Raw genomic sequence first — 72,089 nt, forward strand, 5'->3', positions numbered from 1 at the left:
GTTGCGAGGGATGCTATTGTAGCCACGGTAAGTAAGATGCATTCATTCATTCATTCATTCATCCGATTAAAACGGTCTAACTCCAACTGCAACTCCAGGGAGGCCCCTCATGGAAAGTCCCTACTGGAAGAAGAGATGGAACTGTTTCCATAGCCCAAGAGGCTTTGAACAACATCCCTCCTCCAACAAGCAATTTCACCAATCTTCAAACACTTTTTGCTAATGTCGGACTCAATCTTAAAGACCTCGTCTTGCTCTCTGGTAAATTTAAATTCATTTTTCAATTCCAAAGATATACTACATCAAAATCAAATTGCTTTGCTTTCTGATTTTCAGGTGCACATACTATTGGGATAGCACATTGTCCATCATTTTCAAACCGGCTATACAATTTCACTGGACTAGGAGACCAAGATCCTGCACTAGACACTGAATACGCTGCCAATCTCAAGTCAAGGAAATGCACAACTCCTAATGATAATACCACAATTGTTGAGATGGATCCTGGCAGCAGGAAGACTTTTGATCTTACCTACTATTCTAATTTACTCAAAAGAAGAGGCCTTTTCCAATCAGATTCTGCCTTGACCACTAATTCTGCTACATTATCCACAATTAACCACTTGCTCACTTCTTCACTTGACAACTTCTATGCTCAATTTGCCATTTCCATGGAGAAATTAGGCCAAATCAATGTTATAACTGGCTCTGCTGGTCAAATTAGGAACCATTGTGGACTAGTCAACACTTGATTCTTTTCTCTTCTTCCATTTACTTTTACTACTGTTTTCTCTGTTTTCTCTATTTTCTCATCTTCATCTTCATCTTCATTTAATGTCTCTACTTTTAAGCAATGAAGTTAATAAGTTTTGCTAATTCAGACTTTCTTTCCTACAAGCTCATGTGTATACAATATACAATTCAGGACTGCTCGTTTTCTCTATATACTCAATTCATATATATAAATCAAGGAAAAAATTGTTAATAAATGACATCCATCCATCCATCGTACAAAACGAATCAGACACGTGTCCTCTCATGAACCTTCCGATCAACCACCATGTGTCTCAATTTGGTTCTTCGGATCAGTCAAGAAGCTTCCATGCAACGTTTCCCCTCTAAGAGAAACCCCCGTGCGGCTAGGTTGAAGACTCCACATCACATCGACCTCTAAAACATAACCAAGGACAAAGAGGGGCCGGAGTCCGGTGAACCCGCTCTGATGGCTAATTCAGTCAAGTGATTAGGATGGGTTGAAGAGTATAGACTAGTTGTGAGATAATAATTAACGTATCATAGGATGTGTTTATACATGTCTATATATAAGGTTCAAACTGAATCCTTCACTTGCTAGAAGTTCTTTTGGACTTAGGATTTCCTTCTCCTTTTAGGAGTCTTATTCTAGAGAAGTCCTTTTGTCATGTTGAACCCCTAGTTGTTCTGAACAGTCCCTTATGGGGGAATAGAAGCTTTTAAAGGTCTTGAGGGTTTGTTTTATCACACGTGGTGTGATAATGTTGAGGGATGTGATGGTGCCATGTAAATGATGTCATTTTGTACGATATCATATGTCTCCCCCTTTGATTTCTGAACTCTTGCAGGATTTAATAAGATACGTGAGGGATGAAAAATGATCTTTTTGGTTTTCAATTTGCTTTGTCTTGGATCGTTTTTTCCATTTGCATATGTGTCATTTTATACATTCTTTGGGATTGGCTTCTCTTTTCAACACGCCTTGTCAACGTGTCTTTCTTTTAACTGGCCTAGTGATCTATGTAGGCCGTATTTTCTCAAGAATGACGGTTGCCTTTAATGATTAGCAACATTAATTTTTCTACCGTTCTATCTTCCGACTCTTCCACTTCTTCTGTTTCATCGATTACTCTCCCATTGTCTCTTCCACTTCTTCTACTCTTATGAAGGTGTCATTTTCTCTCTTATTTGCATCTTCGCCATTTCCAATTTTTGAGACCAATTGGCTTCTTTGATTCCTAGATCCCCTTACTTCTATCTTTTCCGCTATTTTTTATTTTTTAGAACAATGAGCTTCTTTGATTCCTAGATCCCCTTATTTTTATCTTTTTTTCCATTTCGATTTTTGAGAGCAATAGGCTTTTTTATTCCAAGATTTTTTTTTCTCCCACAGTAAGTATTTCTTTGCTTTTTGCTTGTTTTGTTTTGTATTATTTTTTCCTTTTCTTTGTTTTATCTCTTATGATGGGTCGTAAAAAGATACAAGGTAAAGAGGGTGCTATCTCTAGGGAATCGCAGTAGCCTATTGTCCCCAACCTTTGAAATTTTGAGCAACCCTCAATCATTGGTGTCCTTGCTGTGATGAAGTTGGCATCTCTTTATCCCGAGTTTGTGCACCTAGGGTTCTCGGCTCCTATCCTTGGACAACTGATAACTCGTGCCTTTATAGGTTTTTTGGGTTTTTATGAAATCTTTTTGGAAGACAGGGTTTGTCTCCCCTTCCATTCTGGCATTGTAAACGTCCTGAATGAGTTGGATATATGCCCTACCCAGTTGTTTCCTAACGGCTGGCTAGATTTACTTGGATTAGTCAAAATGTGCGAGGATATGAATTTTGATCTGACTGGGCCATTGTTCTGTCATATCTGGACTACTTCCTGGAAAATAATGATGATTCATTGTGGATATCGAAACTCCAACCAACCCTCTTTTTTTTGTTTCCGATAGGCCTTCTAACAATAAGAATTTCAAGCCTTTTTTGTTCTAGATTTTCCTGCCAAAGGACGAAGGAGGAAAACCTTTTGAAGGGGCTCTGTATCCAGACAGATTCCCTTTCTACACCTCTTGGAACCCTGCTTTTATGAAGAAGGATAACTTTCATGAGTTGGCTCTGTTTCTCGTGATGGGAAACACATGTATAATTACCTAACCAAGCTGCCTATTACCTTCACTCAAGAAAAGCTGATGACTTATATGGTCGGGGATAGGTCATTTGTGCTCAAAGATTCCTGAGGCATAGTTTATAAGGAGGGGATTACTCGATATGATAAGTTACTTGTATATTTATGATTCCTTCTTCCTAATTTAATTCGTTGATTCAAATGTTTGCAGGCTCTAACATGGTAATCTCTAGAAAACATTGTTAGCTCACCAACTAGCCAAACACAAGGCAACTGAATGGGAAGCCAAGGTTTCTCACGATTCATCTACTTCACTACCTACAAGATTAACTTATTCTCCTATTGCCTCAGGCTCATCTAGTTCTGTTGGAGTTTCTTTGGGTGGAATTGGGATTCCGATAGGCCTTCTAACAATAAGAATTTCAAGCCTGTTTTGTTCTAGATTTTCCTGCCAAAGGACGAAGGAGGAAAACCTTTTGAAGGGGCTCTGTATCCAGACAGATTCCCTTTCTACACCTCTTGGAACCCTGCTTTTATGAAGAAGGATAACTTTCATGAGTTGGCTCTGTTTCTCGTGATGAGAAACACATGTATAATTACCTAACCAAGCTGCCTATTACCTTCACTCAAGAAAAGCTGATGACTTATATGGTCGGGGATAGGTCATTTGTGCTCAAAGATTCCTGAGGCATAGTTTATAAGGAGGGGATTACTCGATATGATAAGTTACTTGTATATTTATGATTCCTTCTTCCTAATTTAATTCGTTGATTCAAATGTTTGCAGGCTCTAACATGGGTAATCTCTAGAAAACATTGTTAGCTCACCAACTAGCCAAACACAAGGCAACTGAATGGGAAGCCAAGGTTTCTCACGATTCATCTACTTCACTACCTACAAGATTAACTTATTCTCCTATTGCCTCAGGCTCATCTAGTTCTGTTGGAGTTTCTTTGGGTGGAATTGGGATTCCTACTTCTGGCGAGTTTTCTGAATGATTTTTAGGTGTATTTCCTTTCTCAAACTATGGTCTTTAATTCTTCGTTTATTTAGGAGTGCCTGCCTCAGTTTCTGCTTATTTTTTCGAGCTTGTCGTGCATAATACTGAGTCTATAGATGTCATTCTGGTGTCTTTTTTTGCACCGCTTAGCTCTTATAGAGCTCAATTTTCATCTGAGCATGTTGCCTTTTTAGTAGAACCTTCTGTGCCCGCTGAAGAAGTAGCTGTCAAAGTGGAAGTTGCTTCTAAAGGTCAAGAGTTGATAACTAACAAAGCTTTGGGAAAGGTCGTTGAGAAGGTTGTGAAGCCGAAGGAAAAAGACCGTTCTAAGGCCGGGGTCCAATCTATGAAGACACATGGGATAAGTATTGGCCTTAAGCATCTTGAAGAGGATCTACTACTAGGGGGATCTAATGCATGCCCCAAAGTTTCCCTTGATCCTTTGTTTGTAGCTTCCCTTCCTCAAAGTGGAGGGAGTGTGTCTGGCCCTATACCTGATTGGACGAAGTAGATTCCTGAAGAGGTAGTTATTCCTCCTGAAGGACTGGCCAAGTATACCAGGCTCAGCACCTATAACATGAGTAGGGGTGAGTATGGTCCGATTAGGTCCAAAAACTGAAGTGAACTGAACAACATAATTTTTTTATAAACTGAACCGAACCAAATTTCACTTCAGTTTGGTCCAAACCGAACCGAACCAATTCGATTTGGTTCGGTTCATATCAAAACCGAACATGAATATTGTAATCTGTTTCTTCCGTTTCACTTTGTTTCTTGTAATTTCTCAACTATAGAATACACTAGAAAATACTAAATGTTTTATTTGAAGGTAATTATAGTTATAATATGAGATTTTTAACTGGATCATACAAGATAAAAAGAAATAACAAATACTAAATTAGTCCAACAAAAAAATATAGGGAAAAGTACAAAAATAAACCTTGTAGTTACACATGTTTTTAATCGCAATCCATGTGGTTTAAAATTTGTCAAAATAGTACCATGTACTTCAATCCATTAGCAAACATAGACATTTCTATCTAAAGGTGTTAAAAATGCTGAGGTGGTAGTCAAAGTCAAAAGGTTTGAGGGGTAATTTTACCCTTTCATATATATTATTATTATATTTTTAAAATTTTAAATTTTATCCAATAGACAACTGACACCTCATCTTTCCCTTTTCTCTCACATCTCTCCCAAATTAGTCTTCATCTTCGACCTTGTTAATGGCAGAGGCAAATTTGAGAAAAAATAAAACAAGCTCACAACTTCACAAAGAATGTTAAGAAGGATGATGACGATGATGAGAACTACCATAGTGAAAATGAAATAGTATGGAAAAATGATAATTACATTATTCCGATCAAAGACGTAACTTCTGTAGAATAGGAGGAAACTGTGTTCAAAGACATCAGTCCTTTGATCATCCTAATACATAATCGCTATAAAAAGGTTGATTCTATTTCAATTTATGATGCATCTGTAGTACAATTCCTTAAATCTTCCACCTAAACATTGTATTCTAAACAGACCACCGGAAAACCAAAGAATTCGAGACGGATTGGAGAAGGATGTGCACATCATATATGGAACTGCGAGCTACATTCACCGAGAGTAAGTAGAGCCATTATATTCTTATTTGTACTCCATTCCGTTCCTTTTTATGGAGTTCTTGTCTCTTACATTCTTTTGTTGTGTCACAGTGTGTGGCAATTGATGTTGTGGTTGAAACTGATTTGGTATCTACAGGGCCGGCTGAGACTACATAAGCGGCCGCCTAGGGCTTCCGATTTACTGGGACCTCCGATCGGAATTTGTTTCAAATTTGATAATTATTAAGATTTCTGTGGTTAAAAGGTAGGTAGACTTAGATTTATAACAAAAAATGGTGCCAGGCTGAATGGTAAAGGTATATTGGAGGTGTTTGTAAGTTTGTAATTTGGTGTAAAATATTATTTAGACTCTGATTTATTTAAAATTTTAATATTTAGCCACTAATTTATTATTTGGTCACATTTAGACCATAAACTATTTAAATTGATGAAATTTCATTCAATTTTGAGGATTCCTTTTATCAGTATTTTTCGTTCACATTTTCTCTTATTTTTTCTTTCTTTCTTTTGACAACATCTGTACATACAGTTAAACCTCGATAAATGAATGTTCGATAAAGTAATAACCTCGTTTATATAATAAATTCTTTCGGTCCCGACTTTGGCCAATGGACTAAAGTAATAACATCGCTAAATGCATTAAGTAATAAAAATATTTAAATCCTGAAGGGTCCACCTTAACTTTTTCTAGTGTAAACACAACTTCTGATATATTTTGCTCATGTTGTAGCAAGTAGTTGTTTAAAGTGATCATTGCTTGAAAGACCTCTTTTGACGATACATTTGCGACAACGCAACTATCATCATTGTTCATTATTGACTGGATAAATTATCTATAAAATAATAAATATTGATTTATCGATAAATGAATAATTTATTCATTTATCGATAAACAAATATTCTGGCTTAATGAATATTTTTTCCGGTCCCTAGGATATGTATTTATCGAGGTTTTACTGTATTTTTCCTAAATTTTTTTCATATTTGGAAATAATGTATAAACTATTATTTTGTTATTGTTGTGATTTTTAAATTTTTTTTATTTTTTATAAATTACAAGACGAAATGCACTTATGAATTACAATTTGTCATTTGATGTAAAATGTTATTTATACTCTGATTTATTTAAAATTTTAATATTTGACCATTAATTTATTATTTGGTCACATTTGGACCATAAACTATTCAAATTGATGAAATTCCACTTAATTTTGATGAAGTCTTGATAAAATCGTTTCCTTATGATATGTGATGATATTTTGATATATGGACTTGACATGTTATGCGTTGTAAAGTTCATTTACCCAAATAATTAATGAGATTAAAACAAGAAAACAAATTACTATAAAAAAACAAGAAAACAAATCTCTAAACTAAAATTTATCAAGTCTAGTTGTCAAAATATCATTATATGTCAATAATTCTATTAAGTTTCCATGCAAATTGGATGAAATTTCAACAGTTGGGATAGTTCAGTGGCCAAATAATAAAATTTTGGATAGATCAAGCGCCAAATGTAAGATTCCTTGGATCAATTGATGTCCAAATAGTGATTTAAGCCTGTAATTCATAATAAAGACGCGACTCAACCAATATTTAATCACCAAGATAAATTATTCTCTTTCTTTCCATAGAATCTTGTGATTAAGTTCGAGTCCAGTCGTCCAAAATTAATTTTCAGGAATTAATACTTTATCGTTTACTTGCTTCTCTCATTACTGGTGAGAAGAAAATTGATTTTACATATATAAAACAAAACTCGATTTTACATTTACAAAAGCAAGAAAAATAATAATTTCTTAACTTTGTAGTTAATAATATATTTGTTTTATTATTTTTAAAATAGTATTAAATTTACGTATGAAAAAAAAGTACACAATGTGCCTCTAGAGCCTCCAAAATACTGGAAACGACCCTGGGTATTTGCTCAAAAAGTCTCAAACTTCCCAGAAATTATATTTACTAAAGCTGGAAAGATCTTGTACCGTGAGAAAGGTGATTCTGTGATTTGGTGATTTTATTTACATTGCTTTATCTTTTGACTTCAGCAATCAAATCTCTGTCTCTTTTGATGGTACAGTAATTCGAAGTCTAGACGAGTTCTCAAAAATTATGGCTTACTTATGGAGTGGGTATGCCTCCTTGTTTAAGTGACATTGGAGATAGCCAGGAATTGATCTCATCTATTCCAGTCAACAATTGAAAATGATCAAATTATCCTAGTTCTCATCATCGTCATCATCCTTCTTAACATTCCTTGGGAAGTTGTGAGCTTGTTCATTTTTTTCTCAAATTGGCTTCTGCCATTAGAGTAACAAAGTAGAAGGTGAAAACCAGTTTGGAGAGATGTGGGAGAAAGAGGAAAGATAAGGTGTCAATTATCTACTGGTAAGGTTTAAAATTTTAAGAATATAATAAATTAGAAAAAGACAAAATTATCCCTCAACCCTTTTCATTTTGACTGCCACCAAATCATTTTTAACACCGTTAGATAGAAATGCCTATGTTTGTTAACGGATTGAAGTACTTGTACCATTTTGAAAAAATTTTAAACCACATAAATTACGATTGAAAACATATGTAACCACAATGTTTATTTTTGTACTTTTTGCAAAAATATATGGGATCAGAAAACAAATAATACTGGAATTTTAAGAAATTTAATCGCCTAAGAAAACCATTCCATACCAGAATCCATTTAAATAAAAATGAAACATTTAATAAGCACCATTTGCTAATTTCCAAAGACTAATAACATAATGATTTAGGCAGCATATCATTCTATGAACTCCAAATCATCTCACAGTAAGCTAGTGAAAGCTATAATTCACACAAATACAAGCAACCCCATTTTATTAAAAAAGAAGTACACTAATAATCACCAAAATGAGAGAAATATTTTCTAAATTACATCCTACAAATCTATAAAAGGGATAAGAGTAAAATCATAATCAGAGAAGTATAAGAGAATAAAAAAATCATAAGCAATAGAAATAATTACACATCTTAGATGATCAGGGACATAAAGGATTAAAACCCTAAAATTAAAAAGTTACATTGGTTCGGTTTTTTCAGTTTTAGATCGAACCAAACAGAACCGAATCGAAAATTGAAATAGCTAAAAAATAACCGAACCAAATTGAATTACGTTTTTGTTTGATTTTTGTAGTTCGGTTTTCAGTTTTTGGTTCGGTTTTGCTCACCCCTAAACGTGAGTAGTTTTTTCTTGTTTTAAGTGATGTTTTTATAGTTTTATATATATCCTAACCTAGTTCTTTTTTTGCAGCTCTAGATGGCTCGTTATCCTTTCGGGCCTCATCTCGAGTACCCCAGGATAGCTAAGTCAATGGCTGCTTGTTAAGGTGCTTCAGAAGCAGCCTTTTTTGTCAAGGCAAGTGATCGGGAGATTATGGAGCCGAATAGTATTGTGAGCGCTCACGGAACTCGATTATCCTTTTGGTTTCAGCAAAAGGGGTTCTGTGTTCGACATTACACCGTCACTTAGTATTTTTAAGGACGACACATGGTGTGTCCCTTCCGGTGTATGTCTTATTATTTATTAATCTGTTTTTTATCATGTGTTTGAACTAATTTATTATATTAAGAGTCGTCACCTGGTATTAATGTCCAGGAACATATATTAGATGACATACGGGCTCACACTATGTCATCTCTTCAAAGTTGGGTTCGTGAATTAAAACTAGACCTGGGCATGGGCCGGCGAGCCCGCCCGCCCGGCCCAGGCCCATTTAGCCGGACTTGGACACATAGAAATACTGTTAGGCCCGGCCCGATATACTATATATATATATATATATATATATATATATAATATATATTTATATAAATTATAATATATTTTTATAAACATAAATATAAATAATTTTTTCAAGAAAAACTTTGCTGCAGAAAAAAAAAATTGCTGTTTAACTTATAATATATATATATATTTATATGAATTATAATATATACATTTTTATATAAATTATAATATATAAATATAAGTTATAATATATTTTTTAATATATAGATGGGCTTGGACGGACGAGCTTGGGATTCATATCTTCGGCCCGAACCCAGCCCGAGTCCGAGCCCGATTAAATTTCTTGCGGGCTGGGCTGGGCTTGGGCTCGCCAGACTTTATCAAAAGCCCGACAGGCCCGGCCCGAGCCCGGCCCATGCCCAGGTCTAATTAAAACGGTCCAAGGGTTTGATTAATAAATTTGTAGAATTGTCTTTTGTTAGAATACATTTATAATCTAAATCAATTTCCGTTTACATCATTTTTACCGCAGGAAATAAATAAATAAATACGGAAATATAAAATAAATTAAATTTCAATCAAATGGCAGAGATAGCCATATACATCAAATCTAATCCTAATGAAACTATTAAACCTGTAAAACAAATAAACGTTAACCGCGGGACATTGCATCCCATCTTTCTGATTATACTACGATGTCTGACTCGATCATATAGGACTTAGATAAATCCTATTAATCTAACACAACAATATAGTCATTATATCTACAACCTAGTTTATAAGTTCTAATCAATTTAATATTTTTTTAAAAATGACCAAAATGCCCTTTAACCCGAAACTGATTTTATTCCATGTTTGAATTGAGGATGATAATGAACCAGAGGCACCTAAAGCTCCTTGAAGCAGCATGAGAATTGAGGATTGCATTTTTAGTCTATCTTTTATCTTTGTTTTTGTCCAATAACATCATGAATTACTCTTTTAATTTCAATAAAACTCTGTTTTTGTGCGATATTGATAATTTTGTACATTCTCATCCGCACCATATATCAACATTTGACATTCACTCATTTGAACACACTTCCATTGTTATCATGGAATGGACGAAAGTCCAAAAAAAATATACTTATTACTCTGAACTTAACCATTGAAGAGAGAAAATTAATGGAGTGAATAAACAAAATAAATCATGAGAAGTGTTTCCTTAGCCCTACAATGATAATTCAGACATGGATTCATCAAGCAAATAGTTCTAACCTACTTGCACACAAGGAAGGTCGAGCAACAATTGACAGAGTTCAATAAAGAAGAAGAAAAGAAGCGGATAACAAGCCCATAATTATGCTAGTGTCAAGCACCAAAATTTTAGTGAGAAGGTCACCTCCAATTCCAAAAGGGACACAGTTATATGGGTACACCATTTAGATTGAAGCATGAAAGGTCAACCGACCCATAAATGACAATTGACCCTATTCCATGAGCAACAACAGGGTCCAAATCCGTGATGTGATAATGCAAGACTACAAAGAAGTATTTAAACACAATTTCCACATTAATTTTTATTATAACAAAAATATTAAATGAAATTTATATCTCCATAATTAATAACACATTAAATCTAAATATTGATTTATTCATACTAATGTGTTTGTTGAAGTGTGTTGATGAATTATAAGTAAGTTCAACGAAATAAGAAAAAAGCCTTAAGCCTTTAAATCAAAGCCTATAAGCCAAATGGTGTTGGATCAAGCTTCCAGCCTAACAGGCAGAAGGATCTAGAAGCATGTTTATATGTCTCAAAGATAAGAATGAATTTGGAAGATAAAGATCAAGCCCCGCTAGACAATATCAAGGGTTGACTCTGCGCAACTGACAAAGCCTCATTATAAAAAGGAAAGTTTCAGAAGCAACAAACAGCTTGTCTCTTGGTCAACCTGAGAACTTTACCTGATTTGGTTAGACAATTAGTCTGCTTCCGACCAAGCTTGAAGCACAGCGCAACAGACAAATCAACGATAAAAGATAGAATACCATTGGCTGTTGACACTAAATTCTGAGGAGTGAAAGTGACAAAAGAGCATTTCCCTCCCAACGGTTATTTCAAAATTTGAAATGACCCCAGCCTTCAAGTGTCAACTATAAAAGGCCCCTCATTTGCAACTTTGGAACTTGATCTTCAACGCACAAATTCTGAGTGAATCATTTCTTGAAGTTCCAAGCAAAGCAAAGCAAGAACATTTACACAAACGTCTTTATTCTTCTATGTAATCAATTCTCTAGATCTTTCATTGTGTTTTTAGATTAGAACAAAATTATCTATTATTTAAGTATAGTTCGGAAGCTCTGTTTGTTCGGTATTTAGCAAACAGAGTTAGATAGTTTTGAGTGTAGGATTATAGACGAAGGTACTCTGTAATAACTCAATAGCTATTGTAAGGGTTTATGCTTTACCATAAAGAGCTTAGTAGTGGATTAAAGCTTGGAAGAGGAATTCCGGGGACTGGATGTAGGCAGGAGGCTGAACCAGGATAAAACTACTAAGTATCACTTTCTCTAACTCTTACTCCTTATTGCTTGATTTTATTTCAGAAACATAAATTAGTCAGAGTTGTATTTAAACTGTGATAAGTTCTGAAGCCTTTTTGAGGCATTATCTTTCGAACTAAGGACAGAATCAATCTTAGTTGTTCATCAAGAAAAGTTGTCTCTGAACCTTTAACATTTATCCTCTGAACCGTGCTATTGAACCGTGAGAAGTATTTTAACTTGGCTAATTTTTTTTAACACTAAATAGTTCTATTAAACCCCCCTGGAACTAATTCTCACATAACAAGGGACCAACAAGAAGATGCTAGAAAAGTTCAGGGGCAAAGTCTAGCATTAAGGAATGAAGATGGAGCCATCCAAAGCCATCTTAGAAGAAGATCCTTCAAAATTCGAATGAGACTAAAGTCCAACACAATCAAGTAATGACTTCAAAGTGAAAAAAGCGACCAATAGTGCTTCACAAGTGGCTAATCAAGCCTTCAAGAAAAGCTCACTTTAGTTAAAGAGGAAAATCTAGAGTCTATCAATCATGCTCAAATAAGTGCATATCCAACATGGAAATCTGATAGGGGTAAAAAAACCCTATCTTTAGGTACAGTTTTTAGGATGGTTTAGTTGAGTTTTCCTTCAATAAGCGAGCAATTCCTGCATTTTTATGCATGTGTGCTTATTAATTAGATTTTGCATATGTTTTATTTACTTTTGTAGTTTGAGGTCGTTTTCTGATTGTTTTTGGGCAAATACTGCCAAATTAGCATGTATCTTAACTTTCAATTATTTATTATGTCTAAATGATCCACCAAAAGTCACACCAAACGAAGTTTTTACTCAAATCAAGCGATTTGTGGGTCAATTTAGCCTCTGAACTAATGTCATTTGGAGTTTACGTGCGTGTGCAGGTCAAAACAGGAACAAGTTCGGGCAAAAATCACGTATCGGGGACCTCCGTCAGTCACTCGGAGCGTTTGGGCATTTATCGCTTGCTAAAACTGGCCATTTTAGGCCAACTTGGCGAACTAGTACCAAGCTCGCACTGAGCTGGCCCTTAGAGGCCAGCTTGGTGAGCTGGCTCGCCCAGCTCGGTGAGCTAGACCTCGGGAATCAGTCTTTTGACTGATTCTCGGCCCCACGATGCCACAACTCGACCCTAACTCCTCCATCTGCAACATGAAACAAATTCGATTAGATTTGGGACTTAAACCGCAACTATAAATAGAACTTTGTTAATGTAAATTAGATATCTTTCAATTGTGTAAAAACCCTAGCCTTCCCCCTTGAAGAATCCACTCCATCTCCTTCATCCTCCATTGAACAACACTCAAGCTCCACTCCCCGAGGATTATTCAAGGTTCCATCCTTAAGTCCTAGGAAGACGCTTACAGTGGTAGACAAGTTCCCTGAAAGGGATTTTCTTACTGTTTTACATCTTGTTTACCTCTTGATCCAATCTATGAATCCTAGGCTCATTGTAACTTCATGACAATTTCTCCATCTTTAATATTAAATTTTCTTGTTTGTTCAATTGTTTGTATGATTTAATCTTTGTCTCGTGCTTTGCTTAATTGGTTTAACTCATTAATATGTCCAAATATATAGTTGGCACATATTGCGGCTAAATTTGACCTAGTCAGAGCCTGTAGGATTGACGACCCTGCGGAAGATTAAGCTCAAATTACTGAGCCTTATAGCTAGTTTCGGCCTTACAAGGGAATCACGCACTAGGAACCATAGAATGATAAGTAGGGTTAATCATCTTAGGCAAAAGCGACTTAGATTAGGTTATCAATTGATTAGCAAATTAGGCTGAATTCAATATTATCGTATCATTCCACATCCCTTCGGGTAATTTTTGTTTTATACCCTTTTATACTTGTTCATATGTTAAATAAGTTAGGTTATACCTTTTCTATTTGATATTCCGTAGATTTATCAACACCGTATAGCGTCCCTGTGAGGCACCGTTGTGTTCGACCGGGGGCACTCCGATGCTAAAATCAGTAATGTTCTTGAAAGAATAAACTATAATCACAAGAAGTGTTTTTGGAAAGTGTGTAAGTGTACCTTTTAACATCGTACCGCTGGGATATTTATATAGGTTTAAGTGATAATCGTAATAACTTGCCTTTGACGTCTTTTAATGCAGAGTAATACCTTTTTAATGTATTTTAACTCTGATTATAACCTCTGAGCTTTTACAGTCTTTAAGGTATCATTAATGCTAGTTTAATGATAGTGAGCTTCGTCGTATACCTGCTCAGTTTTCTATAAGGGCGGATCGCCATGTGGGGCGGATCCCATATTCTTCTCCTAGGCGGATCTCGGAATGGACCCATGGTATGACACCGTATTTCCAGTTATACGCCATATATGCGAAGGAGGCGGATCTTATCTTGTCTTTTCTCCTTTCAGGTCCTTCCCTTGAGGGAGTATTCTCAGCCCGATCCTTCATGTTTTATGGCGGATTGATGGGTGTCGAATCCACCAAAGATAATTATACTTCACAACTCTTAATAATAGGATTGCACAAGAGTAAGTAAAGGTCGAACCCAAAGGAATATTACTGACTCAAAACAATTATGACTTGATAAATAAACAAAGTAAATAAACAGGGGGTTTTGATTTGTAAGATTTAACCAATTGCAAAGAGAACTACGAATTAAATAAAATAGAGTAAATATGATTTTGTAAACAATGTTTGGAGAAATCCGATCAAGGGGGGTTCGTAGGTACGTAATTCACTTAGTATCGATCATAGGCAAATAAATCTTATACACATACCGGATCGGTTTGGAGTATTCTTCCTTAATATTAAACTAGTCAAGCACGACAAATAACCAGTTCCTAATCATTAAATAATCCTGCCTTAGTGGTCAAGATTTAATCTATTGACAGCCTGATGAATTAGAAGAACCCGACCTTAGCCAACCGACACTCAGCGTCGACGATTTAGAAACAAAATTACTTGTTCATTCGACTCAAATAAACCTAATTACTTTGTATTAATATCACATGAAAGACAATCTCAGGTTGTCAAATGTGAATCTATTCTTTCAAATACAAAACTAACTTAATTTATATTATCGATTGCTACTATGATTGGTTCATTTAGGTAAAACTCTAACTTTACCAATTCAGCCGTATGAAAATCCAATTCAAAGAACGACCTGCAGTTATCATTCGAAGATTGAATAATCAATTGAGAATAAATCCCTAAATACAATGAACAAATAAACGGTAGATTAATAAGAATAATTAAAGCACAACAGTCTCACGATAATGAAGAAAAACCTCCTTTGAATTAACTCTTAACCGAATATAGAAGTTTAGCTACGAATAACCATGGAAGAACAATTTGTATCTCCTTTCAAGAAAAGAACCAAATGATTGCTGAAAAATAAAACCTAAAAATAACTTATTTCCCCCCCAAAGCGTAAGTTCTGATATTTTTATAGAGAAAACCCTCTCCTAAAAGTTAGGTAACCAACTGATATTTATCTAAATCAATAATCTTTTCTATAATCTGAGATCCCTGATTTTCTGCCTTCTTTTTCGAGTTGGAAAAGGTCATGGTCAATTTGAACATCAGCAGATTCAGAGGTCCTTAGTCTTGGGCAAGACTAACTCCATTTTCGTTTCAGCTCCTTTAATTCAGCTCAAAATTCCTTTCTAGTCCATTGTTTCTTCAAGTTAAGTCCAATTCCGCTCATTTTAATCATTTGAGTCCTGTGGAGGGAAATCATACCAAAACAAGCAATGACATCCAAAATAACACCAAATTAATTAAATAACCTAGCACCAAAGTGGACATTTGAACGTTGAATTGGACCCTTATCAAATACCCCACACTTACCCAATGCTTGTCCCTAAGCATATCAGATCATGTCAACAACTCTTTACTCTTATGATTTCCTGTTAACCAACCTTTCCCAATCCCCACTCATAATGTGAAGATTATCAGCCATCAACTCTTAAAGCCAAGACATTATTCATGTTTGAACATACAACGTAACCACTTAAAAAAATCTCAGCAAACAAGCTTTCGACCATGTACATAAGGTGTGAATTAAAATCAACAGCACCCTCACGGAAATCACTCATTACACTCAAGTGTTTAGGCTATGATTAATTCTTTCAAGAAATCGCTCAATTCACAACCTAGAATGAAATTACCATAAGCTTGCCAATATATCAAACCTCCACCATTAGTATGAACTCAAGTCAATAAATCAAAGGGGCTTAAAACAGGGTGTAACATTGGTTAGGGGTAAGGTTTGGAAAGGAAAGGAGAGAGAAGGATGATTGATGAAAGTGGAAATGGCCAAAATGAAAATCAAACTGACTTATTTACAAAGCTCATGTAACATTGAGCAGAAAAACTTCTTTTCTTTTCTACTTCTTTTTCCTTTTTTTGTTTTTTGTTTTTTGTTTTTTTTCATTATTTTTTCTTTACACTAAAATTGCTACTAACAAAGAAGAGTTACTGTTTTGTAATCTAATATCCATTGAGACACCTTTGGAAGCACAACAATATATAACTAAAGGACTTATGCTAAATCCTCATACTTTGATGAACTTGTGGTCAATTTGAAGAGATTGCTCAAAGCAGCAACTAAACACTAGGATAAATGAAAGAATGTACAGACTCTGATGGCTACCATGTCCCTGGCCAAGGGACTTGAACAGGGGTAGGTCAAGAACGTGGAAAAGGCTCAAAAGTGGCTAACTAAGGGCTGGTACTGTTATTTTCTTGTTAGTCTTGGGCAAGACTAAGGGTTCAAAGTTTATTTGAAATGGATGACAGAAAAGAAAACCTATTGCCCTTATTATTTTTAATGCTCGAATACATCAATGTGGTCTCGAAATGTATAACATGGCAAGTTCTAGAATTTCAAACTAGAATTGGACAACACTCAGAAAAGATATAGAACAAAGTGTAATGTTTTGTTCTTGTATGAGGCTCAAAATCTTTCCAAAAATTTGGGTGAAATTGGTGTTGTTTCATTCAAAACGTCTATCATGTAATGGGAAATTAGTCAAGTGGTTCATATGCATGCTCAAGACAATTGTGCAACCCTGACCTTTTAAAATCGACAGCTTTACTCAAAACAAGACTTAGGGATTTCAATACTAAGTTGGCAACCTAGTTTCAACCGAGTGCAAAACTGAGAGCTAGCATTGTTATTTCTAGGGACAAAACAAAGGGTGGACACCCCACACTAGACTCGAGCATATTTTCTGGGTTTTTTCACTTGAGGTGGACACCTCACACTAATTTAGCACATATTTCATAAAATTAAAACCAGAAAATTGTAGCAGTAAAATAAGGAAATTTCAGCAGTAGTAAATTTTCAAAACAGTCAGAAGCCTTTCAACAAATTAACCATCACAATCAGCCAATTAACCATGAAATCAAACACTTCTATAGCAAATATCCCTCCCCACTTTTCTCCTTGCATTGTCCTCAATGTGTAATTCAAACAATCAGGGGAGAAGGGCAGCAGATAAGAGAAAAATGAATTAAAAAGAAAAGTGTGCTTACTGCCCTGTTTTGAGGAGGATTTCAGAGGAGAAGGAGGTTGTCGATGTCGAAGTTGACGGTGGCGCTACCTTGGTGAGATGGGTCTGAAACGGTTGAGAACTCGCCTATAGCAGGTCTGGCCGTCGATTCCTAGGAATTTCAGCATCAAACAGGTTCCATCCCTCTGTTTGTGGTGGTTTTGACGGCAATGTAGTGAAGGTGGGAGTCGAAGTGTGGAAGAGATGGAGTCAGGGCTTCAATTTTTTTTCTTTGAGTAAATGAGGTGAAAGAGTGAGAATAGTAAAAATAAAAAATAAAGGGATAAATATCATGGTTAAATTGTGATTCACCCCCTCTTTTTATTTCTCAGCACATCAGGCTTCCCTTAGGGTCTATTTGACCCCCTTATCTCACCATTTAAGCCTAGTTCTCCATTCTTTCCTTTCTTCAACACCTGAGAATTAGATTCATGACTCCATTGTAGAAGATGATGGCAGTTAAGTTAGTTATTGGAAAAAAAACAAAACAAAAAATAAAGGATAACTTGGGTCTTGAGCAAGACCAACTTGGGCTGCCTCCCAATAGCGCCGCTAGTTAACGTCTTTGGCTGGACACTCTTGAACTCTAAGCCTAGTCTCCTGGGTCAAGATATTGAACTTCTCTAGAGACTCCAATTGGGATATTCTTGTAAAACGACTCGAGTCTATGGCCATTTACTTTTTGCACTTTCCCATTCTCCAAGCTCTTAATTTCCACAGCACATTGAGGGTAAATCTTCATGACCATGAAAGGTCCTATCCATTTGGACTTTAATTTTCTAGAAAACAATCTCAATCGATAATGGTGTAAGAATACCTTATGTCATATTCGAAATTGTTTATGGATAATCATATCATCATGAAATTTCTTGGTCTTCAACTTATTGATTCTCGGGTTTTTGTAAGCTTCATTCTTCAACTCTTCAAGCTCCTGTACTTACAGCTTCCTGACACTTTCGATTTCAATTCCTTTTTCAACAACCATATGTAATTCATCTTCCCTATAGAACTCAAAATCATGTTGTGTTATTGGTTCGACAACATCTATACCACAAATGGAATGCACTTCGTTAGGAAATTTCATGGCATCATAAACATTAAATTGAACTATTTTACCATCGAATTCCATAGTCAGTGTCCCTTTGTGAACATCTATCTTCGTCTGAGCAGTTGTTAGGAATGGTCTCCCTAACAAGATTTCCGATGCCTCTGAGGAATGATCATCATCTTCCATGTCGATAACAAAGAAGTCAGCTGGAAAAATTAATCCATCAACCTGCACCAAAACATCTTCCAACAACCCTTCAGGGTAAATAATAGATCGATTAGCAAGTTGAAGCACTACTCCCGTTTCCTCAAGAGGTCCAATATTTAAAGACGAATAAATAGACATAGGCATGATATTTATGGATACTCCTAAATCACACATTGCCCTCTTAATGCTAGTATTTCCAATTTGACAAGAAATGGCAAACATACCTTTATCCTTACATTTTTGGGGCCTTTTTCCTTGGAGGACAACAGACACATTCTCACCCATGGTAATCTTTTCATACCCTATTTTTTTATCTTGTTAGCACACAATTCTTTGAGGAATTTAGCATATCGAGGGATTTGTCTAATAACATCAAGCAGCGGAATATTTACCTCAACCTTGCGGAACGTCTCAAATATGTCTTTTTCCTCATTTTCTTTCTTTGATTTGGCTAAACGACTAGGGAAAGGTGGTCTAATTACCAAAGGTATGTGTTGATTTATGGTTTTTTCTCCAGATGACTTACCAGATGAACCTTCTATCTCATTTTCATATACCTGATCTTTACTTGCAGACTTCTCTGGCATATGCTGTTCCGATTTGGAAGCATACTTAGTCTTGGGCAAGACTAAATCTTTTCCACTGTGAAATGAGATTGCACTTATATTCTGCCTCAGTGTTAAGCCCAAAATATACCTAATATATCATCAATAATTACATCAATATTGATACGAATTTGTGCTATTTATACCTATTTAGAATGCTTTTACTCTCGAATATGTTTCTTTCTTGCAAGGTACGTAAATATTTGGTAAAATCCAAATAGGAACGAAAAGAGCTTAAAAACAGAATAAAAACCCTACAAAAAGAGTCAGAAACAACGAAGATCAATTACACCTAAACGAGGACAAAGACGAAGTCAGAAACAGAAGAAAATGTCACATTCTCGGTTGAGGAAACAAGATTCTCGGTAGAGAATTTACAAAAGCCGCGATCGAGAATCTCAAATTCTCGATCGCAACACGCGTTTTTCAGCAACTCCTTCCCTTCGTTCGAAGACCAAATAAATGCTCCCCCATTCTCGGCCGAGAATTAAATATTCTCGGTAAGTGCAGAAATTCGTCCAAGTACAATGAACACATGTTTAATCCAAAGAAACGCGTTCGTTCGGGTGGATAAAGATGTCCCTTCACAACGGATACGATCCTTCACAACAGACACGACACTTCAACCACAACTCTTCAACATCTATAAATAAAGAGTTGATGAAGAGTTGGAAAATATAGAAGAAAGAGATTAGTATAGAATTTATGCAGAAATTCCGAGTCAAGTGATTCAGAATTTAAATTTCATTTCTGTAAAAAGAAATATGATGTACACACATTGTTTATTCAATAATAACAAACACAGTAGCGTTTAGATTTGTTCATATTAGTTTACATTTTGGTAGTAGATAGACCAGTCTCTATTCTGAAGATTCAGCGAGAAGATTAAGTAGAGAATCCGCCCCTGAGTCTAACAAACTCTAACGAAACCCAAGGAAAGGATTGACAACCCGTTTACTTGCACGCCGTCGAATGTTTTCATGCTCCTTGTTCTCTGTAAACTTGTATCAATTTATATTTCATATAATAAATTCCGTTCTATTCGATAGATTTTCATGCAGCACTTTGGTAAAGGATCCGAAGTGGATTGCCGGTGTTTTCATTAAAACGTAGTTAATTAAAAATCTTTACAAGAAAACTTTGTTGAACACTTAGACAAATTATTATCTCGGAAGAGTTTTAATTTGGTTAAGGTAGCGATCTAACCCGACCGTAGGAGAATTGACTACAGTTCAAGGCCTAAAAATTAGAGGTTCCGTCATTTATTTCATCGTTATAATTTATACAAAGTTTAAAGTTGTTTTCTTTGCTTAATGCAAACGAATACACTTGTTTACTTTTCTAAAGAACTAAACAATCATGTTTTGTAAATTCATTCCTAAATCAGAAGTATTTTCTAACATTTGTTATTTTCTCTATTCTAATTCTCATTCGAGCAATTTCAAAACCAAATCCGATTTAACGATTTTCCATATTATAAATTTTAAAAGTATATTTAACCAATTCAAAATAAGTTTTTGTTAAAAAACATTCCTTGTGGGATCGATATCTTTTATTACTACAAGCGTATACCGTGCACTTGCGGAAATCGCTCAACAAGTTTTTGGCGCCGTTGCCGGGGAACGCCAAAATTTTTGACAAAAATTTAGATTTTTCGTATTTTATTTCGAATCTAGGTTTATTTATACTTATTCAAACTTTTATATTTTATTTATTTCAAATTACTAACATATTTATTTTTCAAATTCTATTTTGAAGGTAGTTTCGGTTCGTGCGAAATTTCAAGTTCATGCACAGTTCTCGAAGTTCAGGCATTCCACCAAAACCGCTAGACCCAGAAATTGAAAAGACTCTTAAAAAGAACAAGAAAGACAAGAAAAACAAAAACAAAACTCCAATAAAAACTAGAATTACTGAGCCAGAAGTTATGGCCACACGCATGGATTACGCTAGGTCAGGAGTGATCGGTGTAACAAACAGCATAGTTAGACCCCAAATAAATGCAAATCAATTTGAGATTAAGCCAGCGTTGCTTAATATGTTACAAAATAACGTAACATTTTACGGGTTACCTAACGAAAACCCTAACACTCATTTGACAAATTTCTTAGCAATTTGTGACACTTTTAAAATACCGAATGTGACTGCGGAAGCAATCAATCTTTGCCTTTTTCCTTTTACTTTGAAGGATCGAGTCAAAGAGTGGTTGACTTCTATGCCAGCCGCAACATTTGAAACTTGGGAACAATTAGCCCAAGCATTTTTATCAAAATTTTTTCCTTTAGCAAAAACCGTAAGAGTCATAAAAGAGTTAACATCTTTCTCTCAAAATGATAATGAAACTCTTTATGAGGCTTGGGAACGTTTTAAAGAACTCCAACGTTTATGCCCACACCACCAATTGCCCGCTGAACTTTTAATGCAAACATTTTATAATGGATTAAATCCTACAACTAGAGGTTCATTGGATGCTATGTCTGGAGGGTTATTCATGAAGAAAACATCGGCCCAAGCAAGAGAACTTTTGGAGGAAATGGCAATCAACAGCAGTATGTGGCCCGCGGAGCGTGGACACGTACCAATGGCGAAACCATCATCCTCAACTACGTCATCAGTTAAAGGTATAGTGAATCTTGATCCAGTTGCGATGTTGCAAGCCCAATTTTCTGCCTTATCGCACAAAATTGATAGGTTTATGGCACCGTGTGATCCTAATGGTAAGCCAATCTAAACGGATGTGGATTATGAAGGTATGAGCGAAATTGAACAGGTAAATTTTGTCCAAGGGAAAAATCAAACTAATAACCCTTACTCCAATACATATAATCCTGGATGGAGAAATCATCCTAACTTTAACTGGAGAGATAACAATAATAATGCTAATGCTAATCAAAATCGTACCACTAATTATCAAAATCAATCAAGAGATACGATTAACACTTTATCTTCTAAAATCGACAAATTTATTGATGCTATGAGCGGAAAAATAAGTAATCACGATGATGGTTTTAAACGGATCGAGAATAAATTCGATCAGCTTATTAAAAACCAATCATCTAGCATCCATAATTTGGAGGTTCAAATTGGACAACTCGCTAAATCAATTCCATCCCGCAAAGAGGGAAGTCTTCCCAGCCATATAGAAGAAAATCCGAAAGAGCATGTAAAGGCTATCACTCTTCGTTCAGGGAAAAATTACTTAGGTCTGGAAATGCCCGGAAATTCAACTTTACCAGGAACTGATTTACCAAAATCCAAAGAAGATACATTAAACCAAAAAGATGCACCAATTGATTCGAGTACAAAAACTTTTGTACCCAAACCACCTTTTCCACACAAAGTTCGCAATAAGGACTATGACAAACAACTTTTAACATTTTTAGACAAACTTAAAAATTTGCATATTAATTTGACGTTTATGGATGCAATTACGCAAATTCCCAATTATGGTAAATTCCTAAAAGATTTAATTTCAAAGAAAATCAGTTGGGAAGGAATTTCATCCATTTCACTAACTGAAGATTGCAGTTCAATTGTGTCGAGTAATTTGCCTACTAAACTCAAAGATCCCGGATGTTTTACCATTCCGTGTAAATTGGGAGATATTGAATTCCCAAGTTGTCTTTGTGATTTAGGAGCAAGTATAAACTTGATGCCATTATCTATTTTTAATAAGTTAGGCTTAGAAGAAGATATCAAACGTACCAATATGGTTTTGCAATTAGCAGATCAAACCACTAAAAGACCATATGGTATAATTGAGGATGTTTTAGTTAAAGTTGACAAATTTATTTTTCCTACCGATTTCGTGATATTAGATTTTGCATATGACGTTAATTGTCCGCTAATTTTTGGTAGACCATTCATGAACACGGGACGTGCTCTAGTTGATGTGTCGGAAGGGAAAGTAGTTTTAAGAATAGGAGACGATAAGATCGAGTTTGATATGAACCAAGCGATGAAATATCCTATGGAGGATTTCGCTTGTATGAAACTTGATTTAGTTGAAGAATGTGTAAATGACATTGTTCAAAAAGAAGAAATAATAGAACCTATAATGAGTGAGGAATTAGAAGATAAGGACCCAGAGCCTTTGATTCGAGAAGATGGACCAGTTCCGCCTTCAATTATAGTTCCACCTAAATTAGAACTTAAAGAATTACCAAACCATTTGAGGTACGCTTTCTTAGGCGAAGGCGATTCTCTACCTATAATTATCTCTAACAAATTAACATAGGTTCAAGAAGAGAAATTGAAAGAAGTTGTTAGAAATAGGATATGAAGTATGGGTTGGCAAATTTCAGACTTAAAAGGTATTAATCTGAGCATTGTAATGCACAGAATTCACTTAGAAGAAGATAAGCTGCCTAAAGCGGATAGACAAAGACGCCTCAATCCGAATATGAAAGAAGTAGTAAAAAATGAGATTACTAAACTTCTAGACAATGGAATCATTTATCCTATTTCGGATAGTGAATGGGTTAGTCTGATCCATTGTGTACCCAAAAAGGGAGGCATAACTGTTGTAAGGAATGACGAAGGTGAATTAATACCTACACGAACCACCACCGGTTGGAGGGTTTGTATAGATTATAGGAATCTTAATAAAGCAACTCGAAAAGACCATTTTCCTCTACCTTTCATTGATCAAATGATCGAAAGGATAGCTGGTCATGCTTTCTATTGTTTTCTAGACGGTTACTCCGGATTCTTTCAAATATATATTTACCCGGATGACCAAGACAAAACAACCTTCACATGTCCTTACGGAACATTTGCATATAGGAGGATGCCCTTTGGTCTATGTAACGCACCTGCAACATTTCAACGTTGTATGAGTGCAATTTTTAATGATTTCATTGAAGATATCATGGAAGTTTTTATGGATGATTTTTCCGTTTATGGAGATTCTTTCGATTCATGCCTACAAAACTTGGATAAAGTTTTGTCTAGGTGTGAAGAAACAAATTTAGTATTAAACTGAGAAAAATGTCATTTCATGGTTGACGAGGGAATTGTTTTAGGTCACAAAATATCTGAAAAAGGATTAGAAGTGGATAGAGCAAAAACTTCAGTAATAGAAAATTTACCCCCTCCAACTACTGTTAAGGGAGTAAGGTCGTTTTTAGGACATGCCGGTTTTTACAGAAGATTTATTAAGAATTTCTCTATAATTTCCAAACCACTTACTAATTTACTCATGAAAGATTCAACCTTTGATTTTAATGAAGATTGCGTTAAAGCTTTCGAAACATTGAAACATCTTTAGCCAGTGCACCTATTATTGCTAAACCTGATTGGGATTTACCCTTTGAAATTATGTGTGATGCAAGTGACTTAGCTGTTGGATGTGTTTTAGGTCAAAGGAAGGATAAGAAACTTCATGTCATTTATTATGCAAGTCACACACTGTCTGGTGCACAATTAAACTACACCACAACTGAGAAGGAAATGTTAGCTGTTGTCTTTGCATGCGATAAGTTTAGGTCATACTTGTTAGGTTCGAAAGTTATTATTTATACTGATCATGCAGCTTTAAGGTATTTATTTGCTAAAAAAGATGCAAAACCACGTCTAATTAGATGGGTTTTATTGTTACAAGAATTTGAGATAGAAATTAAAGACAAAAAGGGAGTCGAAAAACTTGTCGCCGATCATCTATCAAGGCTCGAAGATGAAAACGGTCCTATAGGTGAAACTGACGGTATACGAGATGATTTCCCCGATGAATATCTCTATCAAATAAAAAGTGTCATGTCACCATGGTACGCGGATTTTGCAAACTATCTTGCAGCCAATATTGTTCCGGAAGGATTAACTTTCCAACAAAAGAAGAAATTCTTCTTTGACATTAAACAGTATTTTTGGGAAGATCCTTTTTTGTTCAGAACTTGTGGTGACGGGATAATTAGGAGATGCGTTAGTGAAAATGAATATGAATCCATAATGCCAGAATGCCATTCTAGCTCTTATGGAGGACATAATGGAGTTAGTAAGACGGTAGCTAGAATATTTGAATGTGGTTTCTTTTGGCCTACGATGTTTAAAGACGTTCGTTCATTTATTACTCGTTGTGATAAGTGCCAAAGAACTGGAAATTTAGGAAGGAAAGATGAGATGCCCCTCACAACCATGTTAGAAGTTGAAGTCTTCGACATGTGGGGAATAGATTTCATGGGACCTTTTCCTCATTCTAATGGTAAAACTTACATATTAGTCGCCGTAGATTATGTTTCAAAGTGGGTTGAAGCAATTGCAACCCCGACAAACGATTCTAAAGTTGTTGTTGGTTTTCTTGAAGATATATTTTGTAGATCTGGTTGTCCTAGAGTCATCGTTAGTGATGGCGGTACCCATTTTATAAACCGAAGTTTTGATATACTTATGAAAAAATATGGAGTACGCCACCGCGTGTCAACGCCATACCATCCTCAGTCAAATGGTCAGGCAGAGATATCAAATAGAGAACTCAAATGGATTCTAGAGAAAACAGTTTCATCTTCAAGAAAAGACTGGTCTTGTAAATTCAATAATGCGTTATGGGCATACCGTACTGCGTTTAAAACACCAATAGGAATGACTCCATACCGATTAGTGTATGGGAAAGCATGTCATTTACCAGTCGAATTAGAGCATAAAGCCTATTGGGCTATTAGGGAACTTAACTTTGATTTGCACCAAGCAGGTAAAAAACGTTTGCTCAATTTAAATGAGTTAGATGAGTTACGTCATCTATCTTACGAAAATGCGAAGATATATAAAGAAAAAGTGAAAAAAAGGCACGATGCCAAGATTAAAGTCAAAAACTTTAATATTGGGGATAAGGTGCTGTTATTTAATTCATGACTTCGTTTATTTCCAGGAAAACTTAAGTCCAGATGGATAGGACTATATTTAGTCGTCAAAACATTCGATTATGGTTCTTTAGAACTTGAAGGACCTAACGGAGTTCGTTTCAAAGTTAATGGTAATCGATGCAAAATTTATTACGAAAATGTTTCGAATATAGGAATTAAGTTCGTAACAAGATTATCTGAAGTATAATTCGTTTAGCTTTTCTAACACAGCTTATTTTGTTTTATTTTCTTTTAAATTTTTGTTAATTTCCATTTTTCATTCTTAATTAATTATTAATTTTTTTTTTTTGTTTTACACATGCCATTTTTATGATTAGATGACTTTATATTATGATTTAGATGCATAAAATATGTTTATTTCATGATTTTACATTTGATTTTAGGTAATTAGTTCGAATTTGAAGATTTAGGCGATTCTCTGTCGAGAATTTGGAATTCTCGGTCGAGAATTCTTCTTTTCAAAATTGTCCTAATAGGTAAAGTTTTTTCTGAACTTACCGAGAATATTTAATTCTTGGTCGAGAATCGGAAAATAGGTTTCGACGCCTGATTTCCGCAAGAAAATCAGCGTGTCGCGACCGAGAATTTAGAATTATCGGTCGCGACACGCGCTATTTTTGCACCATCAGACCTGAATCATCTTCAACCTGTAGACAAACCCTTTCATAAACGAAAAATTAAGTTTCTTCAATTCAGAAAGGTATAATTTTATGCCTTTTCGCATCAAAACAACACCACATTTCATCCTAAAATCTTATAAATAAGTCCTAGAGGATCATGGTACTGTTACATTCTTTTCATCTTTGTCAGATCAATTTTCTGATTTTCTTCAAAAACCATTTTTCCCTAAGTTACAGACACCTTGTTTCTTTAGTTCTTTACCATGCCTACTAAACACAAAACCTCAAAGAAAAATGCTGTTTCAAGCAACAAACGTCCAGACTTATCCAAACGATACAGGGCGCCATTTCCCATCTTCAATCATGATGAAGGAAGGCGCTACTGGAGGCTTCGTTATACATTCTTCGTCGGAATGTTATATATGGATGACTTCTTGAATGATCAACTTGGTATAAGCGATGACATGAGTCGCTATTTGGAACGCTTAGGGTGGACAAAATTCGCCAACATGCGATTTCCAATCATTGGCGATTGGATTCTGGAATTTTTCTGTACCGTTCGTTTTGTTAACAAACGACGGGTCCGTCTTAGTTTTCGTCGAGATGGCGAAATCTGTACTTTTGGCTATCCAGAGTTGCAGGCCTGGTTTGGTTTTCCCCCGAGGGATACAATCAAACGTCATCCTGGCAAAGACATGACATCCACAGATATATGGAGAATGCTTACTGGTTTTTGGCGTTTTAATCCTAGACTCGCCTATAATCATTCCTTTCACTCCAACTCCATGCTGTATTTACACAAATTTTTGTGTCACAGTTTGTTTGGTCACACATTTAGTAGTGTGGTTCGTGACACCGATTTATATGTTCTTGGAGATATATTCCAAGGAAATACAGTTGATTCTTCAAAAATTCTGATGGAAGGTCTTGTCGCCGCTTCTCGATCCAAGGATAAAAAGATTGGGTTCGGAAATATAATCTGTGGAATAATTCTCGGTACCAAGGGTACCATTGATGTTCTTTGGAGTGATGATGAATTCTTCCCGACGATAGACTATGAGTTTTTAGAGTTTGAAGGACTCGTGAAACGTGTCTTTCGTGCAGGCCCGCATTTTCTTTCTGCACCGGAACGTCAAGCTTTCGTGCAGTTGAAAATTGACCACTATAGGGCCACAGAAATCCCGCTTGATAGGGATGAATATATAGAATAGTTTAGGTTTTTCAATTTTATTTTGTACATATTTTCTTATTTTGTTGTAATTCAATTGTTTATTTTTATGTTTTGTACATATGTGTTAAATTAATAAATCAAATTTTCTATTCATCTTAGTTCATTTATTGCTTTTCTAATAGTTAAATATATTTGTTCCATTTTCTCATGGATAAATCTATACTAAGTCCATTCAATGTTGACGAATTCTAATTATTCTTGATTAAATGAAGATGAAAGAAAAAAAATGCTTAGAATAATCTAATATGGTTTCTTAATCAACACATAATCCCACTTCATAAACTTAATTCATTGGGTTCAATACATTAAGTTTTCATTCAATTAATTCAATTGATTAAATACATGCACTTAATATGTATTAATATGCACTTACTATGATTCATTTAACTTGTATCCATAAATGGGCATTAATGTTTCATTAACACTTAATGTGTCATTTATTTTCTCTTTACTATTTCCAATTAATAAGAATAAACCCTTGGGTTTCCTTGCAATTAATGCTATTTATTTTAGTTTTTAAGTGCAGGTACAGTTTATATTAAGTTTAGGACACAATTAATCAACAAAATTACACAAACCAAGTCAAAAGGCACCTAAATATCCACTTTTGACCAATTCTCTACCGAGAATTTAAAATTCTCGGTAAGTCCAGCAAAAACAGGCCGAATTCAGAGCGATTTGTTCTCTGAAATTCACGTGGCGCGACCGCGGATCCGCATTCTCGGTCGCGACACGTGACCTGTAGGCAGCAATATTCCGGATTTTTGACCTATTTCAAGCCTATTCCTATTCCTATTCTACCTCTACATCTCCCTATTTCACCCTATATAAACCTACTCCTTACACAAACCTCACATCACCTCAAAATTCACCCAATCACCTACTCTAACCTCTTCCCCATACATTACTTTTACTCATCCCCAATTATTCTTTACCCTCTCTTCTCTCTTCTCAATTCATTACCTCATTTTACATCTCTCACTTCATCTTCATCCTTTGCTTTTCTCTCTTTTCTTCACTTCTTCTTCTTCTTCTTTACACAACCCTAGCCATCACCATTACCATGCCTAGACGAAAGACTGTTGGTCAAAAGCCTCCGGTTATAGAAGCTAATCGCCTTCGTATTCGTTGCGGAGCCTATTTCGATATCGAAACGGAGGAGGAAGCCGCTCGATTTCTTCACTTTTCCAATTCCAAGCGAGAGTTTGTGGATATGCACTTCCTTGACTTCGATTCGGGTTTGAGGGTTGATAGCATCGGAATTCTATTTGACAATTTATTTCGTGCTTCGAGGGCTTCCACAATTCAAGTCCCTCTTGGTAATTTTATCACGGCTATTGTCTTAGGAGCACGGGGTGAATTGGCCGATTATGACATGTCTAACTACCATGGGTATGTTCCGATTTTGGACATTTCGGCGCTTGAGCAGGCTCACTTATTGCTTACTTCGGTTCCTCCTGTTTTTATATCCTATGCTTCCCGTATTGCCCATCTTCGTGGCACTATGGGTGGAGGAGCTTCAAGTTCTCAATTTGTAGGTACCGAAGGAGGAGGCGAGGAAGATGCACCACCGGCTCAACCACAACCCCAAACACCTCAAGAAGATGATCCGGTGGATTTAAGGCGGATTTTGAACCAAATCAATTCCAATAATCGTCAAATGAATTTACGAATTGATGATTTAGTGGAGAACAATATGGTGATGAATGACAACCTCAATACTTTGAGGCGCGAGCATCGGTCTACTCGGCATCGGATGCTTTCATTTTTCCGTCGCCGCAATGTGGAAACTTCACCAACACCTCCGGATTCCCCGCCTAATGCCTAGGTTGTCTCTTTTATTTTTCTTGTTATCTTGTTAAGTTTGGTACAATATTTCTTTTTATTATGTTTCGTACAATTTTTAATTTTATGTTGAATGATTTTTATTTGCTAAAATTCTATCTTTATTTCGTATGCTTTATTTCGTGCTTCTTTTTCATGTTATCTCACTATTTGCACCAATGAGGACATGGTCCAATTTAAGTGTGGGAGGAGATATACATATATCATATATGAATAAATGCAACGAATAGTATTTTTAAATGCAACACTTGTTTTATGCAAATGCAACATATATTGCAACACAATATATTTAACACTATTTTTATTAACTTAACATTTTCATATGTTTATAAATTAATCATAAGTTAATATAATTATTTTTAGGTTATCATTATCGTTAGAAATAATATATTTCTATACGGGCAATATTTTTGAAATTTTTCACAACTTTTTCACAACTCTTCGACACGATTTTAAGTAAAAATTGTCTCGAGTAAATGTATTTAAGTAAAAGATTCTTTATTTCAATCTCTATTTTATGTCATGAAATTCATGATACAATAAATCTTATTTTAAATTTTCAATTAGGTTTATAGGCATTAAATTGAACTAACAATTTTAGCTCGGTTTGATTTCGTCTTACATTAACACCAATTGAAGTTTTTAAGGAAACTTTAGCCATAATACATGTTGAATTTCAATATAGGATGAATGTGCTATCTTTCTTTTTCCCAAGTTACAATTTACAATTTTACAATTCATATTAATTAATCAATTAGTTGAATTCTTAACTTTTGGCCACGATTAAGACCAACCTTATCACAATCGAGGTATGAAAGGGAAGAAAATTAAGTACCGTTTACTTTTGGCCACGATTGCGACCACCCTTATCACAATCGAGGTATGGAAGGAACGTTTAAACAAAATAAAGCGTGTTTAAGTTTAAAGTAACGATTGTGTCCACCCATGGAATGGTCGGTACCTCTTAAGCGAACACAAAGCAATAAAATACGTATAAGGTTACGATCAAGACCACCCTTATCTCGGGCGTAACCAAGTAAATAAATCAATCCTAAGTACTTATTTAAATTTAATATATCTCATATATTAGTTTAGGTTTGGGAAAGGAAATTTTGTGCTTTGAAATGCCTTGAGACAAAAGACTCAATAACATGCGTGCTTATATCGTCCCGAATACTTCAATTCAAAATTGAAAATACAAGACGAATGATATATCGTATTTATACTAAGTTAGTTTGATATTTTGCGTATAAATTTGCCATGCGAAGTTAGTCTTTTTTCGGCTTAACTAATTTAAAAGGTAATACAAAGATATATGTTTTATTTTCATAACGAGATTAGTTAAAGAATAAATTCAGTAAAATTTTGCTCGGGACTAGCAAAAGATTAAGTGTGGAGATTTGTTAAGCCCAAAATATACCTAATATATCATCAATAATTACATCAATATTGCTACGAATTTGTGCTATTTATACCTATTTACAATGCTTTTACTCTCGAATATGTTTCTTTCTTGCAAGGTACGTAAATATTTGGTAAAATCCAAATAGAAACGAAAAGAGCTTAAAAACAGAATAAAAACCCTACAAAAAGAGTCAGAAACAACGAAGATCAATTACACCTAAACGAGGACAAAGACGAAGTCAGAAACAGAAGAAAATGTCACATTCTCGGTTGAGGAAACAAGATTCTCGGTAGAGAATTTACAAAAGCCGCGACCGAGAATCTCAAATTCTCGGTCGCGACACGCGTTTTTCAGCAGCTCCTTCCCTTCGTTCGAAGACCAAATAAATGCTCCCCCATTCTCGGCCGAGAATTAAATATTCCCGGTAAGTGCAGAAATTCGTCCAAGTACAATGAACACATGTTTAATCCAAAGAAACGCGTTCGTTTGGGTGGATAAAGACGTCCCTTCATGATAGGGGTATTTCACCCCTATCTTTTAGCGTGATTTATGGGTTAATTTTAGAAGAAATAAATAAGTTTCATTACAAAAATAGAGTGTTTTAATAAAAGAACAGAATAAAAATAAATTCCATGCTTTCAGTCAATTTCCCTTATTGTTGAGTAATTTAGGAAATAAAAACGTCAAGCTAACTCGGCCCCGAGATTTGTATTTCAGGTACGAGCAAGGAGTGAAAATCCACTCAAATACGCGAGGCGCATCATCCCATACGCGGAGCGTGAAACATAAAGTCAGAAGTGATTGCCCTATCCACAGACACCACGCGGAATCTAGTCAGCATACGCGAGGCGTATGCCAACTTACGCGAGGCGTATGACACATGTCAGAAATGATTGGCCTAATCCTGAAAGTCAGACTGCATGGTCTCCCTGAGTCAACTATCTCTACGTCGGGCGTACTACCTTACACGCGGGGCGTGTAAGGAAATTCTTCAACACAAGTTCAGAGACTCATTTACGCAGGGCGTGCCTCAAGCCACGCACGGCGTAAAAAGACAAAATCAAGCAATAAAAAGTCAGAGTCTCAAACACGCAAGGCGCAGTCCATTCTACGCGGGGCGTGTTTGAGACAACAGGATCCGGAAGTGGTCCACATGTAGGAGATTTCTGACGGAATGGGCATACACCACCATACGCGGGGCGTATTATTGGATTTCTGCACAAAATTATGTTCCTCCATGCTTGCACCTTGTGGAATTACAATCTTGCCCCTAGCTTGATCTATAAATAAGAGTGACTAGCACTCATTTGAAAAAACTAGACACTTAGACCTTAGACCATACACCTTACATCTTGTAATTCTTGTTATTTGTAGTTTAGATTTTGTTTTTAGGCTTTGTATAGCCAAACTCTTCCATCTTGAGAGCTTGTTCGTCGATTCCGGCGTTCCATCAAAGTCCCGCTCCACTTCCGTGCACCAAGCTCGAAAGCTCCACCATCCAAGTCCTAAGAGACGGCTTTTGAGTCCGGTTAGCTAGTTCCGAGGGTGGATTCTTCCCTTTTTACATGCTAATTAGCTTGAACTCATCCTATGTACTAGGCTTGGTTGTAATTCATATTTACATTCTCCATATTTATAATTTATGATTCATAATCTTCTTTTCTATATATGTGTTGATGTTTGTTACTTGTTTTGATATTCATAATTGATTGTTGTGTAGGAGAACGCGACTTTCGACGCCATTCGGGCTATTTTTAGGGATTCATATAGGTGTTGCCTTACCGGAAGTGACAAACCGGAAACCGTAGGAATTGATAAGCCACGGAACTTACGGGCCCTAATTTCTGGTCCCAAGCATTAGACACGCCTTGACAAGGAACCACGTAGTCTAAGTACTTCACGGGTCGGTTACTCTACACGTAGTCGTCTTTGCAAGAGCAAACCATCAACCGTATAAACATTAGAAGTCATTATTTGTCATAATTATAACTTATCGCATTCATATCACTTCATAGAGTTTCGTTATATAAATTCGCCTCACACGTAGTTAGGAGTAGTTTGTAGCTGGCCCCCATATCAACCTCAAAGTATTCACCGTTTAAATAACGTATAAAACCGAGTCGTTTAATACTTGCAGTTATAAATCCCGTGGATTCGATACCCGGTCTTAACCGGATTATTACTTGATACGACGGGGTACACTTGCCCCTAAGTAGTGACGTCTAGTAGATACAAAGCACTTAGAAAGACCACATCCATAGTCATAGCGCAATCATCGTAATATACATTTCGTCGTTAAAAAGAACACTACTAGAAGGCACGCATCAAGTTTTTGGCGCCGTTGCCGGGGATTTATAACATCTTGCGATATTAGACAAAAACGTTTTATTGTTAGTTTAAGCATTCTTTTTGTATAAATTGTTTATATATACTTTTACTAACATCATTCTTTCTTGTTGATATTATATTTTATTTCATTTATTTTATGCATACCCGATCTCGGAGTGATTCTCTTATTCCTATTGATCTCGAAATTGAACGTACTCTTTGTAGGATTCGAAAAGAGAAGATGGCAAACCCCAACGCTGAGGTCAACCAACCCGAAGGAAACCAAAAGCCACACGTGAACAACATTCACTGGGGCAACGACACACGTTCGATGATGGAGATCCTTGCTCCGCACCGTCCCCAAAACCGTAATGGAATTGTCGCCCCCACGATACCGGCCAACACGTACGAGATAAAGACCGGTATGATCCAGCTGATACAACAATGCGGTCAATTCGAAGGGGAACTCCACGAGAACCCTAACGAACATCTCGATAAATTCCTTATGTGTGCCGACACCTCTCGGCAAAATGGTGTTCCCGTTGAGGCTGTTAGACTAAAGCTGTTTCCTTTTTCTTTGACAGGGCAAGCGTTGGAGTGGCTACACTCTTTGGAGGCGGGATCCATCACGTCATGGGAGGAGCTCGAGAAGGAGTTCCTTTCCTACTATTTTCTGCCGTCCAAAACAGTCAAGTTACGGACCGATATCACGTCCTTTAGGTAGTTGGAATGCGAGGCCCTTCATGCAACTTGGGCTAGGTTCCGGAAGTTGCTCCGAAACTGCCCCCACCATGACATCCCGAAGCACGACTTGGTAAGCACTTTTTACCACGGGTTAACCCCCACTAACCGTGCGACTGTTGATTCTGCTGAAGGTGGGGATCTATTTCGAAAGTCAGCTAGTGAGGCCTACGAGCTCATTCATGAGCTCGCGGTCGCGACACCAAATGTTCGCTGTGGAGAAAGAGGCTTCGAAAAGCTCCATAGCAGAGATGCATAAGAAACTTGACTCGTTAATTGCCCAGCTAAGCCTCAACAAAAGTGCACAGGTCCTGATGTGCAATCATTGTGGTGGAGACCACGACGGACTCAATTGCCAAGCCGGTAGCCCTTTCGCCGGCGACATCGAGAGTGTAAGTTACGTAGGAGGAAATCCAAGGTATAATCCTAATCCGAACTCCTATCACCACGATAATAATAATAACAGCGGTTGGCGGTCTCGTTACCAACACCCGAACTTGTCATATGGCAATAATAACAACGTGTTGAGGCCCCCATCAGGCTTTGAGCAAGAATATCGGGAAAATGGGCTCGGGCAATCACAAGCCATGCCCGGTAATCGGAACGCTCCATCTCCCGACAATGTACATGGCCAATGGTCACGTCTTTATTGAAGGATATATTAACCTGTATTTCCGATAGTGAGGAGTTTTGCAGGGATCTTAGCCGCCAAGTAGCCCATCTGAACCGTCAGCAACAAGAAAGGCCACTAGGAACCCTACCGGCGAACACCGAACAAAATCTGCAGGGCAAAAATCGGGAATCCGGACAGGCGATAACGCTCATGAATAATGGAGGTTCGGACCCGTCAAGTTCCAACTCGGGCAACTTACATTGAGCCGCCGCGCGAGAAAGTCGAGCTACTTCGACTCTAAATGTAGCATCGGTTTGAATTTCTCAAACCCTTTGTTTATATGTATTATAAACTTATTTTTATTCCTTTTCTCTTTTATTTATTTTCTCCCCTTTTTGGATTGTTGTTATTTTAAATTTATTTTCATTTCTATTTTTGCTTTATTTCTCATCTTTCTGCTCTTCATTTTTATTTTATTTTATTTTCATCTTACTTTCTATTATTTTTATAAAATCAACGAAAAACAAATCCCGAGCAAATCCAAATACCTCACGCGGGGCGTGCCCGCTATCACGCCCCGCGCCTCCGAACCTCTGGCCAAAATCGGCCTAAATTGCACCTTTTACGTAGGGCGTACCTCCTTGTACGCCCCGCGTAATTCCCCTTTTCATGTATAAAATGCTCAGAAACTCAAACACGCGGGGCGTCCCCCTACTGCGCCCCGCGTATTTGAGTCTCTGCCAAAAAACAACATAAAACGCACTGTCTGCGCGAGGCGCCCCCTGGGCACGCCTCGCGTAGCATCTGACCCCCCCAAGGGTCTCACTTTTAATTCACCATTTGTTTTTGTTTTTGTTTTTCTTTTGCGACGTCCTTGGAATAGACGTCATTTTAATAATGCGGAGGGCCGTGCAACCCCGCACTTTCAGTTTGTTTTGCACTAACAAAAACAAAAATAAAAATAGAAAAAGACACAAAAATAATTAAACTAATTTGTTGATTCTTAAGATTTTTCCCGACACACTAACCTCCCTCGGAATTAATTAAATGTTCCGTTGTTTGTCCTTAAATGTAAATACTATCGGACCACAAAGGATCGGTTCTATTAAGACATTTTAGTCTTAATTTTGAAGTTATAGAATTTATGTAAAGACTAGGTGATACTAAATAAAAGCATTGAGTCCTAACCCATAAGTCATCTCCATAACGAAACTTAAAAAGGCAATAAAAATGGGATGTTTGAAAATTTAGCGAAGACTCGATAATACACAATTTAAACCCGAAATTTTGTGAGGTAATTTTGAGCCTAAAGGAGTTCGTACGAGAACTCTATTTCTTTCACAATTCTTCGAGAGCTTTGACTTCACTCGACTCATAGAGTTTGCACCTAATACCGGGTTAAGTACACCTATTTTGGTTAAAATGGCAATAAATGATAAAACAAATCCACTTAGTCTAATTCTTTTCTTAATTTATTTTTCTCGTTTTTATCAACCTCTAGGAAACCCCCTTGAGCCTACTAACCGACTTTTCTTGTCAACACCCTTTTAACAATTAACCCTCTTTTTTCCCCTTGTTTAAATACCAACGAAATCAATTTGCACCCGAAATAAATCAAGGCCTTAATAAGTGAGCACCATAAGTTCTCGAGATCGTTTTTGTGCCGCTCCCAAAACAAAAAGAAAAGAAGAACGTAAGAAAGAGGAAAAAGGCATTCTCAAGCTCCACCCGAGCAATTTCGAGGATTATTTTACAAACTTACCAAGGCCAAAAATAAAATATGGTGCAGTCATCAAAATGGTATTTGAACTCGAGTTTTCAAAAATTAACCACTAAAAAGCCACCCACATTACAACCCCCCTCCGGGTTCATTTTTAATATTGTCTAAACCATGACATAGGAGGAAAAACCCGGATGAAAATGCAAACTCAAAAGTGATCTCGGGTAAGTGCAAAGAAGAGTGCTAAAACACCGACCCACCAAAGTTTTAGCGTAAGAGTGAAATCCCTTGGTGAGGTATTATCGGGTTCTCAAAAGATAGTCAGCCCCCGTTATTATTGCCTATTAATTTTAATTATGGAGGTTTCAAACAAGTTTTGGTCGCTCGATTGTTTGCGTAGGTACTCACCGAAAACTTTGCATAAAACTTTAACTTTGAAATCACGCACTTGGCAAAACCAACCGTCGGTTTGTTTCTTAATAATCTCAATCCCTTGTCTTTCGATTTCTTTTACTTGAGGACAAGTAAAACTTTAAAGTCCGAGGAGGTTTGATAGGGGTATTTTACCCCTATCTTTTAGCGTGATTTACGGGTTAATTTTAGAAGAAATAAATAAGTTTAATTACAAAAATAGAGTGTTTTAATAAAATAACGGAATAAAAATAAATTCCATGCTTTCAGTCAATTTCCCTTATTTTTGAGTAATTTAGGAAATAAAAACGTCAAGCTAACTCGGCCCCGAGATTTGTATTTCAGGTACGAGCAAGGAGTGAAAATCCACTCAAATACGCGAGGCGCATCATCCCATACGCGGGGCGTGAAACATAAAGTCAGAAATGATTGCCCTATCCACAGACACCACGCGGAATCTAGTCAGCATACGCGAGTCGTATGCCAACTTATGCGAGGCGTATGACACATGTCAGAAATGATTGGCCTAATCCTGAAAGTCAGACTGCATGGTCTCCCTGAGTCAACAATCTCTACGCAGGGCGTACTACCTTACACGCGGGGCGTGTAAGGAAATTCTTCAACACAAAAGTTCAGAGACTCATTTACGCAGGGCGTGCCTCAAGCCACGCATGGCGTAAAAAGACCAAATCAAGCAATAAAAAGTCAGAGTCTCAAACACGCAAGGCGCAGTCCATTCTACACGGGGCGTGTTTGAGACAACAGGATCCGGAAGTGGTCCACATGCAGGAGATTTCTGATGGAATGGGCATACATGCAGGGCGTACACCACCATACGCGGGGCGTATTATGGGATTTCTGCACAAAATTATGTTCCTCCATGCTTGCACCTTGTGGAATTACAATCTTGCCCCTAGCTTGATCTATAAATAAGAGTGACTAGCACTCATTTGAAAAAACTAGACACTTAGACCTTAGACCATACACCTTACATCTTGTAATTCTTGTTATTTGTAGTTTAGATTTTGTTTTTAGGCTTTGTATAGCCAAACTCTTCCATCTTGAGAGCTTGTTCGTCGATTCCGACATTCCATCAAAGTCCCGCTCCACTTCCGTGCACCAAGCTCGAAAGCTCCACCATCCAAGTCCTAAGAGACAGCTTTTGAGTCCGGTTAGCTAGTTCCGAGGGTGGATTCTTCCCTTTTTACTTGCTAATTAGCTTGAACTCATCCTATGTACTAGGCTTGGTTGTAATTCATATTTACATTCTCCATATTTATAATTTATGATTCATAATCTTCTTTTCTATATATGTGTTGATGTTTGTTACTTGTTTTGATATTCATAATTGATTGTTGTGTAGGAGAACGCGACTTCCGACGCCATTCGGGCTATTTTTAGGGATTCATATAGGTGTTGCCTTACCGGAAGTGACAAACCGGAAACCGTAGGAATTGATAAGCCACGGAACTTACGGGCCCTAATTTCTGGTCCCAAGCATTAGACACGCCTTGACTAGGAACCACGTAGTCTAAGTACTTCATGGGTCGGTTACTCTACACGTAGTCGTCTTTGCAAGAGCAAACCATCAATCGTATAAACATTAGAAGTCATTATTTGTCATAATTATAACTTATCTCATTCATATCACTTCATAGAGTTTCGTTATATAAATTCGCCTCACACGTAGTTAGGAGTAGTTTGTAGTTGGCCCCCATATCAACCTCAAAGTATTCACCACTTAAATAACGTATAAAACCGAATCGTTTAATACTTGCAGTTATAAATCCCGTGGATTCGATACCCGGTCTTAACCGGATTATTACTTGATACGATGAGGTACACTTGCCCCTAAGTAGTGACGTCTAGTAGATACAAAGCACTTAGAAAGACCACATCCATAGTCATAGCGCAATCATCGTAATATACATTTCGTCGTTAAAAAGAACACTACTAGAAGGCACGCATCACTTCACAATGGATACGATCCTTCACAACGGATACGACACTTCAACCACGACTCTTCAACATCTATAAATAAAGAGTCGATGAAGAGTTGGAAAATATAGAAGAAAGAGATTAGTATAGAATTTATGCAGAAATTCCGAGTCAAGTGATTCAGAATTTAGATTTGATTTCTGTAAAAAGCAATATGATGTACACACATTGTTTATTCAATAATAACAAACACAGTAGCGTTTAGATTTGTTCATATTAGTTTACATTTTGGTAGTAGATAGACCAGTCTCTATTCTGAAGATTCAGCGAGAAGATTGAGTAGAGAATCCGCCCCTGAGTCTGACAAACTCTAACGAAACCCAAAGAAAGGATTGACAACCCGTTCACTTGCACGCCGTCGAATGTTTTCATGCTCCTTGTTCTCTGTAAACTTGTATCAATTTATATTTCATCTAATAAAGTCTGTTCTATTCGATAGATTTTCATGCAGTACTTTAGTAAAGGATCCGAAGTGGATTGCCGGTGTTTTCATTAAAACGTAGTTTAATTCAAAATCTTTACAAGGAAACTTTGTTGAACACTTAGACAAATTATTATCTCGGAAGAGTTTTAATTTGGTTAAAGTAGCGATCTAACCCGACCGTAGGAGGATTGACTACAGTTCAAGGCCTAAAAATTAGAGGTTCCGTCATTTATTTCATCGTTATAATTTATACAAAGTTTAAAGTTATTTTCTTTGCTTAATGCAAACGAATACACTTGTTTACTTTTCTAAAGAACTAAACAATCCTGTTTTGTAAATTCATTCCTAAATCAGAAGTATTTTCTAACATTTGTTATTCTCTATTCTAATTCTCATTCGAGCAATTTCAAAACCAAATCCGATTTAACGATTTTCCATATTATAAATTTTAAAAGTATATTTAACCAATTCAAAATAAGTTTTTGTTAAAAAACGTTCCCTGTGGGATCGATATCTTTTATTACTACAAGCGTATACCGTGCACTTGCGGAAATCGCTCAACACTCGGATTCGCCTCAGTTTGCGAAGGTAACTTCCCCTGGGACTGTATTGCACTCAGAGTGGTCGTTATCTGACTCATTTGCTTCTCCAAATTTGAAAGTTTGCTTGAAGATTGACATTCACCTTGCCTTGTTCTTCCTAGAATTTTAGCAAGTTAGACATAACAGACTGATCATTGGAATTTGACATCATACTTGAATTTGGATCCGTTTGAACGGGTCTATATTGTTGAGGTCTTTGTTGATACTGTTGGGGAATATTCGGTTGAAGCACGTTATTTTGCTCCTTGTAGCTGAGGTATGGATCATACTTTCGTGGGGGATGCCCCTGATATCCAAGGACGGCGTTGATCTGTTCCGGTGTGCCTTTGTGCAATGTGGGACATTCGTTAGTGGCATGTCCAGTAATTGTACAGATCTCGCATGTCTTAACTTGAGCTATCTTCCCTACAACCAAATTTTGCACAAGAGATGTCAAAGCATTTATTTTTTCTTCGATGGAAGAAGTATGTTAAGCCCAAAATATACCTAATATATCATCAATAATTACATCAATATTGCTACGAATTTGTCCTAATTATACCTGTTTAGAATACTTTTACGTTCGAATATGTTTCTTTCTTGCAAGGTACCTAAATATTTGGTAAAATCCAAATAGGAACGAAAAGAGCTTAAAAACAGAATAAAAACCTTACAAAAAGAGTCAAAAACAACGAAGATCAATTACACCTAAACGAGGACAAAGACGAAGTCAGAAACAGAAGAAGATGTCACATTCTCGGTTGAGGAAACAAGATTCTCGGTGGAGAATTTACAAAATCCGCAACCGAGAATCTCAAATTCTCGGTCGCGACACGCGTTTTTCAGCAGCTCCTTCCCTTCGTTTGAAGACCAAATAAATGCTCCCCCATTCTCGGCCGAGAATTAAATATTCTCGGTAAGTGCAGAAATTCCTCCAAGTACAATGAACACATGTTTAATTCAAAGAAACGCGTTCGTTTGGGTGGATAAAGACGTCTCTTCGCAGAGGATACGATCCTTCACAACGGACACGACACTTCAACCACGACTCTTCAACGTCTATAAATAAAGAGTTGATGGAGAGTTGGAAAGATATAGAAGAAAGAGATTAGTATAGAATTTATGCAGAAATTCCAAGTCAAGTGATTCAGAATTTAGATTTCATTTCTGTAAAAAGCAATATGATGTACACACATTGTTTATTCAATAATAACAAACATAGTAGCGTTTAGATTTGTTCATATTAGTTTACATTTTGGTAGAGGCCGACCGCATCCCTATTACGAAGTTACAGCGAGAAGATTGAGTAGAGAATCCGCCCCTGAGTCTGACAAACTCTAACGAAACCCAAGGAAAGGATTGACAACCTGTTCACTTGCACGCCGTCGAATGTTTTCATGCTTCTTGTTCTCTGTAAACTTGTATCAAATTTATATTTCATCTAATAAAGTCTGTTCTATTCGATAGATTTTTATACAGCACTTTGGTAAAGGATCCGAAGTGGATTGCCGGTGTTTTCATTAAAACGTAGTTTAATTCAAAATCTTTACAAGGAAACTTTGTTGAACACTTAGAGAAATTGATATCTCGGTAGAGTTTTAATTTGGTTAAGGTAGCGATCTAACCCAACCGTAGGAGGATTGACTATAGTTCAAAGCCTAAAAATTAGAGGTTCCGTCATTTATTTCATCGTTATAATTTATACAAAGTTTAAAGTTGTTTTCTTTGCTTAATGTAAACGAATACACTTGTTTACTTTTCTAAAGAACTAAACAATCCTGTTTTGTAAATTCATTCCTAAGTCAGAAGTATTTTCTAACATTTTTATACTCTATTCTAATTCTCATTCTAGCAATTTCAAAACCAAATCCGATTTAACGATTTTCTTTTATTACTACAAGCGTATACCGTGCACTTGCGGAAATCGCTCAACAAAGGACTTACCTCATAAGCTTTCCTTGGACCATCTTGCTGCTTCCCAAATTGTTGGGAAGTTTCTGCCATGCTTTTGATCAAATCTTTAGCCACATTTGGTGTTTTATCAATAAGGCTTCCCCCACTAGCAACATCTATCATCTTTCTTTCCATGCCTAACATTCCCTCATAAAAATATTGAATAAGAGAATGTTCAGTTATCCCATGTTGGGGACAGCTTGCACATAGACTTTTGAACCTCTCCCAATAGTCATGGAGTGTCTCAATATCCTTTTTCCTTATTCCACTAATTTCCCTTCGAATCATTGCTGCTCGAGAAGCTGGAAAATACTTTTCTAGGAATGCTTGTGCCATACCCATCCATGTTGTGATGGATCCAGAGGACGGGTTGAGAAACCAGTCTTTAGCCGCATCCTGCAAAGAAAAAGGAAAAGCTCTTAATTTCACTTGTTCCTCAGTTATTCCTTAAGGACTCATACCTAAGCAGACCGCATGAAATTCTTTGAGATGATTATGTGGATTTTCACTTTCTATTCCATGAAACTTAGGCAAATAATGAATCAACCCCGATTTAAGTTCAAAAGTTGCATCCAAGATTGGGTATGTGACGCATAAGGGCTGCTGATCAGCTTGTTGCGCATGAAGTTGTCTTAAAGTTCTGTCTGCCATTGTCTCCTCTTCAGATTGTTCACTTTCTTCACTGGAAATTTCTTCTTCTTCACTAGAACTCGAAGTTTCAGCACCTTGCAATTTTTGCAACCTTACTTCCTTGCGAAGTCTTCGAGCCAGTAATTCTATTTCTGATTCAAAGAAAAGTTGTTCCGAATTATCAGACATGGTCATAAATTGCTTTAAATCAAGTTAGAATATTTCCCGGCAACGGCGCCAAAATTTGATGGTGTCGAATCCACCAAAGATAATTATACTTCATAACTCTTAATAATAGGCTTGCACAAGAGTAAGTAAAGGTCGAACCCAAAGGAATATTACTGACTCAAAATAATTATGACTTGATAAATAAACAAAGTAAATAAACAGGGGGTTTTGATTTGTAAGATTTAATCAATTGCAAAGAGAACTGCGAATTAAATAAAATGAGCAAGAGTAAATATGATTTTGCAAACAATGTTTGGAGAAATCCGATCAAGGGGGGTTCGCAGGTAGGTAATTCACTTAGTATCGATCATAGGCAGATAAAATACAATCTTATACACATACCGGATCAGTTTGGAGTATTCTTCCTTAATATTAAACTAGTCAAGCACGGTAAATAACCAGTTCCTAATCATTAAATTGTATTAATGTCATATGAAAGACAATCTCAGGTTGTCAAATCTGAATCTATTCTTTCAAATACAAAACTAACTTAATTTATATTATCGATTGCTACTATGATTGGTTCATTTAGGTAAAACTCTAACTTTACCAATTCAGCCGTATGACAATCCAATTCAAAGAACGACCTGCAGTTATAATTCGAAGATTGAATAATCAATTTAGGATAAATCCCTAAATACAATGAACAAATAAACGGTAGATTAATAAGAATAATTACAGCACAACAGTCTCACGATAATGAAGAAAAACCTCCTTTGAATTAACCCTTAACCGAGTATAGAAGTTTAGCTACGAATAGCCATGGAAGAACAATATGTATCTCCTTTCAAGAAAAGAACCAAATGATTGCTGAAAAATAAAACCTAAAAAGAACTTATTCCCCCCCCAAAGCGTAAGTTCTGATATTTTTATAGAGAAACGCCCCTCCTAAAAGTTAGGTAACCAAATAATATTTATCTAAATCAACAATCTTTTCTATAATCTCAAATCCCTGATTTTCTGCCTTCTTTTTCGAGTTGGAAAAGGTCCTGGTGAATTTGAACATCAGAAGATTCGGACGTCCTTAGTCTTGGGCAAGACTAACTCCATTTTCATTTCAGCTCCTTTAATTCAGCTCAAAATTCCTTTCTAGTCCATTGTTTCTTCAAGTTAAGTCCAATTCTGCTCCTTTTAATCATTTGAGTCATGTGGAGGGAAATCATACCAAAACAAGCAATAACATCCAAAATAACACCAAATTAATTAAATAACCTACCACTAAAGTGGACATTTGAACGTTGAATTGGACACTTATCACGGATGTTATCAGAAGCCCCCCTAAAAGGCCTTTCAAGCTCTTTAGGGCTTTTTAGCTTCTCCGTATGCCGATGGCATTTATTGCACCTGACAGGCACCTTTATCCATGCCAATGATGTGTTCACAGGTGGCAGTTCTTGACACGAACTTCTAAGCTATTTGCTCATTTCATTCAATAAAGAAACCTTTTCTCCTACTTCTTCCATTTCTTTCTGTTTTCGATTATCTTCTTAGATATTTGCAGAAGTTCTCCATAACCTTTCATTTGCACCTCGATTTTCCATGTAAGTTTGTTTTCTTGTTGCAATTTCTTCATCATTTCCTATAATTGATTTTATTTAATGCTTCCTTCATCTTCCATTCTTCTTCTGAAAGAACCCTAGACTTGGATTCAAACCTCCCTATGGTGCCTTTATCAGTTACAATTCCTACTGTAACTATGAAGGCCCAGAATCTTGCATCGGGGGAGGAAGCTAGTTCCTCTGTTCCTAAAAAGAAAGGGGTGAAATCCCCAAAAATGGAGGTGACGTCTTCCAGTTTTGACCTCACCCTTTTAGTGACTCTTCAATCCCTATATTCCTGGCTTCGAGCGGCTCCTGTTTAATTCCCACGCCTTACCAGAGACCTGCCTCTCCTCCTAGAGGTTACTTTGCCATATATCAGAGCCATGTTGAAAGGGGCTTTAGCTATCCGGTTCCCTAGGTAATTGGGGACATTCTTGAACTCTTCTACATTCCTATTTGCCAACTACACCCGAATGGGTGGCTGGATTTAGTATTAGATACTTATCTAGCGACGAATCTGGGCTTAGTTTTGAGCCCTCGCATTTTCCGAACTCTTTATACCATGTCAAAACGTGGAGTGGAGAGTCATATCACTTTTTCCAAATTGAAAGGGTATTCGCCCTTCCATAATAAAATGTCAAACATTCACCATTGGGAGCAGAGGTTCTTTTTGTAAAGATAGCGGAGGGCGTACCTTTAGGTTTTCCTTCTGGATGGAACTATAACCCAAAAGATCGGGCGAATCCGAAATTCTTCCTTAGTCAAGAGGAGAAAAATACTCTGCGGATTCTTCGATCCGTCAAATATAACTTCTGGGCGTATGACCAGGCCATGGCCATTATGAAATCTGGCGAGCCCTTAGTAACATTACAAGATGGGGAGATCCGTTATACTTCCTTCAAAGCTTTCGAAGGTATCTACTAATCTTTTGGTTCGCCTTATTGACTTATTTTGTTTTTCGCCCCTTTTTGCAGGGGGAGGACTAACACCAAAGATATCATTGCAGAGAAGCGAAGACTTCAGGCTGCTTTAAACGCCCAAGAGAAGGCGAATGCCGCCCTTAACAATCAGGAAGGAAAGCGTCCGACTGCTTCTGAGGTTCAAACTCATCCTCCTCCTAAAAGGTCTAAGATCGATGGTCCCATTTAAGGGCAAGTTTTGCGAGCTGGCGGATCTGACCAATTAATGATTCCAGCGAAGACCTCAAAGGTTTCGTTGTTTTCCTCTGCTTTCTCCCAGGTCAGTTTCCTTTCTTTTGTATGCTTTTGTTGTCCTTAGATGAGACTCTTGCAAGTGTATTAGATACAAGTAATAAAGTGATAAGTCAAGTATCGTCTCCACAGGGATTGAGATCCAAAATAATATCAGAAAATCGTTGCTGAACAGTGTGTGTGTGTAAAGGTATCTTCTTCGTAAAGTTGATTGTTGAGGTTGGTAGGTTAAGACAAAAGAGTACTACTTCTATTAAAGATATAACAAGGATGATAGTTAAAAGATAGAACAGGCTAAGCACAGCCGAACAGGTAGTGCAAACTCTTAAAATAGTCCAACGAACTAGTGACAATACCAATGAAGTCAAAGTATCAGTTTTAATGCTCATTTAAGTCAACTCTCGTGTGTTCTTAAGCTTCTAAGATTTACTAGTGCCAATAGCGTCCTAAAGGAACATTCTTTCTTGCATTAAGCTCGAAACTGCATTTCTGTTAAGAAAACCTTTGACACAACCATCTAACATGTCTGCTTCGAAGTTGCGAGATTGATAGAGATATCAGTGAAGATGCAAGCAGTGTCCTAACATTCATCTATCACATGCATAAATGCCGAAGCACAGAAATAGAAACCCTCATCAACACATCATTGGTAAAATACTACACATTCATTGCAAAAGTTATAAGACTTACATCACCGGCCCGGACTGGCCGTGCCCATTCAAAATGGATTACTCACTCATATCAAGCAATGAGCAATCAGATGTTCTTTTCACATTTAGAAACTCCATTGGAGCTCTCTTCTATCGCCTAAACAATGACTTTTCTGTTCTAAACAAAATATCCCATATGGTCCTCTTCCCTTTGCTACATCTATTTAAAGGAGAAAGACCGGGGCCAAAATCGGTACCCGAAAGTACCCTTACAAAATAATACAGAAATAAGTCAATTGTCCAAAAAAAAAACTAAAACAATCAGAAATGATTATGGATCCTTTTGACCCTTGAACACTCAAGGGTCGAAACTTCTTGTCATCATGCTACTTTAGGTAACGCCACTGAAACACCTTTCCACCTGCTGCCTCTGCCACGCCCACTTCTGTTTTGTCGCTGTCCGTCATCAGATTATTCGGCGTTTGACCGCTGGATCAGAGAAAGGCTCCACTCCTCTTTGGCAGTTGCGAAACAAGCTGTTTCCAGATTGTTTGGCTTTATCTTTACTTATCTGTAAAAAAACATTAATCAGCCCTTCATTCTCGCAATATAACAGAAAACACCCCAATTCTTGTATAAATATTGTGTTTAAACTTAGTCAATTTCATGCCTAACAGCTTTCACAAAGAGTGTAGGGAATTTTCTCTGCCTTAATTTGTCCCTGTATGGATTTTCAGTCTTCGAAGCCAGATCTTGGAGGTTATTGGTTAGCCACTTATGGTCCAGAGTTGGTTCTTGCTTAGGAATACGTGATGAACGATATTGAGGAAGCTATCGGCAAGCTTCCTAATGTTCTGGAGACAAGGGCCAAGTATAAGACTGCTACTCATCTCAAAATGATCAAGCGTCGGGCCTTAGCGGTATATGATTTTCTCTAATCTTGTCGGTTTTCTTAATTTTCTTTTTCCAACTTACTGATTTTATTTATTCCAGACCATTGATCATTGTAACACCGTTGAGGCGGACCTCGCTATAAACACGGTGAATGAAGCCCGCCTTAAAGAGTTGGAAGGCGAAGCGTCTATTGCTAGGTCCAACGTGCAGGCGGCAAGCGCTCTGGCGGATGGCTTAAAGGAGAAGATTGTTCAGCTGGAGATGAAGTTAGAGGAAATGACCTCAGAAACTATCAAGTTGTCTGATGAGCTGAAAGCGGAGCAAGACAGGCGGGAGAAGGACTGGGAATGTTTGGAAGAGGCGTCTGGGCTTCGCTCTTATTACTATGGCGAACGTATCTTGGCGGCTCTTTAGAGGGATTATCTAGACTCTGGCATCGATGACCCCCCACGTAGAAGTGCCTTTTGAGAATGAGGCTTTTCATTATTCCTCTTTGAAAAATGCTAGCGCAGTTATTTACTAAGAAGCGCTTGTCCTCCTGTTGTGCCGAAGAAGAGTGAGGGGATCATTGATCTAGAGGGTGTTGCCCTTGATACGGAGGCAAAAGATGATACGAGGGACGATGATGCCGAACCTGGTGAGGGTCTACCTGAGGCGAATCAACCTATATAAGGTCAACATGACTCCACCATTGAGCCCGTCGAGAAGCCCATCGAACTTACTCCAAGCGTTTCCTCTCCCAATGACAAAATTGAAGACCTTACTGTTTAAGGCTCTTATCTTCTTTTATGTAAAATGCTACAATATACTTTGCACGTTGCTACATTTTTCTTAATATTTCCTTGCTTTTTAAGAAGCTTTTGCCTGCATATTTCAAGTGTTTAAACTTTTTCGCCCAATTATATGCTTTGGGAAAGACATAAGTGTTTAGACTTATTTCACTGATTTGCATGCTTTTGATCCTTTGAGAAAAGGTATCTTAAGTGTTTTAAACTTATTCCACCGTATTGTATGCTTCTGATCTTTTTATGAAGATATCTCAAGTGTTTAAACTTTTTCCACCGTATCCCGGGGTAGGTGGCCAGCCGTCCCCCGGTAAGCTTGCAATAAGCTTTTAAGGATTTCCTTTGAGTAGGATGTATCCGCCCTTTAGTAGGATTTTTAATGACCACTTTGCAAGGAAGTGTCTATCCGTTGCGGGACTTTTATAATTGGATCTGCCCTTTGAAGGGACTTTTAAAAGATTTCTTCACGGGGAAGAGAATCTGCCCTATGGAGGGACTTTGTATAAAATCTGCCCTATGGAGGGACTTTGTATAAAATCTCTCTATAGGAGAAAGAATATAAATGGAGAATATAAATGGAGAGTGAATCTGAATCTATGCCTTCCCTCTTGGTAAGAAGACATTCATGTATTATACGCCAAAAAGAAACATGCATGCAAAGAATCAATTATTCAACAGTAATTTATTTATTGAGCAAGAAATGGCTTGCCTTTATTACAACAGCGGACGGCCTCTCTTGTGAGCCTCATTAAAACCTTATAACAAGGAAAAACCCATTGGGAAAAAATCTTGTTCTAAGGAAAAAGAGTACTCAAGGCCTTTATATTACATTCTACTTTTGAAAGTATTTGCGGAGGTTCTGGATATTCCAGGTTCTTGGTACCTCCTTTCCATCCATCTCCTCAAGTTTGAAGGTGGCAGCTCCGATCTTAACCGCTACACGGTATGGACCCGTCCAGGTTATGCCCAACTTTCCTTTCCCATCTACTGATTGGATTTTGTCCGCCTTTTTCAAGACCAAATCTCCTTTATTTAACTCCATTAGCCGAGCATTTTTGTTGTGATAGGAGTTGACTCGTTGTTTATAGGCGGCAATCTGAATAGAAGCCTTGTCTCTTTTTTTTTCAAGATCATCCAGAGTTTTTCTGAGCCTTTCCTCATTTTGTTGCTCGCAGTAAAAGGAGACCTGCCACTCAGATTCTTGATTTCGATGGGAAGAACCGCTTCAACTTCGTAAGTGAGGGAAAATGGAGTTTCTCCAGTTGCCACCCTGGGGGTTGTCCTGTACGCCCATAGGACCGACACCAACTCATCCGCTTATCACTTTTTCTTTTCTTGATTCCCTTGACAAGGGTTCGGTTTGTGACCTCAGTCATGCCGTTGGACTGCGGATAATAAACAGAAGTGAAGTTGTTGGTGATTCCCCAATCTGAGCAATATTTCTTGAACTCTTCACAGTTGAACTGTGTCCCATTGTCTATAACAATTGTATGGGGTATGCCAAATTTTCCAATAATGTTGTCATGGACGAAATTGATCATTCGCATGGCTGTAATAACAGAAACGGGTTCGGCTTTCACCCACTTGGTGAAATTATCTACTGCTACTATCACGAACTTGTATTGTCTCTTGGTGGGCGGGCAAGGTCCCACTATATCAATGCCCCAGGTGGCGAATGGCCAGCCTTCCACGATTAGTCTTTGGAGGGCTTTGTGCACGTGTGTTTCATTTGCATGGATCTAACAACTGTGGCATTCTTCCACTAGTTTTCTAGCATCTCTCTGTTGTGGGCCAATAATACCCTGCTAATCTTGACTTTCTAAAGAACGTAGCATGTGCCTCATGCGCCCCACATATCCCCGCATGCAACTCCCATAAGACATCTTGTCCTTCCTCCGTGGCTATGCATTTTAACCATGGTTGGCTAAAAGATTTTCTGTAAAACTGATCCTCCATGATAGCATAATGGGCGGCTTCCTTGACCACCTTTTTGGCCTGGTTTTTGTCTTCAGGCAAAATACCTTCCTCCAAGTATTTGACTAAGGCGGTTCTCCAGTCATTTTGGGGCAATTGGATGATCACCACCTCTTCCCTATCAAATGCTGGTTTCATCTTGATTGTAAATGGGCATGCAAGGTCTTGCCATTGGCTCTTGTTGGAGGCTGTTTTAGCTAGATGATCCGCCTCCATATTTGATTCTCGTGGGATATGTACTATTTCCCATTTTACGTCTTTGCCCTCTAGTATAGACAGAATTCGTTTTGCCTCTTCTACATATTTCACTAGGGTTTCATCTTTGACATGGAAGTTCTTTATTATCTGGTTCACCATTAGCTTTGAATCACTATATATTACCACATGCTCTAGGACAACCTCCCTTAACAATTGCAATCCCAGGATCAGGGCTTCATATTCTACAGCATTATTAGTTACGGAGAAATCCAGTTTAGCCGCATAACACACTCGGACGTATTCTGGCCCTTTTATAACTACTCCTGCTCCTGCCCCTTCTTTTGAAGAGGCTCCATCTGTATGCATTGTCCACTCTTCTTTCTTGACTTTTGGTGAATTTGTGAATTCCTCTGTGAACTCGTTAACAAAATCTGCTAAAATTTGGCTTTTCAACGCTATCCTTCCTTCATAACGAATATCGAATTCTCCAAGCCATATGGACCACTCCATCAACCTTCCAGACGTTTCTGGGCGTTGCAACACCTTTCTAATTGGTATACTTATCCGCACTATAATGATGTGTTCTTGAAAATACGGACGCATGCGGATAGAAGTAACTACCACCGCCAATGCCATCTTATCTAGCTTTGAGTATCTTGTTTTAGCGTCTTTTGACACCTTGCTTACATAATATATAGGATATTGTTGCCCTTCTTCCTCTCGGATTATCACTGTACATACCGCCTTTTTATGACTGATACGTATAAATAAAGGTCATATCCTTTGGTTGGTCGACTCATCAATGGTGGTTTAGATAAGAACTCCTTAATTCCTTCGAATGCTTGTTGGCAATCTTCATTCCAATCAAAGGATTTTTGCTTTTTGATCACTTCATAGAAAGGGAGGCAACGCCTAGCAGAACAAGATATAAATCTTCCCAAAGCAATGATCCGCCCATTCAAGCGATGCACCTCTTGAAGGTTTTTTGACAATTTCATTTCTAACACTGCCTTTATTTTTTCGGGGTTGGCAGTGACTCCCTAGCGATTAATGATATAACCCAAGAATTTGCCAGATGTTGCTCCGAACATACATTTCTCCGGGTTGAGCTTAATGTTATGAGTTTTTAATACATCCAGCACCTCCTTAATATCTGCAGCGTGCTCTTTCATGGTTTTGCTCTTGATGATCATGTCATCAACGTATATTGAGAAATTATCGCCTTTTTTTTATCTTCAAAGATTTTATTCATCATGCGTTGATATGTGGCCCCTGTATTTTTTAGGCCAAAAGGCATCACTTTAAAATAATAAGTGGCCTGATGTGTGATGAATGACGTCTTGATCCTATCTTCAGGATGCATGGTTATTTGGTGGTAACTGGATTTTACATCTGTGAAAGAGTAGACCTCATGTCCTGCCGTTCCATCCACCAAAATGTCAATACACGGCAAGGGGTACTTATCCTTTGGACACGCCTTATTTAAATCTGTAAAATCAACACACATTCTATATGCTCCACCAGCTTTTTTTACTAGGACCACATTTTCCAGCCATTCAGTATAAATCACTTCCTCTATTGCATCTGCTTTTTTGAATTTTGCGATCTCTTCTTCTATCGCCTTTTGTCTCTCTGGTCCGTGATTTCTTCTTTTCTGTGTGACTAGCGTAGCTTCTTCCATTATGTTGAGCTTGTGAGTAATAAGGTCTGGGCTTACCCCTCTTAATGTTTCATTATCACCAACGAAAACCTCCTGGCATTCAATGAGGGTTTGTACAATTGCTTCCTTAATCTCTGGCAGAAGCCCCCTCGCAATTTTCACCCTCTTTCCTTCTGAAATAAGGCACATCTTTGTATCTCTTAGGGCGACAGTGTTCATATCTTGCTCATCTTGTTCATCCTCGTCTTCTTGGGGGCGTATGGTTAGGGACATCGTGTAGGTTTCTTGAGCCATTTTTGGCTCCCTCTGATCATTATCCCACCTTTTGTTATTGGCACGTACATAGTTAAATGGCGTACCGAGATCAAAGCGGCCGCCTCTGAGAGAAAGGGTCTTCCCAAGATAACGTTATACGCCAGCCGACCATCTAGGATGGTAAAACTCTTGCTCCCCCTTCCAGTTCTGATTCCCATCCGTGATCTCGCACTCTAGCATCACATGCCCTTTAGTTTGGACGGTATGCCCGGTTACCCCTAGAATGTCCACGATGGTAGCTTCCACCTGCATAGGATCTATTTTTAGCTTGGCAAATGCATTTCTTGTGATCACATTACATGAACTCCCAGTGTTAATCATGACTCATTTCATGTCCCATCCTTCGATGTTCATCACGATCACCAAAGCATCGGCGTGAGGGCCATTCGCCGAGCCAATTTCTGCAAAAGGCTTATTAAGAGCCGCCTTATCCAAAGCATATGTTCTTGCTTTTTTAACAAGCGGCCAATATCCTAGTCCTCCTGCAATAACATTAATCACTCTCTTGCCTTTATTTCTGACACCTTCTTTTTCCTTCCCTTCATTGTGTTCGTTTTGAACGAACCTATCAAGCACACCATGTTCAATTAACTTCTCGATCTCTTTATCTAACGCCAAACACCGATTAGTGTCATGGCCCTGTCTTCTATGAAACCTACAATATGCTTTTGCATTTTTTCCCATTGGGATGTGTTGTTCTCCTTTTAGATCGGGGTATGCGATGTCTCGTTTGAATCTACTCTTCTTTAGCCATAATAGAACTTCATTTTTAGGGATGTTAAGTGGCGTGAAATTTGGCCCACTCTTGGAGGGGCGTTTCCCTCTTTGATCCGCACATCTGCTATCCGTCCATCTGTTATCCCGTCTGCCAGATCCAGTATCCGCCCACCTGTTATCTCGTCTACCAGATCCGCCACGATCCCTTCTTTCTGGTGAATTATTGACTGACGATTCATTAGCTCGATTGATATCATCAATCTCCATGAAACTTTTGCAACGTTCCACTAATTCCACCATTATTTTTGGTTTATGAATAACCAATTTCTCCTGCAATCGTTTACACCTTGTGTTTTTTATTATGGCCTCCACCGCCGTATTAACATCGACATTTGTTATGTCGGTGCACAGTTTATTAAATCGATTGATATAGGCCCTTAAGGGTTCGCCCTCTTTGTGCTTCAGATCATACAGCGTTCTGCTAGACACCTAACAAGGAATGCTACCTGCAAATTTTGCACGAAATTCCCTGCTTAATTGTTCCCAACTGTTTATGGATCCAGCCGCTAGAGATTTGAACCACCGGTAGGCCGATCCGCTCAATGTTCTAGAGAATATTCTACAATGGATCCCCTCATTTGCTCCATATATGTCCATCAACTCTCTATATTTTCTCGTATGTGCTTCAGGATTTTTTTTACTTTTATACTGCGACAAACTTGATGACTTGAAACGTCCATCTGTTTTGAATCCCATAATATGGGCAGTGAAAGGCGAATGCCTATTAACTTGATGGGCATATCGTTCTTCGTTCTGGTTCTGCTTTCATGATTCCTCTTGGAATTGTGCCTCTACCATCGTAGTGAACCAGTTTGGAGAAAGAGATTCCTGATTCCGAGCTTGATTGGCATTTCCTCGTGTTCCAGGCGAACGTCTGTGATGAGATCTCGACCTTTCTCTCGGCTCAAAATTGTTCGGCACTATATTGACAGGTATAACATTAGTGGCATCTCCCTAGGGTTGTTGTTCTGCAAACACCCTTTTAGCCCGCTCTGTTACATCGTTTCTATTGAGGATATTGCGTGCTCGTTCGGCTGATTCGTTGCCCAACTTTCGTCGGACAGATTCCACCATTTGGTCAAAAAATGACTCGGGAGACCACTCATGTGAAGGTTGAACTGTGCCGTCGAGGTGGGGCATGATTTGTTCAATGGGAGTGACGTTGTTGTCATCGTTAGCAAGGGTACTTCCTATGTTTGTCGTAGTGGCCAGTGGGATTGTTTGAAGACATGTTTGAAGGTTCGTTGTGTAACCCTAATACTATTAGGATTCCACCTTCACCGCACCAATTGATATTCCGTAGATTTATCAACACCGTATAGCGTCCCTGTGAGGCGCCATTGTGTTCGGATGCGGGCACTCCGATGCTAAAATCAGTAATGTTCTTGAAAGAATAAACTATAATCACAAGAAGGGATTTTGGAAAGTGTGTAAGTGTACCTTTTAACATCGTACCACTGGGGTATTTATATAGGTTTGAGTGATAACCGTAATAACTTGTCTTTGACGTCTTTTAATGCAGAGTAATACCTTTTTAATGTATTTTGACTCTGATTATAACCTCTGAGCTTTTATGGTTTTTAAGGTATCATTATTGCTAGTTTAATGATAGTGAGCTTCGTCGTATACCTGCTCAGTTTTCCATAAGGGTGGATCGCCATGTGGGGCGGATCCCATATTCTTCTCCTAGGCGGATCTCGGAATGGACCCATGGTATGACACCGTATTTCCAGCTGTACGCCATATATGCCAAGGAGGCGGATCTTATCTTGTCTTTCCTCCTTTCAGGTCCTTCCCTTGAGGGAGTATTCTCATCCTGATCCTTCATGTTTTATGGCGGATGTTATCACTATTCTTGTTCATATGTTAAATCTATAAGGTTGTATCATATTACATTGTAAAAATCTGTACTACTTATTTCTGTTTTGCCAAAAACAATTCTAAGTATCCATTTGTACTTATGTGAATTGTATGATAAATTTGTATACTAGGTGGTTATGTTTTCCTTTTCTTGGAAATCATGTTTATTTATTTATCTTTTCTTTTTAGCATATGCATACTCGATCCGCGGAATTACCTTGTGTCCCTCTTAATCTTGAACTTGAACGTACTCTTCGTAGGATCAGGCAAATCGAGAATAGCAAGCCAGCCAAGACAATCAAACCTATCAAAATGGCAGATCCAGAGGACAACACTGAGACAAGCACTAATACCCGCTCAATGAGCGATATTTTAGCACCACACAGACACCAGCATTTGGCTGGGATCGTGGCTCCAAACACTCCAGCTAACTCTTATGAGATCAAGTTGGGAATAATTCACTTGATCCAACAAACGGGATTGTTCAGATGAGAGGTGCAGGAGAGCCCTAATGATCATCTGGATCGCTTTCTGATGTGCGTAGACACCACGAGGACAAATGGAGTCCCTCACGATGCTGTTATACTGAAGCTTTTTCCATTCTCACTGACTAGACAAGCTTTGGAGTGGCTGAGATCGCTAGAGCCCGGGTCAATCACTATATGGGCAGGACTAGAGAAGGAGTTCCTCTCTTACTACTTTCCTCCTTCCAATACGGTGATGCTGAGGAGTGAAATTACTTCATTCCACCAACCCGAGCACGAGGCGCTCCATGCATCCTAGACCAGATTTAGGAAGATGCTGTGTATGTGCCCTCATCATGATATACCTAGAAATTAGTTGGTGAGCATCTTCTATCACAGTTTGACGCCCACTAACCGAGCTACTGTAGACTCCACTATAGGTGGAGACTTGTTTAGGAAGATTGCAATAGAGGCATATGAGATTATCAACGAGCTGGCAAGGAAGAGTGTGCAATGGCAGGAGGAGAAACTCGTTGGCCCTTCAAGGCAGTGGGTGTTTACTATGGAAGATCAGGACTAGAACCTGGTTGTAACGGAGCTGAGCAAAAAGATGGATGACCTGTGGGCAAAATTCAGCCAACCTCCCACTTATGTGCATTATAGCGGAGACCACCATGGAAAGGACTGTCAAGCTGGTAGCCTTTTCACTAGAGATGGGATGGAGATGGTCAACTATATTGGGGGACAACAGAGGTACAACCAGAACTTCAACAACTACAACCCCAACAACTACAACTCCTACAACAACAACAATTGGAGGAGGCCTTAGCATCCAAACTTATCTTACGGGAGCTCAAATCAGAACGTGCTAAGGCCTCCCAACGGGTTCGTATAGGAGCACATAGAGCATGGACTTGGCATACCTCCATATCAACAGCAAAACCAAGGCCCAATGCCATCTTCCAAGGAGCCTGGCGAGGTAGTCACCCTCTTGAAGGAGATTTCAGCCACGCTTGCCAATAATGAAGCCTTCTGCAAGGATTTGAGTAATCAGGTGGCTCAGATTAATAGGGACATGCAAGAAAGGCCGCAGGGTTTTCTCCCGAGCACAACAAGAAGAATCCAAAGATCCATAGGAAGAAATAAGTAGCGGAAGAAATCGGGTTTTCCCGGTTTCTTTTTGATTCAATTTTAAACAATCTTTTATGCTTTCAGTTTTTACTTTTTCATGAATGTTTTGATTGCTTTATTTTTAATTTCTGTTTCTCGTTGAATCAAATTTCTCTTTAGTTTTTCTTATTTCTTTCTCTAAAAAAATCGTTTTTTCGGTGTCCCGGGCCAAAGGGGGGCGAAATTTCGCCCCCTGGTGCCCAGCTCGGCCGAGACGGGACCAAGTTCGGGAAATCCTTTCTAAACTCTAATATATATATATATATATTAAAAGGATGGGGGATGAAATTCATCCCCCTTCTTCTTCTTCATTTCTTTCTTCTTTTCTTCTTCCTTCTTCTCTCTTTCTCTCTCTAACCAACCCTAACCCCCCAAATCTTTGTTTCTCACCCGAATTCAACGAATAAGGTATGGATTCTTACCTATTTTTTTATTTCAAGCATGATTCTAATGGATTCTTACCTATTTTTTTATTTCAAGCATGATTCTAATGGATTCTTACCTATTTTTTATTTCAAGCATGATTCTAACCTTAGTTTTTAGTTTAGGAGCTTTAATTTTGGTTTTTAGCTAAACCTAGGTTTTAGGATTTTCTAACTTTTGATCTTTTCCTTTATTTTTCTTAATTCCTTTAGAAATTAATGCCTTGTTAGTGATTTCTATATGCTTTGGGTATAATTTGAGCTTCTAATTTGAGATATTTGGAAAGAATTCTTCAAATTTGGGCATTTTCTCCATTTTAGCTTCAAAAGTTTGACTATGTTATTTATAGCCGCAAACTTGTCAATAGGATTTCATTTTACTCCCATAGCATGTTTTGGTCACTAGGGATCGTTAATTTTGCACTAATTTGGATCTATGGGTTAATTAGTAAACATTTAGGGACCAAACCTTGCAATTCGGTCCCTAAATGCCTAACTTTAGGCTTAATCATGCTTTGTGAATTCATTGTTTGGGTAGTTTAACACCATTAACTGATTACATATATATATATATATATATATATATATGGCTTCTAACCTGTCCATTTTGGTTACTCTTCTTATTCTCAGGAAGCTATGGGACGAAAAGGGAAAGACAAAGTCGTTGTGGAGGAAGAAAAAAACGATTCCGATGTCGAATTTGTCGACTCGCTACAGGTTCAGTATAACTCTCCCTTTGGTTTAACATGTAAGGAAGAGGGGGTTAAGTATGTCCACTTTGTGGAACAAGGCCACTCCCCCGAGTCCTTTTTTACCAATTTTTCTTAGCATCTCTAGGATTGGACAAGGATTTCAAGAAAATCCTGCAGGCCCAAGGCTGGTATAATCTAGCCACAAAGAAAACTGTCGCCTATGACAGCTATACCCTAGAGTTCCTAAGTATACTAAAAAAGGAGAGTCCAGCGAGTAGCGACATGTAAGGGGACACCCCTTTCGCCTCCGAGAAGCGGCCATAGCGGCCTGTATGGGAGTTAGGAACATAAATGGGGCTCTTTCGGGTTTTGAAAAACCCATAGATGCCGAACAAGCCTGGGAAGAAATGACCGGCCAGTCAGAATTTAACTCTAGTACTGCTACCCCGAGATCTTTACGGGATCCGCTCCTGAACCTTGCCCACAAATTTATAGCACATAATTTGTTGGGCAAACAAGAGAGCAATAAAGTCGCTATTGGCGAAGTCTTTATGCTTTGGTGTGTTTCCAAAGGGAAACCGGTCGATAATGTAAAAACTATTTTTTCTTGTTTCCATAGCCAGCTTAGTAATAAACGTGGGTCACTAGAGCTAGGTTATTTGGTGACTAACTTCGTCAAGGACCGCTAGATAGACATTTCCTTTGATGAGGTTGGTCACCCACCACTTGTGCTTAACTCGGATTTTCTTGGAAGATCCACTTTTCAGGAGATGTTGACTCGGGACCTAGCTCACGGAGCAAGCTCAAGTAGCCAGCCACAAAGGTGAGCACGGAGACCACCGCGCCAGAGGGTAGTAGAGGAGGAGCGAGAGGGAGATGAAGAAGAAGGAGCTGCAGCTACAGCAGGAGAGTACCAAGCAGAGTACCAAGAGCCGGGGGTTCATGCTTAATTCCAAGCCATGAACACAATGATGACTGAAATGCGGAATCTCAATCTCCAAACTTATGCTACTGTTCAGCATATAGATCAGTGTTTCACCGCCTTCGAGCAGACCATGGGCCGGAGACTATCTAGACTTGAGCACGTGGCGGTGGATTACTGCGAATGCTACATCATGGAATGGCCATATCCATCGGCCGATCAGTAAGTTGTCTTCTCCACCCTAACTCCTTTCACATGTGCTTTCTTGTTTTCATATGCAATGTCGGAACTTATTGCATGATTTAAGTGTGAGGAGGAGGGGTAGACAAACTTACAAAAATTGTATAAATTTTTTAATTTTGGTTGCGTCGTGTCTAGTTTAGTTTTGATGTTTTTGGGTTTTATTTTTGTTCTTGCATGTTTTAGGGCCTAAAAACCAAACTTCCTTCGAAGCTAAACTTCGTTATTTATTTCTAGGGATTGAGAACCGAATCTAAAATTGCATGACAACTAGTTTAGGTGTGGGACACACCCCTTGTATCTATAAACGCATGAGCTAAAGATTGCATTTAGACCATACTTTTGAAGAAATGCTAAAATCAGTACTTAGGTAGATAATTTAAGGATTGAAGGCATGTGATATTGAATTTGAGCTTGGGGAGAACTAATAAGCACAAAATTGAAACCCAAAGAATTGTGAGTTGAATTTGAGCCTAAGAGCGAACATCAAAAAGCTCTCTTTCTTGACATTTTTTTGTGTGAATGCTTTGACTTGTGGAAGTTTACAGATTTTGCACCTAATGCTAAGTTGAATCTGGATGCACTGATTTGAGATAATAGACGTTGAATCAGCCTCATTAGAATTAACCTTTTCTTTACCTTATTTTTGTCTTTTTCATCCACTTTAGGAAGCCCCTTTGAGCCTTAACTTTTTGTAGTTTGTAGTTTTCTTTCTTCTTAACCCCTATTTTTGCAAACTATCACTTAGTTTGTTACCTAACCCAAATTTTTGCAAAACGCATCTTGAGTTTTTGTTTTATTCTAGCGCTTTTTCTTTGTTCATGGCACTGTAAGAGCAAGCCAAAAGGCTAAGAGATGAACGAGCATTATTGTTAAAAAGAAAAAGAAAAGAAAAAGAAAAGAGACGAACAAAAAGGGAAAACATCATTCCTCAGTTCTTAGAATCAAAACGTCTCAGAAAAATAAAATAAAAAATATAGATATAAAGCTCAATCACTTCATATTTACTAAAGCCATTTAACCTTGTTTTTCTAGCCCTAGAATTCCTAACCCTTGTTGTACCTATAACCCTTTCTAACCACATTACAACCCCAATTCGAGGCTGTTTTTGATATTGTCGGAGTCATGTAGCAAAGTAGAGGAACTCAGATGAACGTGCAAAGTCAACGTAATCCTAAGCAAGGACATAAGCCGAGAGTAAACACTTTAGCCACTAAATATTGTGTGAATTGAGTGAACTACCTATGGTGAGGTGTTTTACTTAACTATACCCTAAAGCTCATTTAATTCAACATGTATCTTTTTCTTAAGAATATAACCTGTGATAATTGAAATGTGGCTTTTGGATATCGTGTCTCTATTTTATATTTCCGAATACATGTAATTACAGATGCTCGAAATTGTGTCAGGCACCTAGTAAAACCAGGAGGTTTTTCTAGCTTGGCTAATGATTGCGCATTTAGTTTTTAGTTTACTTGGGGACAAGTAAAGTTTTAAGTGTGAGGAGGTTTGATAGGGATCAAAAAATCCTTATTTTTAGGTACGGTTTAGTTTAGTTTTCCTTCAATAAGCGAGCAATTCTCGCATTTTTATGCATGTGTGCATATTAATTAGATTTTGTATATGTTTTATTTACTTTTGTAGTTTGAGGTCGTTTTCTAATCGTTTTTGGGCAAATACTACCAAATTAGCACGTATGTTAACTTTCAATTATTTATTATGGCTAAATGATCCACCAAAAGTCGCACCAAACAGAGTTTTTACTCAAATCAACGATTGGTAGGTCAATTTAGCCTCTGAACTAATGTTGTTTGGAGTTTACGTGCGTGTGCAGGTCAAAACAGGAACAAGTTCGAGCAAAAATCGCGTCTCAGGGACCCCCGGCAGTCACTCGAAGCGTTTGGGCACTTGTCGCTTGCCAAAACTGGCCATTTTTGGCCAACTCGGTGAGTTGGCACTGCTAGTGCGGCGAGCTGGCCCTCAGGGACCATCTCGGCGAGCTGGTAGTGGCCAGCTCGGCAAGCTGGCACCTAGCTCGCATCGAGTTGGCCCTCAGAGGCCAACTCGGCGAGTTGGACATCGGGAATCAGTCTTTTGACTGATTTCTGGTCCCACGATATCACGACTCGACCCCAACTCCTCCACCTGCAACAGGAAACAAATTCGATTAGATTTGGGACTCAAACCGCAACTAAAAATAGAACTTTGTTAATGTAAATTAGATATCTTTCAATTGTGTAAAAACCCTAGCCTTCCCCCTTGCATAATCCTCTCCATCTCCTCCATCTCCTTCATCCTCCATTGAAGAACACTCAAGCTCCGCTCCCAGAGGATTATTTAAGGTTCCATCCTTAAGTCCTAGGAAGACGCCTACAGTGGTAGACAGGTTCCCTAAAAGGGATTTTCTTACTCTTTTACATCTTGTTTACGTCTTGATCCAGTCGATGAATCCTAGGCTCATTGTAACTTCGTGACAATTTCTCCATCTTTAATATTAATTCAAGTTTCTTATTTGTTCAATTGTTTGTATGATTTAATCTTTGTCTCACGCTTTGATTTAATCTTTGTCTCACGCTTTGCTTAATTGGTTTAACTCATTCATAAGTCCAAATATATAGTTGGCACATATTGCGAGCTGAATCTGACCTAGTCAGAGCTTATAGGATTGACGATCCTGTGGAAGATTAAGCCCAAATTACTGAGCCTTAGAGCTAGTTTCGACCTTACAAGGGAATCACGCACTAGGAACCACATAAGGATAAGTAGGGTTAATCGCCTTAGGCAAAAGCGACTTAGATTATTAGGTTATCAATTGATTAGCAAAATAGGCTGAATTCAATATTATCGCATCATTCCACATCCCTTCGGGTAATTGCATTGTTGAAAGATCACTTAGGAGTAGAATAACTTAGATAGGAGTAGTTTAACTTAATCAAACTCAATCTCAAAGCCCCCAAAGCCTAGATAACACTAGAAACCGAGTAGCTCGATACTTGCAGGAGTAAATCCTGTGATTCAATACCTGGACTTGTCCAAATTATTACTTGATAACGACGGGGTACACTTATCCCTTAGTGAGTCTCAATTGGGCGACAGCCCTGAGGCGCATCAAAATCCCAAGTCAAGATCAAGAGTGTAGTTAAATGAAGACAAGGACGACAACAAGTCCATGAAGACAATCACCCTTAGTGAAGCCAAAAAATCCTTATCATAAAAAAATACGAAAAAATGAAAAATGAAAAAAAAATCCTGATAGGTTGAAAATCTGCAAAGGACGACCTATGCAACAATAAGGGACTTCCCAATGAGTGAAAATCCGCAAAGGGCGTTCATTTGACAATTCCAGGAACAAAAGTGAGGAAATAAAATAGTTGAAACATGAAAACCTAAAAGGACACGCTTCAGTAACAGTGGTTAGGAATTTGAGCAATAACAATTCAATGTATATTTGCCTAATGTTTTGGTTGAGTTGAACAGTCAGAAGTTGTATATACGATGAAATGTTTGAATCAATACATATCTCACCTCAAGTGAAATTTCAAAAAAAGAAGAGAGAAAATCAAATAAATAAGATCAGGATAGAAGAGACTACATGTCCCTCTTTGGCTCCCTGAAGTTTAGTCTCTCTGCTTCTCTATTGTTCTCTCAAGAGTCGAATTTGACTGAAGCATCTTGTCTTTGGAATCACCAAGAGTAGCAAACTCCATTCGAAACTGAGGAATATATCAATTCCTTCACTGCTTATCAGTATACATAGGCTGGCCAACATAGTGTATAACAAGGGTTCACCCCCAATGGTGGTGTTCCATAATATGAACGCAAATGAGGCATCGCCTTAAGTTTTTGAGGGGCATCCACCCACATGAACCTCCGGTTAGCACCTAAGTTGCGATCTCTATTAGGGCACATCCACATGATCTGATCATCCGTCGGCCCTTTCAGAAGGCTTCTCCATTGGTCAAAAGACTGAGCACCAACTCACCTTCGATGCTAAGTATGGAAATCAATAAAGAAATGGCTATTGGGTCCATGCACTCCAAAATATCCAATTTCTCTTAAATCCATGAAAATAAAGAAAAATGTTGGATTGAAAACCTCAAAAGAGGCGGTCCAAGCAAAAGGAAAGATAGAGAAAAGGTTGTGGGATGTTAAAAAAGCTGAATTGAAAACCCCTAGGGATAGTTCAAGAAAAAGGAGAGATGGAGAACAATAGAGAGATCCCACTGAGTTGAAAACCCAAAAAGGGCGACTCAGAAAAAAATTAGGGGAAAATGAACATATCAACACTTCCTGAAAAAAGATATGAGCCTCATCAAGCTGAAACAGTGCCCTTAGAGCTTATCATATTAGGCATGTCCATCCTCATCATTTGTAGCCAGTCTGAGCTCTCACAAACTAGGGCATATCTTTAAAACGCCATTCTCTGATCCTAAAAGTGCCTCATCTCTCGAGTCTAGAAAAGAGAATCTATGAAATCATTTCATCCATACATGCATAATCAGCATATGCATCTACCAATATATCCACACAAAGTAAAATGCACATGTAGCATATTCACACACATATACTTTCATGCATATATGTATATATGCAATAGCATTTGCACACATTAGTCTACATCCATTTGCATGCATACATTAATCCGAGGTTATTTACTTCTTAAGGAAAGTTACCGACTTTATAGTTCTATATTTGTCACATCACTATATAACTTGATACCATAGGAGCTATACATAGGAATCCTGATATCCCAGCCTCTCACTCATTCATAGAACAACCAATCTTAGATCACAGCTTTTACATTTAATTTAGAGTAATAAAAACAACAAACTTCTTAACCAACTCATTAGTTAATTGATAAGCCCAAAATATACCTAATTTAGCATACATAAATATGTTCAATTTCATGTAAATTATATGTTAATTACTTTATTTTGAAAAGATTTCACGTGGGTATTTGTTGTTTGCGTGCAAGGTGTTAATTATTTGGAAAAAGCTAAATAGGAGCAAAAATGGATTAAAATCGAGTAAGAAATCAAGCTTTCAACATAAATCACGTCCGAGAATTGAAAGTCACGTCTGAGAATTGAATCACATCACCAAAGGAGGAAAAGGAAGTTTCTATCACTGTCGAGATTTTGAGAATCTCGACAGGGACACGCGCATGGCAGTAATACGCGCCCCTCTCTCCCCTTTCTCTCCTTGTTGCGGACGATATTCCTGAATCTCGTCAATGACAGCAAAGCAGTTTATGTATTTTTCCATGTTTATTCATCCAAACGACGCATCCTCTCATCCGGATCGAGGCAACTCCTTCACCAACGGACACGTCTCTCCAACATACCTTTTGAAAGATTATAAATAGAGGAAAAATTCTGTAGAAAAGAGTGGTTCAATTACATAAAAAGATACACATACTAGATACAAGTTATAGATTTTATTATTTACATTAAGGCTTACCCAAGTCGTGTTTACGATTTGAAGTTGATCGAGAGATTGCTATTTTCGAAGACTCAACAAGAAGATCCAGAATTGAAGGCGAAACACGGTGTGACGAACCTATGAAGTTGAGTAAAGGATTGACAACCCGGAATTCATGCTTCGGTCGAAAGCTTTTCAAACTTCTTCTTCTCTGTTAAACTTGTGATGTTTATAACTCACATTAATAAAAATATCTTTTAATTCAATTCCATTTTAACTATTGTTTTATTTAAAGTTTGATTTAACGATTTTTTTAAGTAATATTAATCGGTGTTTTCACGTAAAAATATTTAGAAAGCAAATTGGTATTTTCTCATGCAAACTTTGTTGAACACTTAAGAAAATTCGGATTTACATTTGATCATTGCGATACTTCGAATAATCAGGTTTAGATTCTGAATTTGATTAAGGTTTTCAATCTTAGACCGAAAGTAAAGATTGGTAACAGTTCGATTACTTTAAATTGAATCAATTGGTAATTTATTACATCTATTTTAAACAAAACAAAGTTTAAAGTTGTGTTTTTGCTTAGTATAAAATTAACCTTGGAATAAGTCATATTCTAGATTTAATCTCTGTAATTGTAGTTGTAATTGTAATCATAATTAGAATGAGAAACCATTTAACCATTAATGATTTTCTATAAACCTAAAGAAAACGAATTTAATCAAAACAGTAATTTTTAATCAAAATGTTCCATGTGGGATCGATATCTTTTATTACTACAAGCGAAACCGTGCACTTGCGAAATTCGCCCAACAAGTTTTTGGCGTCGTTGCTGGGGAATGCCAATTTAATTTTATTATTATTATTTTATTTTATTCTGAATCTTGGTTTATAGACTTATACACAGTTTATGTACTATTTGTTTATTTTATTTTATTTTATAGTTTTATTTATTTATTGAGGATGGTCATTAGGACTAAATCTTTATTGTTATTTAATGTTTGCATTTAGATTGTTTATAGATAAATAGGAAAGAACCAAGTTTTCTTAAAGAGAATGAAATGGAGATTTGATCATCAATACAATTCACATCAAAAGCTTACAGAAAAGAAATTCAGCATACAAATGCAGCATAGAAGGGAAAGGAAATTTTTGAAAAAGCATGTCAGACATGACAGATGGTTTTTCCAGAGAAAATGTTTCTCTTCCCAAACACCTTTAACTCTTTTCTATAAACCTAACCCTTCACCAAACATCATAATTCTTCATAAACACTAATTTAATTCCTACATTAATTCAAATAACTCCTTTCTTATCTATATACATTTGTTGATTATATTAACATTTTATTTGCAAAATTTGTTGATTATACTAACATTTTGCCACGCTTTTCAAAGCATCTTGATCACATACTTTGAAAGTAGGAATGGAGAATACAATAACTGGAATTATCTTGCCCACTAGGAAGGAATTGGCTACTTCTAGAGTCAGTAAAAATACTTATATACCTTTACTTGACTTTGATTTTCTTTTGTTCATGGTTTGTTTCAACTTTTCTTTTGTTTTTCATATTTTGTTTAGGCGTTTTTAAGTTTTTGTTTTCATATTTAATTTTTACCTTTCATTTTTAGTTTAGTTTACACATTAGTTTATTTTTTCTTTGGGAAAAAATAGTTAATTTGAAAAAAAAATTGTTCATTGAAAGATATAAAAATAACTTAGGTAAATAGATATTAATGATAAAGTTAGAAAAGTGTCTTTAGAGATTTAAAAATCTCATCTGAGAATGAGGATAGAGAATGAGGATAGATCTCTGTTGCCAACGAGATTTTGAAAATCTCGATAGAGAATGAGGATATGCCTGGCGATGCACACAATGCCAATAGGCAGGGCGCGTCGCGATCGAGATTCTCAATTCTCGATCACGACACGTGTAATTTAGAGAAGAAAATCAGTTTTCTTTCTCTCTCTAGGCAGTTGACTTCGAATTTTTGACTTTCTTTAACACAAAATGGCACTTTTTTATTTTTCAATAGTCATGATTTTTGGTTTGAAACTTATAAATTAAAATCTTGACATATTTTTTCATTCTTATATTTTCATTCTTAGATTTTCTGAAATCTTTGTTTTATAATTAATCAGTTTTAAAGAACAAGAAAATTGGATATGGGAATATTACGAGTGGAATTATTCTTGGTGCTAAGGGCATAGTTTTCGTTCCTTGGAGCGAGAACGAACCATTCCCCGTCCTTAATTTTGAGTTCTTGGAGAACGAATGTCTTGTTAAGCGTGAGTTTCATCTTGAGCCTCGGTTTCTTTCTAAACAAGAGAGAATATTAACCATTAAAGTCAAAATGAACCGGGCGCGAGCACGAGGAATTGCCATTAATAAATATGAAGATTAGATTTTGTTTGTTAGTTTCTCGAATACTATTTTCATTTGTTTCTGTATATATGTTTTTAATTGAATACTCGAAGGATCGATTTTTTTTCTTTTTTTATTCTTTGTCGTTATTCATAATTAAAAAGAAAAAAAAAGCTAATAGCCAAGATTCCATTAGTTTATTAAATTCTTATGCATGTACAATTTCTGTTATGTGAGCCCGCTTAGCTCAGAGGTTAGAGCATCGCATTTGTAATGAAATGTGATGGTCATCGATTCGACTCCGATAGCTGGCTTTTCTCTATTTGTTTGATTTTTTACAAGATTGATAATGTTTTGCTGACTCAGAAGCACAGGGTTCAGCCTGCTCATCAGCCATGAAGCAGATATTTGCTGACTCAGTCACACCAGCTTTAGAGGATGATGACTCGTCATTGTCACTCTAGGTAGCCACCATTGCCTTCTTGCCATTCTTCTTATCTTTCTTGAGAGTAGGCCAGCTTGACTTGATATGGCCAGGTTGATGACATTCAAAGCAAGTGATCGGCTTTGAGCTCTCCTTTCTGACTTTGTTGTGATTGTACTCAGCTTTGTACTTATCATACTTCCGGTATGGCTTCTTTCCATATTTATCATTCTTCCGGAACAACCTTTTCATTTTCCTGGTAAACATGGCCATTTCCTCATCATCTGACGAGCTGTTGTCAGTGGAGTCTGCCTTCATGATAAGAGACTTTTGATTCTTACCTTCTGATTTTTCCTTGACCTCGAAGTTTTTCATTGAGATCTCATGAGTCAGTAGAGATCCAATAAGCTCATAATACTTGTAGGTGGTCAGGTCTTGAGCTTCCTCAATAGTAGTCTTCTTGGCTTGCCAGCTCTTTGGTAGGCTCCTCAATATCTTCTTGACTTGCTCCTCTTCAGAGAAGTTCTTTCCAAGTCTCTTGAGCTCATTTATAATGTTGGTGAATCTTGAGTTCATCTCAGAGATGCCTTCACCATCGTTCATCTCGAACAGCTCATACAGCCTCATGTGTTGGTTCACCTTTGATTCTTTGACCTTGCTGGTTCCTTCGTAGGTGACCTCGAGCTTCTTCCAGATTTCTTGTGCTGACTCACAACTTGAAATCTTATTGTACTTTGCAGCATCTAGAGCATAGTAAAGCATATTTATAACCGAGGCGTGGTTTTGCAATTTCTTGAGGTCATCATCAGTCCACTTTGCCTCATCTTTGATAACTCTTACGTTGTCAATAGATAAACCCTCAGGTAATACCTAAGTTTGTTGCCTGAATGAAATTTTTCATCATGTTCTTCCAAAAGGTATAGTTTGACCCGAAGAACAATGGAGGCCTAGTGATAGATAAACCCTCAGGTAATACCTAAGTTGTTTCATTTCTAGGAAGGAAACGAGTGCTGTTTGCAGCTATAACAAGGATCAACTCAAGATAGTTTTTTCTTATGCGTTGAGCTACTGAGCTATGATACCACTTGTTGGTCCCTTGTAATATGAGAATTAGTTCCAATAGGAGGGGTTAAGGAACTATTTAAAAAATTTCTCCTTTAAGGCTGACTTTCTTTTTATACTTAAGATTTTTCACTTAGTTGTTTAGTACAGTGATGCTGAGTAAGGTCAGAGGCAGCTTTAGTTAATCCAAGACTAAGGCTGCTTCTAACGTTGAGTCAGGAAATAGCGCTAAAGTCTATTCCTGAACTCAGTACTCAAAACACACAACTCAGTATATATATCAGTTTTAGCGTTTTACTAGGCACAGTACAAGGCAAGCAAATAAGGAGTTAAGAGTTAGAGAATGTTACTTAGTAGATTTATCCTGGTTCAGCCTCCTACCTACGTCTAGTCCCCGGAATCCTTCCGAGCTTTAATCCACTACTGAGCTCTTTCAGGTAGAGCACAAACCTCTTACAATAGTCAGCGAGTATACAGAGTACCTTCATCTATATCCTATACTCAACATTATTCTAACACTAAGTGCTATAACCGAGCAACTTAGAATCTCCTTACAATCTTTAGAATTGATAAAGGTTTTGTTCTAAATACACATAGCACTTTGAATGATCTACAATCTATTCTTTTATACAAAATAGGAGTAAGTGTAAGATTTCTTTGCTTTGCTTTGGCACAGAACTTCAGATAGCAATTTGGTCACCGTTTCGACTTGGTGAAGATTTGCATCGAATGAAGCAAATGAAAGGCCTATTTATAGTGACATCTGAGCCTACAGTGATTTCGAATTTCGAAATAACCGTTGGAGGGAAACGGCTCCACTGTCGCTTTCGCTCGTCAGTGCTCAGTGTCTTCGGCCAATAAAAACATTGCCTTTTCTGTGTTGATCAGGGATCATGTGCTTTTGGTCAGTAAGCGTCAGGTTGTCTCTCCATTTATGGTAAAGTCTTCTCGATAGCTTTCTGCGACATCTGACCTTTTCCCAAAATGGATTGGCTTTGTCTCCAAGTTGTTTAGGTCAACTTCTGCCTTGTGTTCTATCCATTCGACTCAGCAGCTTCATCGTGAAGCAGTTAGCAAGGCTTTTATATCCTTCTTCTTGCTGCGCTGAGTTGATCCATAAGCTTGGATATGTTGACTTGGGCTTTGACACTTTCTCATGGGCTTTGGGCCTTGGTCTTAATGTCTTTTAATACTTGTGAATTAAATACTCAACACTTGAACAAAACACATTAGTAACAAATAAATCAAAGCATTTAAATTTAATGTGTTGGAATATTTTATCATGGGGATTTAATTCTAATTTGAATAAGTTTGTCAAATCAAAATCATTGTGGAAATGTGTTTCAACAAACTCCCCCATTTTGATGTTGGCAAAAATATTAAATTAGGAACTCAGCATGAAGCTCCCCCATGATTGTTGACCTTACTTTTGCTTCTGGATTCTCCCCCATAAGGGTTGATCCACTGACTTAGCTTTGCTTTAATCATTTCAAGGTTTAACTAAGCAAGGATGAGTTCAAGGTCAGAAAGCAGGTCAATATTAAGAACATGTTCATATTACTCAGTTCTGATACGTGATACTGAGTTATCAAGTTTACTGAGTAAGAGTTGCTCAGTGGCTTGTACTTGTATGAATTTTATGTTCTTAAGTTAAGTCACTTGTTCAGTATTTTTTAAGTGATAGACATTGTAAGTAAGTCAAGATAAGTTCAACATGGTAGTTAAAAGACTTAAACAATTAGGATATGGAGAGAGTATATAGTCAACACATGATATATAAAAGATTATATAAATAACATAGCAAGTAAGTCAACACAACATAGATATACTTTAACACAAAGAATTTTAGAAGATCTAAAACGCTAGACAAGCTAACTAAAGAGTCTATCTATTTTATGTTGTATTGGATATGTTTAGATTTTTGGTGCTGAAGTTGTTGTGCAGTTCTTTGTTGCTGATGTTGAGGTCTGGGGCCAGCGGAAGAGGAGTGAGTTTGTTGTTGTTGAGTTCCTTGCTCAGTGTAATGACTCATTTGTTCTTCATTAGCCTTTTCCTTTTCTTTCTCCCCCTTTTTGCCAGCATGAGAACTGGGTCTAGAAGAGGAAGGGAGAAACTGACTAGTGGCAACAACACGAGAGAGTTTGGATGAATACATTTGTATTCACTCGTACTGGCCTTGAGACCGTTGAAAACTAACAATCCAGCGTCTATATTAGATGCTGGCACGTTGTCGGATGCACTCAAGTTGCCGATAAGGAATTGGAGTGCTTTTGCGTGCTACGACAGCGTGTCACTGTGCTTAGCATAGGATTACTGATGTAGTCTCAGCATCGTGCTGCCGTAATTATGGCGCTGTTGGGTTTGGTGTTTGACATGCCCGTATGAGTCTTTGGTGAAGTTAAAGATGGCAGAGGTCTTCTATTGTTCAGTCTCCATCGCTGCACGATTTATATTGAGAAGCCGAATGGCCTCAGCAACCTGCTCTATGGTGCATTCGAATGAAGACGTGATAGAATGCTGAGCTTTACCAAGCTTAGTGGTCATCTGCTAGAAGTGTTGAGTTACTTCAGCAGATGTGGCAGCATTGGAGTTGGCAGCTGAGATGGCTGTAATTTTGCCTTCAAGGGTATCCATATGATGGACCATCAGCAATTGATGTTCTGCCATTCTATCAGTGAACACCTTGTAGTTTTGCTGAGAGACCAAAGCATCAAATCTTTGAGACTTTTTAGTTTGTTCAGTAGATGCATGACTTCGCTAAGTTGAGTAGGCTCAGTAGAAGGTGTGGCAGAGTTGGTGGCTTGAGACTTGGCCATATCATTGACTAAGGCAAAAGCAGAGTGGAGAATCTTTTGCCCATACTCAGTGGCGTTGAGGAAGATGAGTGGCTCTAGGACAGCATTGTCATTGCCCAGAGAAGTCTCAGTGGCCGGTTACTTATCCATTCCAGATGATTGATTTAGAGTTGAAGGATTTTGGACAGGAGGTTGAGAGTCAGTGCGAGCTTGCTCAGTATTAGAAGTGTCAAGAGCAGCGATAGAGGACTCAGGAATTGTCTGCTCAAGATTAGAGGAAGAGGGAGCAGCAATTAAGTCAGTCACTTGCTCAATTATGGAGTTGTTTAGAGCAGTTGTTGCTTCAATCACTTGCTCAATAGAGGAGTTGATTTGAGCAGTAGTTGCGTCAAGTACTGGCTCAGTAGAGGAGATGGTGGAAGTAGCAGTGTTGGATGGTTGTGGGCCCAAGTTGGGTTCAGATAAGGCTTGTTCCTGATGTCCAGAAACAGAGGCTTGCTTTTGCTGAGCTGACTGAGCTAATGGCGCAGTAAGCGGAGTTTTAGGTGTGAAGATGGGAAAAGTGATTTCAATGTTATCAGGATTGAGAGTAGGTGCGCCAATGGGCTCATCATCATCAATAACAAGAACCTTGGGTTTCTTGCTTATCTTCTTATACCTCTTTTCTTTGTTTGAGTGATGATGGTGTTTATGTGTAGGGGAGGCAGTAGGAATAAAAGCTGATGAGTGAGAGAGATCAGTTTTTGGTTGCTGAGTTTGTTCCTCCTCAGAAGTTCGTATTCCTTCACCTTCAATCCGCTCTCCAGCAGCTGTAGGTTCCTCAAAAGTTCTTATTCCTTCACCTTGACCTTCAATCCACTCCTCAGTGTGGATTGGTTCATCAATCTGCTTAGTGGTGGATGGAATAGTCGAGACAGCAGGGGATGGTTGTCCCGGAGTAAAGGTTGTAACTAGAGTTTCCTCAGCAGCCTCACCTTGTGCTTTGAGGAAGTGTGAATCCTCAGGTACAGCAACAACCAGTGGTGGAGGTGTTAAACCTTTGACCCTAAAGGTTTTCTTCTTCTTCTTCAGAGGTTGCTCATCCTCAGTGAGGTTATCAGTGGCAGCTCTTTTCTGAGGCGTCTTAGCAGGTGTTGGCTCAGAGTCATTTGTTGAGACTCTGACCTTTTTGGCCGTTTCCTTGGGAGACTTAGGCAAAGGTGAATTAGGCACATCAGCCTTACGTTTCTTGCCCTTGTTGGGCTTGGCAGCTTGAGTGCCCTGAGCTGTCTCAACTTTCTTGCCCTTAGGCACTTATGGTCTACTATGTGCGAGGCCGTGGAGACACTCAGCAGTGATCTCTGATCCAACTTCACTGTCTTCATTTTCAAAATTTATCTTGTGGTCCGCAAGGATGGCTGTGATCAGTGAGCCCATCCTGAGCTTTCCAGAGCTACGTTGAAAT

At 37.7% G+C, this 72,089-nt stretch overlaps 1 protein-coding gene, 1 non-coding gene and 1 pseudogene across 2 annotated transcripts in view; 2 read left to right on the plus strand and 1 right to left on the minus strand.

The window, feature by feature from the left end:
* Positions 1-876, plus strand: part of LOC136228565 (peroxidase 3-like) — a 1,269-nt gene extending 393 nt beyond the window's left edge. The window contains exons 1-3 of the mRNA XM_066016990.1: positions 1-27; positions 99-261; positions 337-876. The exon at positions 1-27 is cut by the window's left edge and continues 393 nt beyond it. Of these exons, the coding sequence (XP_065873062.1) occupies positions 1-27; positions 99-261; positions 337-752 (606 nt within the window). The 3' untranslated portion in view covers positions 753-876. The remainder of the gene's footprint in view (positions 28-98; positions 262-336) is intronic.
* A 4,223-nt stretch (positions 877-5,099) lies between these two features.
* LOC136229765 (thioredoxin-like fold domain-containing protein MRL7L, chloroplastic) lies at positions 5,100-7,689 on the plus strand (annotated as a pseudogene).
* A 13,819-nt stretch (positions 7,690-21,508) lies between these two features.
* Positions 21,509-21,615, minus strand: LOC136231462 (small nucleolar RNA R71). Its single transcript, XR_010689843.1, has one exon. It is a non-coding gene; the product is annotated as a small nucleolar RNA R71 (small nucleolar RNA).
* Positions 21,616-72,089: the final 50,474 nt, after the last annotated feature.

The sequence above is a fragment of the Euphorbia lathyris genome, chromosome 5, assembly GCF_963576675.1.
Source record: "Euphorbia lathyris chromosome 5, ddEupLath1.1, whole genome shotgun sequence".
Classification (NCBI taxonomy): domain Eukaryota; kingdom Viridiplantae; phylum Streptophyta; class Magnoliopsida; order Malpighiales; family Euphorbiaceae; genus Euphorbia; species Euphorbia lathyris.